General features: G+C 34.7%; 10 protein-coding genes across 10 annotated transcripts; 5 read left to right on the top strand and 5 right to left on the bottom strand.

The window, feature by feature from the left end:
* Positions 1–16,271: 16,271 nt before the first annotated feature.
* LOC131650409 (COBRA-like protein 10) lies at positions 16,272–18,369 on the bottom strand. The gene is made up of 2 exons (XM_058920121.1): positions 17,814–18,369; positions 16,272–17,683 (listed from the first exon to the last, which is right to left on the bottom strand). Exons 1-2 carry the CDS (start codon positions 18,367–18,369, stop codon positions 16,272–16,274), a joined length of 1,968 nt encoding a protein of 655 aa, XP_058776104.1.
* Positions 18,370–18,892: 523 nt separating this feature from the next.
* Positions 18,893–22,005, bottom strand: LOC131647158 (cysteine-rich receptor-like protein kinase 10). The gene is made up of 8 exons (XM_058917071.1): positions 21,088–22,005; positions 20,908–21,009; positions 20,657–20,784; positions 20,356–20,566; positions 20,005–20,236; positions 19,834–19,928; positions 19,656–19,711; positions 18,893–19,573 (listed from the first exon to the last, which is right to left on the bottom strand). The coding sequence occupies exons 1-8, from the start codon at positions 21,878–21,880 to the stop codon at positions 19,274–19,276; spliced, it is 1,917 nt and encodes a 638-aa protein (XP_058773054.1). The 5' UTR covers positions 21,881–22,005; the 3' UTR covers positions 18,893–19,273.
* A 1,222-nt stretch (positions 22,006–23,227) lies between these two features.
* Positions 23,228–26,197, top strand: LOC131652619 (cysteine-rich receptor-like protein kinase 15). The gene is made up of 7 exons (XM_058922530.1): positions 23,228–24,096; positions 24,258–24,374; positions 24,462–24,652; positions 24,740–24,950; positions 25,043–25,280; positions 25,369–25,519; positions 25,609–26,197. Exons 1-7 carry the CDS (start codon positions 23,295–23,297, stop codon positions 25,912–25,914), a joined length of 2,016 nt encoding a protein of 671 aa, XP_058778513.1. The 5' UTR covers positions 23,228–23,294; the 3' UTR covers positions 25,915–26,197.
* Positions 26,198–34,286: 8,089 nt separating this feature from the next.
* Positions 34,287–36,232, top strand: LOC131652622 (gibberellin 2-beta-dioxygenase 8-like). Its single transcript, XM_058922532.1, has 3 exons — positions 34,287–34,862; positions 35,221–35,542; positions 35,754–36,232. Exons 1-3 carry the CDS (start codon positions 34,402–34,404, stop codon positions 35,997–35,999), a joined length of 1,029 nt encoding a protein of 342 aa, XP_058778515.1. The 5' UTR covers positions 34,287–34,401; the 3' UTR covers positions 36,000–36,232.
* Positions 36,049–38,089, bottom strand: LOC131652624 (uncharacterized). Its single transcript, XM_058922535.1, has 5 exons — positions 37,606–38,089; positions 37,328–37,507; positions 36,906–37,023; positions 36,430–36,619; positions 36,049–36,341 (listed from the first exon to the last, which is right to left on the bottom strand). The coding sequence occupies exons 1-5, from the start codon at positions 37,624–37,626 to the stop codon at positions 36,245–36,247; spliced, it is 606 nt and encodes a 201-aa protein (XP_058778518.1). The 5' UTR covers positions 37,627–38,089; the 3' UTR covers positions 36,049–36,244.
* Positions 38,090–40,133: 2,044 nt separating this feature from the next.
* On the bottom strand, positions 40,134–45,575 carry LOC131652618 (disease resistance protein RUN1-like). Its single transcript, XM_058922529.1, has 5 exons — positions 44,962–45,575; positions 43,699–44,800; positions 43,272–43,550; positions 42,310–43,203; positions 40,134–42,153 (listed from the first exon to the last, which is right to left on the bottom strand). The coding sequence occupies exons 1-5, from the start codon at positions 45,420–45,422 to the stop codon at positions 41,485–41,487; spliced, it is 3,405 nt and encodes a 1,134-aa protein (XP_058778512.1). The 5' UTR covers positions 45,423–45,575; the 3' UTR covers positions 40,134–41,484.
* Positions 45,576–52,245: 6,670 nt separating this feature from the next.
* Positions 52,246–52,904, bottom strand: LOC131650410 (protein MAIN-LIKE 1-like). The gene is made up of 2 exons (XM_058920122.1): positions 52,656–52,904; positions 52,246–52,545 (listed from the first exon to the last, which is right to left on the bottom strand). Exons 1-2 carry the CDS (start codon positions 52,902–52,904, stop codon positions 52,246–52,248), a joined length of 549 nt encoding a protein of 182 aa, XP_058776105.1.
* Positions 52,905–58,092: 5,188 nt separating this feature from the next.
* LOC131650411 (cysteine-rich repeat secretory protein 38-like) lies at positions 58,093–58,470 on the top strand. Its single transcript, XM_058920123.1, has one exon. The coding sequence runs from the start codon at positions 58,093–58,095 to the stop codon at positions 58,468–58,470; it is 378 nt and encodes a 125-aa protein (XP_058776106.1).
* Positions 58,471–61,676: 3,206 nt separating this feature from the next.
* On the top strand, positions 61,677–64,253 carry LOC131652621 (cysteine-rich receptor-like protein kinase 10). The gene is made up of 6 exons (XM_058922531.1): positions 61,677–61,947; positions 62,075–62,196; positions 62,328–62,538; positions 62,630–62,867; positions 63,060–63,210; positions 63,319–64,253. Exons 1-6 carry the CDS (start codon positions 61,932–61,934, stop codon positions 63,646–63,648), a joined length of 1,068 nt encoding a protein of 355 aa, XP_058778514.1. The 5' UTR covers positions 61,677–61,931; the 3' UTR covers positions 63,649–64,253.
* A 1,302-nt stretch (positions 64,254–65,555) lies between these two features.
* Positions 65,556–68,252, top strand: LOC131650412 (disease resistance protein RUN1-like). The gene is made up of 5 exons (XM_058920124.1): positions 65,556–65,867; positions 66,011–66,103; positions 66,147–66,296; positions 66,379–67,269; positions 67,578–68,252. Exons 1-5 carry the CDS (start codon positions 65,556–65,558, stop codon positions 68,250–68,252), a joined length of 2,121 nt encoding a protein of 706 aa, XP_058776107.1.
* The last annotated feature ends 1,913 nt before the right edge of the window (positions 68,253–70,165 follow it).

Genomic DNA, 70,165 nt, shown 5'->3' on the forward strand with positions numbered 1-70,165 from the left:
TCTTATGGCAAGGATTGACCCTTTCATTCTGAAAGGCAAAAAAGAGACCTATCATCTGAGTTTAAGGTAATTGCCCCTAATTGCCTTGCCATGCTCTATTTTCTATATTCTTTCTGAAAACGAGCAAGCAAAGCAATTAAGAGCCCATGGAAAACCATGGATGCAAAGGGTGCCTTACACCTTCCCTTTGCATAAATTACCCCCCGAACTTAGATTTCTTTAAAAGGTTTTTTTCTGTTTCTTTTAGCCTTTCTGAATTTGTTTGGATAAAATAAAAGTCGGTGGCGACTCTTGCTTAACCGCGACATTTCGATCGATAAAAAGTCAGTTCACCGTATTACAGAACTGGCGACTCTGCTGGGGATTTTCCGATAAAAGAGGGGTTACCTTAAAAGTTTAGGATTCACTTTAAAATGTTTTCTTTTGTTTGTTTTGCTTGTTTTAATTTTCAAGGTTGTTTTGGGAATTCTGATATGTGAAAGATCCTACACCCGGATCTAGTGTACCTTAGGTATGTGGCATGAGACCAGGGAGGCTGTACGACATGTATCGTTATGGTTGAACTGGTGGCCACCGTTAGTGCGACGCTTTGGTTTGTCCCGATGGCCCTTGAATCTGATCGAGGAGACATTTGGCTACCGCGTGGTGTCATGAGCACTAATTCGCCTTTAGAACCTTAGTCGAACTTGACTTTGGCTTATAAGAAGTAGGGAGATGGCTGGCTTCGGATTCCTGACTGAAGCCGGTTGATACTCGATGCTACACTCATTGAGATTGGACTCAAGGGATGCTTTTGGCTGGCCGATTGAGTGCTATGTTGAGACAATGCCCACGAGAAAGATCAGGGATATGAGCACCATAGAACCTGGTTACGTTTTAGGACAGGTTGAACCAACTAAACGAAAGGAAGAAGGGTATATACCTATGAACTTCATGCAAGCCTACCCTTAAGGCAATTGTGTGACTTGTGTGACTTGTTTGTGTTTGCTACTAACCTTCGTTTCCCCGCAGGTTTTGTTGAAAGGACTTCTTTGTCCTTACCATCTCACACTAAGTCTAACAAATTGCATTCGCATAACATTCATGACATCATGACATCATAAACATAACATGATTTAACCCTTTCAAGGATCTTAGGGGTTTAGGGCGCACAATTTCAGGTACCTCTATCAAAGGTTGATTCCCCAATCAAGGGGCAAGAGGATTTATTTTCCTCTGGCCACATACCTTCCAATTCAAAGACACAGTACCAATCAAGGGGCAAGAGGATTTATTTTTCTCTAGCCATGCATTTGCAAATTCAAAAGTATCCCGAATCAGAGGCGATGACCCACTCGATATGGTGAGCTTGATTCTCAAAGAAGGACGTTCAAAGACAAAATTTAGAATCTTTCAAACAAAGACGTGACCAACTCATTTTCTAATGCTGCTAACTAGATTCCTAAAGATCCTTGAAAACATTTCATTCGCATTCATAACATCGCATAACAGGTTTCCTATGATGGATTTCTCATCCTTTCTCGCTGTTTATTTCAGCATCATGAATCTCGAACAATCAGTTAAGGATCTCCAAGCTCAAAACACTGAGTTCCAAGCCTTGATTCTGAATTTGTCCAAGGGGCAAGAAGAGCTGAAAGCCATGCTGACTAAAAAGAAGAAAAAGAAGGGTAAGAAGACTCAGGTGAAAAAGCTTAGACCGATCTTGCAACTCAGGGATGCTGAAGCCTCCGAAGAAAGTGATGAGGATGAGCAAGATGATGATGCTAGTATCAAAACTGATGCAAAAAGTAACCACGATTCTGCCAAACTCTCTGAAGAAGAAGAGGACTATTACCATGAGGACGAACATCCCGATGACAAATACAAGATGTTAGAAGAGTGCCTGAGAAGCGTGGAAATTCAGAAGATACCTAGGCTGGATTTTGAAGAGCTTGGACTTGTTCCTGGGGTCGTTATTCCTCCAAAATTCAAAACTCCCGCCTTTGCTAAGTATGATGGAGTCTCTTGTCCTAAACTACACTTGAGGTCTTATGTAAGGAAGATTCAGCCTCACACTGCTGATAAGAGGCTCTGGATCCATTTCTTTCAAGAAAGCTTATCTGGAACTCAACTCGAATGGTACTATCAATTGGAAAGTGCTAACATCAGTACCTGGGAGGATTTGATGGGTGCCTTCTACCAACAATATCGATACAATTCCGACCTCGCACCAACTCGCATGCAACTACAAAGCATGTCCATGGGCTCTAATGAAAGTTTCAAAGAATATGCTCAAAAATGGAGAGATCTAGCTGGAAGAGTCAAACCTTCCTTGACTGATAGAGAGCTGGTAGATATGTTTATGAATACATTGACTGGCCCTTTCTATAGTCATTTGCTGGGGAGTTCGTCATCTGGGTTCACTGAGCTTATACTGACTGGGGAACGTGTCGAGAATGGCATCCGAAGTGGTAAGATTCAAGTAGCTACATCCTCAAGTACTACAAGGAAGCATTTCAATGGGAGGTCAGATTCCTATGTTGTGTATGGGCAGAAAAGCGTAAAACCTGATCAATCTATTGGGGCAGTTCTGAGCTCCACACCGACGCCTCAACAAGGTCGTCAAAACAAACAAGATACACCCAGACGTCAATTCACAAAGATCAACACGTCGCTAGCTCAAGCTTTACGACATCTGCTAAAGGCAAATTTGATCACCCTTAGGGATCCTCCTAAGAATCCTAACACCTCTGCTCCTAGTTACAAGCCCAATGCGAGATGCGCATATCATTCTAATAGTCCTGGACATGACACAGAGAATTGTTGGCCATTGAAGAACAAGATCCAAGATATGATCGACGCTGGAGAAATTGAGTTCGACACTCCTGCAACTCCTAATGTGATCACTGCTCCCATGCCTAATCACAACAAGATTGCTAATACTATGGATGGCTAGAAGGATGAACTTTTTAGATCATTAGATTTACTTTTGTTTGCAAATTTCTATTCTGTTTGTTTAAACATTCGACTTATGATAGACATTATCTGTTTTAATAATTATCATCAGTGCATTGCATATGTTTGTCTTGAATACATTATTTCGTTATCACTCATTTTAAATTGCGTATTTACTTTGCATACGTTTTGTGTTTATTCAACTCTTGCTAAAGTCGTATACCTTTTGAGGGAGGATGACGAAAACGATACCGCAACCTCATACAATATGCTTTTGAACGGACTATGCTGACGATGTACAGGCATTGTTTCAATTCCTAAATAGTGGAGATATAAGGATGTTAATCCCTCGTCAACCCCTTTGAGCCTAAGAAGTAGAAGTTTCTTTCTTGAAAAATTCAAAACCCTTGATCATAACCTGGGGCATGGTAGTTCTCAGTTAATTTAGCTGTGCATTCTATTTTAAGAGAATCATTCAGTACACCTTTCAACAAAGGTTTCAATCACAAACGTTCAACCACACACATCAAAGAAGTTTTGGAAATGTCAATCAAAAGACAATGACGTTTCAATCAATCATCAAACAAGGCAGTCAACATCTTTCAAAAGGAAAAAAAATAAAAAAACATACATACAAAGAAAATCCTGCTAAGTCAAAAATCAAAAAAGAAGACTTAGGCAAAAATCAAGGCATCCCGCTGACTGTAAGCTCAAAATAGACAGTTCAGGCAAAAGTTAGGGATATCAAAAGGATGAAAAAAGAGAAGTCAATAAATTCCTGAACAACAAAATGTTGTGACTACCAAAAGGAAGAAGTGGCTGCCATCTTAAAAGTTCTCTTTGCTTGTGAACCATCATCATTATCAAAGGTGCAAATCCAAAAGTCTCTTGGAACCTGAATGCATAAGTCAAATTAACTAAGCTTAGGACCGAAGATCATCACGAAGAGGGGAGGGTACAATCAAATTTTGAGCCTTTATCCTTTGTTTTTTAAACCGTGAACCAAACCACGTTACAACCCTTGAAAGTCCTAATTGAAGCATGGTTAGTTCAAAAGCATATTGTCACCAAAAGGGTATCCTGGCTCCTTAAGGTTTACCATAAATGCCGAGTTGATGTCAAATTTTCACAAATGGCACATTGTTATAAATATCATGTTCCTACAAATGTCGTGTTTTACATCTCCTGCTTTAATGTTTTTCAAAAACTCAAGACAAACGTATGCATTGCATCTCATGAATTCATTATTAAACATATTCTGCTACATAATTTCAAATGTTAGCATCAGAAAGAACTTGTAACAGGGTACAACTAATGACTGAAAGTTATCCCGACAGACAATATTACTCCAAAAAAGCAATGTCCCCTACGTATACAAGGGGCATGACACGTTTTTCCCAATCAATCTGGGGCAATCAAGTCAAGATTCCAAGAATCTCTCAAAAGCCAAACAGTCAGGGGCATCATCCTAAGTTTACGATTACTAGGGGCATGTCACCTACAATATACACTTCATAAAGTCCTCACTAGCAGGGGCCGATCTATGCAAGTCCAGTTCAACATCTTGATCAATACTCAGTGGCGTGTCCTGAATCGAGTAGTAAGTTACTATGATACTGGGGGCAACTTTCAAGACATCCACATCTCCCCACAGAGCCAGGTTCATAAGATCATATCCCCACAAAGTAATCATTAAGAAGATATCTTCAAAAGTTCTCGTCCCGACACAGATGTAGATCCCCAACAGAGTTTACATCTTCAACACTGTCGTTTCTCCAACACTTTGCTCTCCGCCAACATGGTTTATTATGGTCTTTATTCCCAATCGGGGTACATCAAGTCACTGATTATCCCCAAGCAAGAATCATAAATCCCCAGCTGTACTTCTTCAAGACAAAATCAAACGACAAAATCACAATAATACAGAGATTTATTTTCTCAAGATACTCCAAATAGCATAAATCACTTTCGTACATCATGTGTCATAGTAAATTCATACATAACATACATACGCCTCATTGCCTATGCATAACACTTTCATTCATAAGCGTTACAATACATGCATCACAACATTGCATAAAACTAATATTCCTTTTTCAGCCTACTTCTACAATCAAATAAACATTGTCTTCTAGATATAGTGCAGAGATAATCAAATCAAAGATTTAATTCTGACGCTCATTCAAGATGGAGATTTAGTTCTGATACTTAATTTTGGATATCTTCCAAAGATAGCTCAGAGATAATCAACACATATATCTAAATTCTGATACTTAGTTCCGGATATTCTCCAGAGATAGTTCAGAAATGATCAAGATAGATTTAATTTTGACACTTAATTTTGGGTATTCTCCAAAGATAGTTCAGAGATAATCAAGATAGTTATTTAATTCTGACACTTAATTTTGGGTATCCTCCAAAGATAGTTCAGAGATAATCAAGATAGATTTAATTTTGACACTTAATTTTGGGTATTCTCCAAAGATAGTTCAGAGATAATCAAGATAGTTATTTAATTCTGACACTTAATTTTGGGTATCCTCCAAAGATAGTTCAGAGATAATCAAGATAGTTATTTAATTCTGACACTTAATTTTGGGTATCCTCCAAAGATAGTTCAGAGATAATCAAGATAGTTATTTAATTTTGACACTTAATTTTGGGTATCCTCCAAAGATAGTTCAGAGATAATCAAGATAGTTATTTAATTCTGACACTTAATTTTGGGTATCCTCCAAAGATAGTTCAGAGATAATCAAGATAGAGATTTAATTGTGACAATTATTTCGAAGATAGTTCAGAGATAATCAAGACGACGATTTAATTCTGATACTTAGTTTCGAGTACCCTCCATGAATAGTTCAAAGGACTTAGATCTAATTCAGTCACTACGAACAGTACTGACATGATCAACCTCCAATAAACTTTCTCTCAAGGCCTGGATGGCATCTCTAAGCCCATCTCCGACAAAGGTCCCTACTTCAGCTAGGGCAAATTTCTTGGTATTCTAGTGTTCAATCATCTTCCACCTTTAGATACCGACTGGCACACAAAACCATTCTACATCTTCAGGTTTAAGATAATTGAACAGGGGCAGCTGTCATACCCCAAAATTTGCCCATACTATTTCTCTTGTGCAAAATTCAAATCAATACACAAAACTCCAAGAACTTAGAAAAATGTTGAAATATAAGGAAATGGCAAGGTGTACAAATTCACCTATTTCCAAAGGCATGTGTGAAAAGAAAAGGTCCAAAAGTTCCAAATATTTCCAAATGGGCCTATTTTCTCCTCATTCAAACTTAATCTTAAGCTCATCTACGATCCAAAATCCCTTTTATTTATTTTTTATTATTATTTATTTTATTTTGGAATTTAATTATTTAAAATTCAATATAAATTAAATAATTGGTAAAAATAATGAAAGATTAGTTTTGATTTATTTTCTCCTAAAAAATCTCAATTCACAAAGAGCCTAAATCATATCAAAGTCGTTAATTGAGATGGAAAAAGGATTGGAGAGATGTAAGCCAAAAAGGGAAGTTTTTAAGGCAAATTGAATCAAATATTCAATCAAAGATTTAATCTCTCAATCTTTGATTTTGTCCAAAGTTTGTTAACCTAGATTCAACCTTATAAGTATGAGGGACAATTCAGAAGAGGGGAGGTTTTTTTGGTGGCAGAACCCCTATTGAAATAAGAAAATAAGCGTGAAGAAGGGTGATCTTGCATACTAAGTTCTAAACCGATTCAAGTCATTCCAAGCCACGAACAAGGTCCCTGGACGTTTCCTGAAGTCAACCGGATCCCTACCAATTGCCGAAGCTCGCTGAGTTGGTTCATTCAAGCCTTACGGTTTGCAAGTTTTCACGTTTTTTATTATGATAATTCATCCATTATAAACATGTTTCGATTATATATTCATGTTATTGGTGATATTTGCATTGTATCTGGATGATTTAATTCGAGTTTAGGTACAGAAATAGCCACTCGCCATTGTTAGGTTTCGAGTTCTCTAAAAAGGGGATTCTGAGTTATAAGCAATTTCAGGTCCAATTAATAGGTTCATTGGATTCGTAGGACGATTTATATCCGATCTGGGTTGTTGTTTTGCGTTTATCAATGTCGGTTTTCAGGTTTGAATGGCAAAAGGATGCAGCTACGCTTGCAAACCGTGGCTAAAGATGTCTGCATCTGAAAAATTCAACGAAGGGGATGAACAGTTGCACGCGCTCTTTCCATTTTGAAAATATTAGAAATTTTGTTTTGTATATAATCACATGGTTTAGATTCCTAAACGACTATCAAGCAATGGCATAGATGGCGAGACTTGTCACTGGTGAGCGAGGTTGCGTGGGTTCGATACCCATGAGCAACACCCAATTATTTTTGTTCAATGTGTTGGTTTACTTACAGATCTGGTGCGTTTCCTTCCCTCACACCTATGGCGCACCCTACATCATCACCATCAGATCATTCTGGCTCTCTGATCCAACGCCCTTGGGAGTGCTAGTCCACCATAGACCCTCTCAGACAACCACATAGAATCTCAGCTAAGTGATATTTCTAATTTATTTTATTATTTATTTCTATGTTTCTTTTTATTTTCTTTTGATTAAATTATTTCTTTTAGGTATTGTTTACATATTTATTTAATAAACTTTCTTTTAAATTTTCTTTTAACTAAAATCTCTTTTAAATTTCCTTTCCATAAAATTATTTATTTTGATTTATTTTATAATTAAATGATTAATTGATTTAATTGTTAATAACATTTCTTATTTGATTTAAAATAATAATTAAATAATTAATTTGGTCAATATTTTTTAATTAATTCGGATTAGACAATTTAATCGAAGTTTTGTTTTTACATTTGACTTATCAGGGTTTATCGTTCGATCAGTCATACACTAAAAAATATATATTTTTCTGTGCCTTTTCAGGATTGTCTTTCCAGGCACCTCCCGACAACGCGCCCGATCAAGATTCAAAGCTAAGTACCCTATTTAATTTAAAATCTATTTTGGTTTCATTTTGAATAATCAGGGTTTGCCTTGCCTTCATCCTTTTTTTGCCTTTGCTCTTTTCAGGGTTAGCAACATGATTCCTCCCGATCATGCGCCTTCAAAAAAACCGAAGCTAAGTATTCAACGCTAAAAATTGAAAATCTATTTTATTTCCTGTTTTTAGGGTTTGTCTTTTTAAATAAACATTGCCTACACTCGATTTTTCTGCCTCCGCCTTGCCTCTTTTCAGGGTTAACCTTAAAGCGTCCTCTGGTTACTAACCCTATCAGGTCAAATGCAAAAAGGGTTCGTTGATTGCCAAAGCTACGAGTTTGGTAACCCTAAACCCTAATCTTTTATTCTTTCTGTTTAATTATTACTTATGTCAAACCCTACTAAGGGATCCGCTGGTTTCATTGTCCCCTTCCCCATATTATTGTTGTTCTTGCCTTATATTATCTGCGTGGTTAGTAAAATAGGGAGTGGCAACCATGAATTGAATTTAGAATCGCTAATTTACAAGATAATATAATTGAATATAATCACGTGATTGGTGCACACACGCACACTTTTGGGTAACCCTCTCTGTTGCCTGCTGCCTGTTGCCTGTTGCCTGTTGCCTGTTGCCTTGTTGCCTTGTATTTTGTGCAGAATAGCCAGTCCCTCGAATACGAGGATACCTCAGCCATGTTGCCTCGATAAAAGGTCATGAGACCCTAAAATGATGCTGCCTTCGATACACTAACATGACCTCGACCCTCGGAAGTTGCCCACGAATAAGGCTGAGGTATCTTCTGGTTGCCTACAAACAAAGGCTATTCTGATCCTTCCTCTTAGACTACCTGCCTCTCTATGGCATGGGTCAGTCTTTGGGCGAACGATAACTCGACGACCCTTCTACCTCCAAACGAAAGGCTTCCTGCCCTCTTATGGCAAGGATTGACCCTTTCATTTTGAAAGGCAAAAAAGAGACCTATCATCTGAGTTTAAGGTAATTGCCCCTAATTGCCTTGCCATGCTCTATTTTCTATATTCTTTCTCAAAATTCTTCAAAAAACTGGCTACGCTCATTTACGAGCTAAAGTCCATTTTTCCTTTTTCATCTACATTTTCTGAAAACGAGCAAGCAAAGCAATTAAGAGCCCATGGAAAACCATGGATGCAAAGGGTGCCTTACACCTTCCCTTTGCATAAATTACCCCCCGAACTTAGATTTCTTTAAAAGGTTTTTTTCTGTTTCTTTTAGCCTTTCTGAATTTGTTTGGATAAAATAAAAGTCGGTGGCGACTCTTGCTTAACCGCGACATTTCGATCGATAAAAAGTCAGTTCACCGTATTACAACTGCCTTCTGTTTCGTTCACGTTATCGCCATGGAACCTATTGGTACTAATTTTCTCAGATTCAGAGGAAAATCTATGAATGCTATCTTCAGAACATAACGTGTTAAAATCGTCTCCCACCTCTGCATTATTATCACAGCTGAAATCATCGAATTCCGATGATTCAGAAACAGAAGAAAAGGAATTCGGGATACCTGGACACGAGCAAATGATTCCCATCGCGTCTTCTCTCACGAAGACCTTGAGCAAGACACCATCGATGCTAAATGAAACATTGTTCAGAAAAGACGTATCCAAAGGAACCCTCAACATCACACGCGCGACATCCATGACTTTGCCATCAGCGGTTTTCTTGACGATGCAAATGAAGGAGCCCCAGATCTCTGCCAATTTAACGAAGAAATCCGAGTGCTAAGCTAAAGCCGGAATTCCGTAGATCCTCAACCACACCTCTCTAAATTCAGCCACCATTCCCAGTTCCCACCTTTTAATTTCACTAAACCAAGAATTCCACCAGTTGTCCTTTTGTCCCAGAAAGTCTTCAATATACCCTGACTCCAATTCTTCCAACAGACATAAGTTACCACCAAGAGGACTGACCTTAATAGCATGAATTCCCTCCATCTCCATATGAACCTGAATGTTGTATGCTGCTCCTGGAATCAAAGTGATTCCCACAAAAGCCTTCTTCAGTCTCTGTCTTCTCTCCTCATTCGAATAAAACACCAGATTCAGAGTAGAACTCACATCCTTGTCTGGAGAATCGGCAGAACCCGCCACAACTTTAGCAAAAGACCTAGAATCCCTAAACGCGACCGCCGGATCTCGACAAACCCCTTTCTGCTGAATAGGAACGAAGCCTCTCCCAACCCTAACCCCCATCTCCTTCACAACACCCCTTCCGAACCGTGGGAGATTTACATGGATCTTCTTACCAGCAATCATTATGTTATCCAACCTGACCGCCATCAATCTCCCATCCTCCACGTCAATAAATCGAGCAAAACCGAAACGTTTTCCAATTTTGTTCCTCCTTGGCGCCACCGCTACCTCCACCACATTCACCACACAACCGAAAAGTTCAAACAACTTTCTAGCAGAGTGGGAATCTGGGAACTCAGACACATAGAATGAAATTGCCTCTTCCATCTTCCTCGCGTCACTGGACTTAGTGTTTGAATTTCTCCCTCCCCATGGGAAAACATCCCACCCCACACTCTTCCCTCCTCCGCTCCGATTATGAACCACCTTCCTCCAGCCTCCATAGTCCTTGTCAGTACAACCGTCAACCATGAAAATCGAATACGGAACCCTAACTCTCTCCTAGAGAGAAGTTAGAGCTTTCGAAGAGAGAGAGAAAAAAATGTCTACTGTCTATATTGATAGTGTTCTACTTATAACAACAGTTGTATTAAACAACCATTATGATATTATTTGTTTTTATAATATATATCTTTTATTTTAGACAATTCTCAAATTTTTAACTTGAATTTTTCTCAATCGTATCACACCAGAAACAACAATACACTCATTTGTTAATTGAATTAGACCAAAATTTGTATTATATCAATGACAAAATTTCATTAAGAATAAAAAATTGTATATTACATTAAACCAAAATGACACAAAACAACCTGCAATGTACACATCAATCAGTGTATTCAGAAACGAGAGTTAAAACGTAAAAACGCTCGATTTTACGTTCCATTTACATGCCATCGTGCTGCGAGTCTATTGAAATCGTAAGGATAAAACTTGGTAGAAACGTACGATTCAGTTAAGGAAAAACGTTGGGCAATCTGATATACAGCCACTCCATTTTTTTGGGTTTTTTTATTAAAAAAGCCCTAATTTTAAAGTGGATATGGATCCGGGTCGGGTTGCATTAAAAAAATTTAAAAATCAGAATTTAGAAATGTGTTGGACTGTATCACTGCTTGCAATTCTCCATATTCTTAAAAAGTAACTATTTGCCATTAATACTATTGATAGTATATCATTATTGTTATCGTCTCAGACCTAGAAAGAGAAATTTTTAATGATTCACCCTATAGTAATAATAATAATTATTCTCTAATAATAATCATTATCACCACATTCCTTTTTCACGCCTTATTACTTGATTATTATACTTAATACAGTATTTCTTAAAAACTATAATAAAAACATAAACATAATCGTAGCCTCTAAACAATATATACATCTTCCTATTCTTCCTATTTTTCTACTTATCTATTTTATCACCTCTGTTTTTCAGCCTTTAAACAATATCTACAGCTTCGTATTCTTCTACTTTTCTGTTTTATCATTCCTCTATTTTTCATCTTTTTCTCAAATGGCTTCTGGAAGTGAACCAATACCTCTTGCAACTAACAGAAATGTTCCAAAAAATGCCCCTGGAAATAAGTTTGATCCTGCATGGAAACATGCTTTACCAATTCCAAACACAAAAAAGTGGAAATGTAAGTATTGCGGGGAAGATTTTAGTGGAGGAGTTTATCGAATCAAGCATCATTTAGCTGGAACTAGTAGGGATGTCAAACCTTGTAGATTTGTTCCGGATGAAGTTAAGAAGGAAATAGTGATTGTTGTTGTGGAATTGCAGACTAAGTTGATTCAGAAATCAAATTTGTATGACATTAAAGAGAGAAGAGATTTTGAACACCTCAAATATGTTTAAGAAACATGGAGTGGGAATGACTTCTCAAGCCACTATAAACAACATATGGAAAAAGGAAATGAGAGAGGACGCGTGTAAGGCTATTGCTTTATGTATTTACAATAATGCTATTCCATTTAATGTGACTAATAGTGAAGAATGGAAGACAATGTTTGAACTTGTTGCTAAACATGGTCCAGATTTTAAACCACCATCCAATTATGAGGTTAGAGGGAAATATTTGAATTTTCACATGAATAGGATTAATGATGAATTAGATGAACACATGGCTGTTTGGAAGAAGTTAGGTTGCACCATAATGACAGATGGGTGGACTGATAGTAGGATATGGACTATAATAATTTTGGTGAATAGTCCTAAAGGAATTGTTTTTATGAAATCTATTAATGCATCGAATATAAGCAAGACTGCAGACAAGGTGTTTAAAATGATTGATGATGTTGTTGTGGAAGTTAGGGAAGATAATGTGGTGCGGGTTGTAATGGACAATGCAGGGAATTACAAAGCAGCATGAGATTTGTTGATGCAAAAGCGGAAGCAGTTGTATTGGACACCTTGTGTCGCATACTGTATCGATTTAATGTTAGAGGATTTTGAGAAAAATATCACACTGCACAAAGAGACAATTGCAAGCGGTAAGAAAATCACAACCTTCATTTATGCAAGAACGGGTCTAATTTCAGTATTGCATAAATTTACAAAAGAAGGTGATTTGATTCGACTCGGCTTAACTCGCTTTTCCACTTCATACTTAACCTTGGGATGTTTGTATGAAAATATGGCATCACTAAAAAATATATTTATATCAAACGAGTGGAAGTCTAGTAAACTTGCAAAGAGTAATGATGGGATCTTTGTGGAAAGTTTGGTTATTGATAAGAAATTTTAGAAAGATGTTGTGTATTGCATAAGGGGTGCTTTTCTCTTAATTAGGGTGCTTCGCATGGTGGATTTAGATGAGAAACCAGCCATGGGTTTCATTTATGAAGAGATGGACCGAGCAAAAGAGAAGATTCGACCAGACTTCAAAGATATTGGTAGCAGGTAACTTATCTTATAATTTCTTTTGGTTTAAACTTACACACTTAGTTTCAAATCTAATTCATTTCCCTCTTAATTAGTTACAAACCGATATGGAAAATTATTGATGAAAGATGGGATAAGCAATTACATCGGCCATTGCATGCTGCTGGAAATTTTCTTAATATTATCTTGCATTATGCTGCTGAATACGTCATTGATAATGAGGTTGTGGATGGAATGTATGAGTGTTTGAATCGGATGGTGCTAGACTTGGAAAAGCGTTCTAAGATTGATTACCAACTTGAAAGCTTCAAAGAAAAAGATGGAAAATTTGGTTGTGATTTAGCTATTCTAGCACTTAAAACCAAAACGCCAACACAATGGTGGGGGTCTTATGGAAGTGCATATCCCGAATTGCAGTGATTTTCTATGCGAGTGTTGAGTTTAACTTGTAGTTTATCGGGATGTGAAAGGAATTGGAGTGTCTTTGAAAGGGTAAGTAATATTTTAAATTGAGTATTCAACTTTTAATAATCTTGAGTATAAGTTTTAGATTTTAATTTTTTTTAAATTTATTTAGGTCCACACTAAAAAGAGCAATCTTTAAAGCAAAAAACTATGAACGACGTAGTTTATCTGATGACTAATTCAAAGTTGGGAAAAAAGAAGGAAGCTAGGAAATCTTCGTATAACTTTTATGAAGATATTCCTTCTGAAGATGAATGGCAAGAGAATAGAGATGGTAATGGTCATATACATGAAGACATCATACTTAATGATGGAGAAGATGTTAGTAGTGTTGGTGTTGTTGGTGATGATTTGGATGTTCCTCATAGTCCTATTAATGATGATCCAATTGATAAAGAATTAAAAGCGGATGAAGATGAAGAACTATAAGAAAATGAAGATGAAAATGAGGATGAAGACGACTATCCATATATGAGATTTGAATTTTTGGAGTATTTGTTTTAAACTTGTTTACTTTTCTTTTTGTTTGAGGATTGTTTTTATTTTGAAATAAGTTTTTTTTTATTGTTTTGGATATGAATTTGTGAATATAGATGATGAACTTATGAATTTTTGGTTATAATTTATAACTTATTTTCTTTATATACGATTATTTTTTACATGTGTATAAAATTATGCATATATAAATTATTTTTTTATCAGTAGTAGAAACTTACGTTCTGTGCTACGATTCTCGAGTTACGTTTTTTCAATCCTCTACCGTTTCTAGTGTTTTTAAACATTGACATCAATGCATTAAATAATAGTATCTTGGTATCTTGATGTCTTGTCTCTTGGTGTCTTTACTTTAAACACCTATAATTTCAAATAATAACCTTAGAAATTATAACTTATAATAAATTGTGAATGAAGAATATAAAATACTTACTTGTTAACTTTTTAATATGCCTTCTTGATGATCGTAACGAATAGCATACACATCATCTCCATCAACTTCTTCATATAAAGTAGGCATTTGTGTTGCGTAAGAAGAAATGGAGGAATATCAAATTTTCCATCACTGTGAGGAATATATTTTCCTTGGAGAAAAATTGATCATCTCCTCGATAAGTCCAAAGGATTTGTCACATAAAAAACTTCTTTTGCTTGAGTAGTCATGATGAATGGTTTGGTCATATAAGTTACCTTGCCAAGGTCAAGCCATGTGAATCCTAACTCATTAGTTTGTACACCATTATTATTGGGAACCCACTTGTATTTAAATAAAGGCACTTTAAGAATAACATAATCAATATCCAAAATCTCTTCAATGACACCATAGAATGCGGTAGTTGCCAAAATAGGATTCTTACCTTTCAAACTAAAGAAATACATGGGGATTCAACCTCAATCATAACCCCACTATTTTGTATTATACTACGATCATCTTTTACTTTTGTATAAAAGGAAAAATTAGAAATTTCGTATGTCGTCCAAGTTATCACAATAAATTATGACATGCACGAGAACCATTTAATTGTCTCGTATGCATTATCATCATTAGAAATTCTCTTATTAAACCAACTTATGATTTTCTTGTTATGTTGTGTCAACAACCACTTGTCAATAATTCAGGGATATTTTCTCTTTATAATTGTTACTTGAGTAGCTATGTAAGGTTCAACTTCACTAAGATTATTAAATATATAGAAATGTGTTCAATGTACTACATCCCGACCCATTGACTTAATATTTAAACCTTGAGCACCTCTACTCCAAATATGTCAGCTTGACAAGATTTTGGAATTCCTATAGACTTTATTTCTGACAAATAGTTTGGGCAAAACTCAACAACTTCTTCTGTAATATACCTTTCAACGATCAAAGCTTCCGGTCGGTGATGATTCTTCATATATCCTGTTGGAAAAAAATTTGTTCTTACTCCTTGGGTTTTGATGATAACAAAATACTTAAAGAACAATATGGTATCCTAACATTTGTTCAAGTGTGCAAGATCATATACTCTAAATTAACTTGGTTCTGACTCTGTTATATAACTTGGTGCCGAAGAGTAGTGGTGCTTTGCTTGCAAGGATTAGTCGTGGAGCTAGTTTCTTGTTTATCGTTACTCTAGGTAGTGAATCATGCTCTGATTATGTAACACGAGAAAACGTTTGAACTTATGTTTGTTTTGAGAGATAATTGTTACACTCTTTTATATTATGATGTATTGAGGAGATTATGTGATGATTGGTCTTTGGTGCCTAATGCTTTTATGCATGACTTTTTATTATGAGATTTCATTATTGGTATCATTTTAAAATGATTGATTATTCCGCTGTGATGTGCATATGAAACATGAATTTAAATGGATGTAATGAGCATGACCAGGTGCATTTGTATTTAGTTTTTCAATACACGTGACACCCTCTTTTGATATGCAAGCTAATTTATTCTGATTATCCACAATGTATAGTAGAGTTCAAACCTATTTGCTTAGTTGGTAGCTAATACAGAATTATTGTTAAGTTATTCGCTTCTAGAGTAAAGAAGGTCATGGACAAATTGATTTCCAAGTGTCAATCTGCATTCTTAGCTCTGAGACAGATGTTTGATGAGATTTTAGAAGTGAATGAACTGTTGCACTATGCCAAGAGAAATAAGAAAGCTGCAATTTGAATGTTATTAACTATGTTTTTAGTCTAAACGATATAAAAAGTGCCAACATAGTCTAAACAATTTAAAAAGAGCCAACATAAGATAAAGGGGAAAATAATTAAGCAAAGCTAGATACATAAAAAAAGTCTAAACAAATTGTTGTTAACAATAGCATCCTAACCCTAATACAATATTTGAATCATGGTAAAAGCTAAAACTAAGATCAACACTTCTTTTACTAAATATACATTATGTTGGTTTCCATTTTTCATAGGAAAATGATTTGGAAGAGAACACTCTTCTCCATTGAAAAGCACCTTTGTAGGGAACCCATCACCTCTAGGTATTTTCATAAATGGCATAAACTTTTTTGTAAAAGAAATAACAGATTGTTGTTTCCCAGGAACCTTTAGATTTGTATCATTATCTAGACCTATCAAATAGTTTGATCCTTCTATTCCTTGCATGAAAATAGTGTGATTGAATGTTCTTAGCAATGTTCCATTGAAAGAATAAACTTTCTCAAAACCATTAGAAACACCTTTCTTGAACTGCAAGGCAGTGAACCAGTCCTTAAAAGGAAGAGGCTTCCAATTAAACAAAGTGATTCTTGCACTCCAACCACCTTTATGATCAGAAGCTACATGCCAATTTACGCTAACTCCGCAATTATCGCCACATGGTAACTTCTTAGGTACATGTAAATGCTTTAACCTAGCCCAAGCAACGGTCTTCTTTGTTCGATTTTCGAAAGGAACAAGAAGTGCTTCTGAAGGTAAAAGCATTGCTGGTGCATCAGGGTTACAACGGCCGTTATCTTCGTCTTCATCGCAACCACACGCGCACGTGTTGCATGGAACAATAGATTCATTATAGAAAGCAGAAAAGGAAACACAACATCTAGTTTTTCTTTGTTTAGGTTTTGTAATGTTGCAAATTATTTGCCAACTTGCAATAGCATAGGTTATTGCATCAAGTCCTCTACGGTCTGGAAATACCGTCGGTGTGACTTTCAACGGCGGTCCACATTGATAAGCAGGGTTAAGAACACCTGTTATTTTCCATTTTGCTGGTGGGAATAGAGATTTTTTATCCAAATCAGGTGGAGATTTAAAAACTTGCATTTGAAAAATGGATTTGGATTGTGATGGATCCATGATTATAGGTAAAAGCGAACCGTTTCGACAACAAAACGGTATCTTACCAAGTTCAGTATCATTATATTTCTCCGGTGGCATATCACTGATCACAGGATGCTTTTGACAATTCATAACTTTAGAGAAATCCATGTCTTTGTAATATTCTCCAGGAGGACCATAGATGCAACCTGTATAATCGATCTCACGCGTGAATGCGCCTTTCATTTGTTGTATGAATTCACCTCTTGTCCATTCCCATGTTAGGTTCCAACGATCTAAACGTCCAAAAGGACTATTATTCTCCATTGTTACTTGAACAAGATAGTTGTTGTCATATGCTTGAAGAATATCATAGGATATTGTTAGGTCGCCTTTTTGACGCGGTATGAATTTTGTCTTTAGAAGTTTTTTTTTGAATTTCGGATCTCTTTTACAACATGCCTGCATTATTCTCTCTATAAAATAGAGAATTAGATGCTTTTCTAGTTAGAAAATAGTTAATGGACCTAGAAAACAACATAGATAGACAAAAATCACGAGCGAAATAAAATAGAGCGACCAAAACTGCAGAAGAAAATGACTTACTCTTAGTACTCGCTCGAGGGCACCTATATCCATCATTGTCTAACTTGATGCTTTTAGGCATTGGAACTCCAGGTGGCTTAACTCCAAACTGTGTACCAGCAATTTTAATCAATGCTTGAATTTGGGTCAAATCATTAGCTGTATTAATAGAAGTTTCTAAATCTGGTACATTACTTCCAACTAAGGTTGTTCCATTTCCGACCTCAGCCGGAAGCTCTCCCGCCTCAAACGGGATACCTCCGTCGGCGGAGATAAGGATCTCATCATGTTGAAATCCTATAAACAACTTCCATGATTTAAGAACATCTTTCCCCGTGTTGAGAACTTTCGCGGTCGCATTAAAGGCCCAAGATTGCGCCGTGACGTTCTTGACGCGAGGAAACTCCTTCCGTCGACCGAGTAGTTGGTAGGAAATATAAACTCCGTTACATGTTTCCGCGGCCGGAGGGAGAGCCACTGCTATTGGATCTTGACCTTCACATACATAGACACAACATGAAATTATGAACAATGTTACTAATGATGAGAACAATTTACATCTCCATGTATTTGACATGTTTATATTTATTTATTTATTGTATTGTCAATCTTTGTTTCATTTGCATGGAGTTTGAGAAATTGTTGTAATAAGGAGATTAATTAAAGAGGTTGGAGTGACACTCTAGGTGAAATAAATTAATATTTATGTGGAAACATTATGATGTTAATGTTGAGAGAAATTTAAGAGAGATTGGAATGATAAAAATAGAAAAATGGTGACAAGAGTTAAGAGAGTAAGGTTATGAAGTTGAGGGAGTGAGGAGAGTTAGAATCGAAATATTAGCAAAGAACAAGTCACATGGGAGAGGAAAACTATTAATAGTAATTTAAAATCTCTATTTTTTTCATTATGTTAAATAAATATATTTTCATTTTGTTCTTACATGTGGCAAAGTAAAACTTCTGTCTCATTTATCTATGATCAGATTAATAACATGATAATGTAATGTGAAAATTTATTCTTTTATTTTTGTCTCATAACACTCAACTTGTGTGATGCAAATGATAGATATAAATAAAAATTTACAATAGAGGGTTGGTTCAGGATTATAGATAATGATAGGAATCTATTCAATTCAATGAAATCGTATTCTCGCAATAGATCGTTTTGGCATGTTAAAAATAAAAATAATGGCAATGAACTATCTTCGGATTTGGATAAGAAATGTGATAGAGATGTTTTGAAACATGTTACGAGTTTCACTTGTTTGATTGATGTCACACAACATTTACAATCGCGCTGACGTGCACTAACTCAATACACAACGATAATAACAAACTAACTTACTACACTAACTAGTAAAACAGAAAGAACAACTAATTGATTGTGTATATTCTAATTCCCAGCTTGCAAGTTATGAACGTTACATTGGTGTTTCTTAATCTACACGACGCGGTACTAAAGACTACATCGATTTACATTACACGGGCAAGATATCAGAAACAGTTAAAAAATTGACCGAGTATTCTTCCAAATCTAGGAAATTTGGATCAGTAACATTGAGTCTCCCTACAGAGAAAGGAGGTTTTTCAGGTTGGCCAAGCATTACAGATTCATTCATCAACGTCAAAACAACAGAAGACATGGTTGGTCTATCAAATGCATCTTCTTGAACACATAATAGTCCAATATTCATGTATCTCAAAAACTGGTCATCGGGACATAGTAACAACGGATCCCTTAATTCCAATCCATTTCCATTATTCCATAGATGCCATGCCTGCAGAATGAATAATAAACGATGTTAAGTAATAATCATCGGTCACTCATTCATGTAGTAAATTCAGATTATAGACACTTACATATGCTAGTAGACTAGAAGTGCTTTTGGAGTAACAGAAACCTGCGTTACGTTTACCTGTTATTAGATGTAAAAATTAGTTACATTAGTTAGTTGTTCTTATTGATGTAATCAAAATTCTCACGAGTAATATAATATGCTTTTATCTCAACTATGGTTTCTATCAAAGATAATAATACCTGTAATGATCTCAAGCAATAGTACTCCAAATCCGAAAACATCGGATTTTATGGAATATAGACCCTCCATCGCATACTCTGGAGCCATATATCCACTGCAAAATAGAATTGTTAAGCATGTAACATATGAAAAGGAAAAAAAAAAGTTGATGCAAGGAACTAAGTGCTTACTATGTGCCAACTATTGTGGTCGTGTTAGCTTCACCTTCACTTCCTGCAAATATCCTTGCCATACCAAAGTCTGAAATCTTTGGATTCATGTCACTGTCCAACAATATGTTACTTGCTTTTAGATCTCTATGTATTATTTGAAGTCTAGAATCTTCATGAAGATAGAGAATGCCTCTTGCTATTCCATTTATTATATCAACTCGTTTGGTCCAATCAAGATGTGCACTTTGCTCTGGATCAATAGAAATGTAAGAAACATTTGGGTCTAGCGCAACTGGTTGATGCGCAGTGTATGTGAGTGTTGAAAAATTTAGTCCTAAAAAATGGTGAAAATTGGGATATACTACGTACCAAAAAGGACGACATCAAGGCTACCATTCGGCAAATATTCATAAACTAGAAGCTTTTCTTCTCCATCAACACAAAATCCCAGAAGCTTTACAAGATTTTTGTGTTGAAGTTTCAATATCAGCATAACCTCATTAATGAATTCTTCTGAACCCTGCTCAGAACAAATTGAGAGCCTCTTGATTGCCACCTCCATGCCATCACTAAGTATACCCTACAAATAAAGAAACAAAAATTTATCTAAACTTCCCTATGATGATAATCATTCATGCAAAAATGGTGAATAAACTTGAATTCTACTTACCTTATAAACAGGACCAAATCCACCTTGCCCGAGCTTATTTGAATCAGAGAAGTTTTTGGTAGCCACACAAAGAGAACCAATATCAATAAAAGGGAAATCATTAGATATATTTCCCTTTCCATTCTTTCCTAAAGACAAAAAACAAATGAATTAGGACTGTTACAAATCACAGGATAAAAAAGATGAAGATTCATCCCATAGAAAAAATAAGCTTGAGACCTTGATAAAAGATGATAAATCAAACAACTTACTTTTCCGATTTCTGATAAAGCATGAGTAGCAAATGATGATTATTATCACCAAGACTACCCCAACTGCAATGGCAGCAACTATCCATATTTTGCTTGATTTATCTGCATAAAAAATCAATCAAAACAGGCTTTGACAGAATGTTTATTTAAGACTAGTGTTGAAACTTGAGAAATACTTACTTTTCCCTCCTTGAATTGTTGAAGAACTAGTGGATTCTGTTTCACCAAGATAAAATGGATAAAACTCGTATCTTAAATAACAGCTACGACTCCAAACTCGTGCACCAATGGAGGCATAACAACAACCTGGTATATCTCCAATAGCACTTTGCAGACACTTACTGCAATCATTGGCTGATAAATCTCTTGTACACTGCACTAAAGCATATACTGTCTTATCTTCAAAAGCTACTTTTCCAGTTGCATACATGTTCGTGGAAACATTAAAAGACGCTATCTCAGTAAGATTATTCAATATCTTATTCACAACAGACTCATATTTCTCAGGTTCCGAAATATTCTGTACGTTATCTTTCCCAATGTTCCCGGTAACATTCAAGGAGCCTATGAAATTTTTATTTGAATAACGTAATTGACAGAATTCTTCATATACAACTGCTTCTTCTGATTGAGGACAGAGTTTTACAATGTCCTCTATTGCGTTTGTTACGCATTTGTGGCAAGTTTCGTTTGAAACGAAGTCGAGGCACATGTAGAGACCGTAAACTCTATCTAGGCCAATTCCTGAAGAAGTATTGCCAAATTTGGAGATTGATGCTGAAACATTAGAGGGTAAAGAGAGAAGGAGGCTGCTTAGATTGTTCTCGAAAGAACTTCGATTTGTAGAGATGTTTCTTGTGGAACAAGTTTCATATGGAGGATCTGCAAAGGCGACAAATGAAAGAAAAGAGAGGGCACAGAAAAGAAGGAAGAATTTAATGGATTTGAAAACAGTAAGATCATGATGAATCATGTTATTTTTTCTTCTTTTGATTCTAAATAAAGTTGGTAGTTCTCTTTCAATATTTTTTCTTATGTCTTCCCTCTGCTGAGTAAAACATGTTAAATTACCAGGAAATAACTAAGCATGTTATTGATTCAAACTTATGCCAAGTGGCTATAATTAATTTCCAGGAAAATGTTTCAGCTTGTACTTTTTTTAATATTATAAGCAAGAATAAGAAATTACGGTAAAGGATTTTGAAATGTCGATTAAACTGTATCCAAACTTTGAAAGTTGAAAAATTGAAAGATTCTATCTCTTGGCCAATAGAATTTGATCATTGAATTGAATTCAGGTCATGCAAATTTTAAGTAGGGTCTAACCATGATTTTAAATTGCAGGTCATAGATGCGTTCGTTGTGAAACATATTGAAATTTAGGATTTTGAAATTTTAATTTTTGGAACGAAAATTTAAACAAATATGACTGAAATCGTCTGCTGCAGTTACGATGTGGCCGCACACGTGATTGAAGATCACACTGCAATTGCGGATGTGGACAACAATTTGAAACTATGGATCTAACAAAATCAAAACTTTCTTTTGGAACACTTGATTAATTTTTCGATACTTATCTGCCTTTTCCGACACATATCCTGCGGATGTCATACAAGTGTCAGACACCTATACGTGTTAGACACCGCAACACTTCTATTTCTAGAGGTATCCGTGCTTCATAGTCCATCATAGACCCTAATGGATGAACTTACACTTTATTCAACACAAATTAGTATTAAATGTCCAAAAATCCATTATTATTAATCAAATTTATATTATATAAACATCAAGTAGATCACAATGTCAACCAGTCTTTATAAAACAAAAAATCATTATTAATTGTAGTCCAACAAATATTAGAAAAACTTCTAACATAATAATCAAATCAAATCAAATTAGCTTAGATCAGTTCTTAATAAATTAGTATATCTTATTACTACAATGAAAGTCGCTCATGACTAGTACACAGCTTACTTCATAATGTGACTATATGGTTAATAATAATTCAAAATATTTCATTTTTTTTAGATACCTAGAACCTATCATATTGATGATACTTAAGTTAATACTACTACCTTGACCTTAGTATAATATGATATGACTAAAACACTAATCAAGACTCTGTCAAAGACTCAAAGTGGTATTTAGTCTATAATATATTATTGCTATCACAATCAAGCAACCCTGAGATTGTAACTCAACTATTTATAAGGATGAATTGAAAATGAAGTCATATGTTGACTTGTATATTTTATTATGACTAGAAATGTGGTTCCGCTGATTATTTGATCATGAATCAATAAAACAATTAATATTTAGTATACCCTGTTCATCATAAACAATAACCTGGATGTTTTGTCTTTTGGTGGAAAAGTGAAATTGTGATCATGGAGAAAGATAAAATTTCTTCAGCTATGATAATGATAATCATTTTAATGCTAAAATCTATCCACTTTGTTTCTGGTACAGACAATCCTATAGATACATATTGTCCTGATAATTTTCCACTTTACACTTCCAACACTTCATTCGACAAGAATCTCAAACTTCTCATGGAAACTCTATCTTCCAACATAGTAGCTTCAAACACAAGTTTCTTCAACAACACGTCATCGGGAGAAGGACTAGACAAAGTTTATGGACAAGCACTATGCAGAGGGGACGTAACAAATTCCACAGTTTGCAAAGAATGCATTGAGAAAGCGAGTAAGGATTTAATGAATAGGTGTAAGAGTGAGGATGCAATGATATGGTATGAACTTTGTCAAGTTCGGTATTCGTTTCAGATGTTCTTTACAAACGCGGTTTATACTGGAAAATATCCTAAGCAGAATGATCTAGAGAAGCATGTTTCAGATCCTATTAGTTTTCAACAGGTTTTGAATTATTTAATGAACAATATCTCAAATGAGGCTGCTTTTAGTCCTTCGAAGAACATGTTTGCAACAGCAGAAATCGAATTTTCTGTCAAGAAAAGAATTTATGGACTTGTCGAATGTACGAAAGACATTTCTGAAACTGAATGCAGAAGTTGTTTGAGTTCTGCAATCACGGAACTCAATCAATGCTGCTCAGACAGGGAAGGGGGGATTATTGTTAGTCGCAACTGCAACGTTAGATTTGATCTGTTTGAGTTTTTTAATGCTTCTTCATCATCAGTATCCCTTTTGATTTTCCCAACTTCCAAAGGTAAAAATTAATTAAAGGCTTTTGAATTTGACAATAGATCAAGAAATTATTCATACTTTTTTGAAGTAATTCATTCACCTATTACTATATTCAATACTATTTCAAAACCATAATGGTTAGAGTCTATTGATATTTGATATAAGCTTCTTTCAATTTTCAAGAAGGAAAATGGAAGCCTTGGATGTTTATCTTGACTATAAGTGGCTCGGTTTTAACATTAGCAGCTATTATTGGGTTGTGCAGTACTTGCCTCATGCGGAAAAAGGACAGAGAAAGAGGTGAAGTATTTCTATTTTGAGCCGTAGTTCTCTTCTATTTTGTTTCTATATAATTTTGCTTTTGAATAATAAAATAAAATAAAACAGACGGAGAAAGAAGCGAAAGGACGCTATTACAAGAGTTGTCTGGCCATAAGAATGTAGCAATCACACAAGAAGGTCAATTGGTTAGTTCTGATGAAATGAGGTTTATGACGTTAGCAACTATTAAGACGGCTACCAGTGACTTTTCGGATATAAATAAGTTGGGACAAGGAGGGTTTGGTGTGGTCTACAAGGTAAAATTCTTTGTAACCTGGGTGAGGCCTAAGCTAAGTTAAGATTACTGTCATGATGTAATGTTTGATTTTGGAATTTGATTGCAGGGTGTTCTACCAGATGGTAATGAAATAGCGGTTAAGAGATTGTCGAGAAAGTCTTGGCAAGGTATAGAAGAATTAAAAAATGAGGTCATTCTAATAGCAAAACTTCAACACAAGAATTTGGTGAGATTGTTGGGATGTGTCTTAGAAGAAGATGAAAAGATACTCATATACGAGCTTATGTCAAATAGAAGCCTTGATCAATTTATATTCGGTTTGATTTTTGTTGCTTCTTCTTACAATTGTGATATTGATTGGTGTTTGATTTTGCAAAAGATGATTGACTTTTGTTATTTACCATCCTAGATCCAAACAAACGTCCTAAACTTGACTGGAACACATGCTATGGCATCATCGGCGGCATAGCAAGAGGACTACTCTATCTACACGAGGAATCTCGACTTAAAATCATTCATCGCGACCTAAAGCCAAACAATGTGTTGTTAGACCATGAGTTAGTAGCAAAAATATCAGATTTCGGTATGGCTAGAATGTTTTCTGAGAATCAGAATACAGCAAACACAAAAAGAGTTGTGGGAACACAGTAAGCCAACTTAAATACACTCATCTTTTAATTTATTTTTCGCCATTGCCTTGGTATTTTATGTTCTAGATGCTGATATACAAAATAGTGGATATATGGCTCCAGAATATGCAATGGAGGGACTATTCTCAGTGAAGTCTGATGTCTTCAGCTTTGGCGTAATTATGCTTGAAATCATCAGTGGGAAAAGAAATAGCGGATTTTACATAACCGAACTTGCCCCAACTCTCCTAGCATATGTAACTTCATTAACTGAACACTTTATTTAACAGTATTATAGTACAACTACACTTTTTAAATATGATTATGTTTGATTAAACTATGGCAGGCTTGGAGGATGTGGAATGAAGGAAAGGGATTAGAAGTTGTGGATCCTATATTATTAGAATCATGTCTTGATTCTGAATTTGAAGTTCTTAGGTGCATTCATGTTGGGCTCTTGTGCGTACAGGAAGACCCGCAACACAGGCCCACCATGTCCAATGTTATGGTTCTCCTAGGAAGTGAATCAATGGTTCTTCCCCAACCAAGACAACCCGCATTTTCTGTAGGTAAGATGATTCGTGGAGATCCTTCAACATCAACAAATCGTTCGGCGAATGAGAGTATATGGTCTAGTATTTCACCGCGATGATTCCAGACAATGTATATAGGGGAATTTAGATCATCTCTTTTAACATATAATTTGATTGCAACATAGTATTTTACCATGCATTTTGACTGCAACAAGATATTTTGAACACATTCAAACAAGACAATGGAAAGCTTTAACAACACACAACAATAAACAAGCATCAAGAACATTTATCAAACAGTTTACATGCAATATCTAAAAGTAAAAAAAAAAAAAAAAAAAATTGAGAATGCTCACCTGTCTTAACTAGATTCTTGCTTGCTGTTATAATGTAAAACTAGACTAAAACCCGTTTGCAAACTTATATAACTATAAAGTAGTTTTTTTGTTTTGTTTTGATTCTCAAGTCTTTTTGGTATTTATCTTTGATTTTGATATTTGATTTTAAGTTGCTAAATGTATGTATTTATTTTTAGTGTAAAATTAAATTAAAAGTTTATTTGTAATTATTATCAAATAAAACTTTCAATAACTTTATAAAATATGTCTATTTAGTCAAACTTTAGTTATCTCATGAATAAAAGATTGAAAATGCTAGTTTCTATATTAGCTTAATTGTTTTTTAATATTTACTAATAGGATTGTAAAAAATTTATTTGTTTTGTCGTGATATTAGTTGAAAATGAGTGTTTTTGGTAAACATTATTATTGTTGTTTGTACTATACTCTCTTTGGTCACTATTATAAAAAGAAAAAGACTAAATTAATTTATTTTAGGAAAACTCTATATTCTCATATGCGAGAATCAAGAATCATTTTGTTTGTCTTTAGTTTATTATTTGGTATTATATGAAAAATGTAGCAGTAACATATATAGACACGGTAAAAGATTATTACATATTCTATTATATATTAAGATCAACTCAGAGTGATTTATCTTTGAAAATTGTGTAACAACTACTTTAAAATTAAAAACATTTATTTCAAGTTTTACTTATATTGTTATAATTTCAGAAAAACATAATATTTTATTGTTTTTGGATTCCAACATCTGTTTTAATTTTTGAAATTTGAGAGAATATTCTTAGTTGAAATAATTCGGAAAATATACATAGTTGGAGTATTGATTAGCTTGTTATACTGTTTTGTTCAAAAATAGATTTTTTTCGTCTTTGCTGGGGTTCGAACCCGCGGCTTCCAATAGGGTAAAATTATTGCATTCGACCATTTAAAAAAGGCTTAAATAGTATGTTGGTCCCGGTAAGTTAGGGTGTTTTTGTTTTTAGTCTTTAATTTGGATTTTTTTTCAAAAATAGTCCCTGAATGTTAAATTTTTTTGTTGGCTTAATTGCAACTTTAGTCCCCCTATTTTGTCTTTTTCTTGATTTTGATCCCTCTATTTTAAAAACCACTATTTTAGTCATCTTTTTAAGTTTTTTGCGCAATTTTCGTCCCCCTATTTTGCTTTTTTCTGCAAAATTAGTCCCTATTTTTGTCTCTTTTTCAACAGAAAATTCAGAAGGGGGATCAAAATTGTGGTTTTAAAAATAAGGGGACCAAAATCGAAAAAAAGACAAAATAGAGGGACCAATGTTGCAATTAAGCCTTTTTTGTTTTAGTCCTTAAATTCAAAAATCGGAGAAAAATCTGCAGGTTTCCTGCGAATTTTCTTACGGATTTAAAATTTGTTGGTTTCCTACAGAGTTTGTTGCGGATTTAAAATTTGTTGGGTTTAACAATACAGAATTACTAGAATTTAATAATATATAGAGAATTTATTTTGAACACGTTGGAACATGTAAACATTTTAATATGGAAATAAATATGGAAAAATTCTTTAATTGCTACCTTGTTAGAAAATTAGGCGTGTTTCTGTTAATTGAGAAAATTTGAAGTCTTGCACTTTTGAGTTTTTTCTTCTGGCTTTTTTTATTCTGCAATTTTGAATTGTCGAAGCATCAACTTCTTCCTTTTTTTTTCTACTCCTAGAATTTTTCGAGTATTTTTTTAACTTTTCTTTGGAGAATATAATTTGAATTTCTCTTTGTTTGAGAAATTATTTGGAATGGTCAAACGACAATTGTTGAATTCTCTTTGGAAAATTATTTGAGTTTTTCCTCGTTTAATAAATTATTTGGAGTGGTCAAACGCCATTATTAAATTTTCTTTGCAAAATTATTTGAATTTCTCCTTGTCTGAAAAATTATTTAGAGTAACTTTTGTATCATATAGGGTGTGTATTTCTTTACACATTACCTACAATGCAAGTAGTAATCATACAATTGAACTCAGCGTCTATGACAAATCTTTCAAGTTTGAGGGAAGTAACTTCAAATGCTGGCAACAAAAACTATGATTTTTCTTAACCTTAAAAAAAGCTGTCAATGTTTTGACCAATGACATTCTTATTGTTCCTTTTAGATCAAACGAGAAAAGATTAAAGAAAAGGACTTTACAGTCAAGAAAAGGATTTCACACAGATGGAACAATTAATTTTTCATGGATTTGAATTTGATGCACAAATTAAAGAATATGATTTTCCAGCCGAGGAAAGAAATCTTCTTGTGGAAAGAGAATAATTATCTCTACAAAAATCATATTCTAAATGGACTCATAGATGATATGTATGTTAATTATAATAGTTGCAAAACTACAAAATAGGATTGGGAAGCTCTGAAAAAGAAGTATAATACTAAAGATGATGGAACAAAGAAATATATTGTTAGTTGCTACCTCAAATATTAGATGGTAAATGAAAGCTTCGTGGAGGCTTAATGTCACAAACATCAAAAGATTTCTCATAAGATCATTGTTGAAGGTGTAATTATGAGATGTAGTCTAAGTGGGTGAGAGTGAAGTAGGATTGCTGGATTGTTCTCGTTTTTGCGCTAAATTTCTTAACTTGTTAAATTATCGAAAGTAATGATTTGAATGATACTTAGGAAGAATGTAAAGTGTAGAATTTTAAAGTGCATAAAGTAAAGAACACAAAGAATTACACTAGTTCCCCTTACCAACTAAAGAGTACATCTAATCCTTTTATTCCCTTAGAGGATTTTTTTTCACTATTATTTAGATTCTTGTATAAGTCTCAAAACATAACTTCTTTACAACCTTCTAACACATACACAATCTACACTTGCAATTTGTGACCTATCATCACCTACAATACAAGCTTCGTAATGCTTAAAACATTCGTTAGATTTCTCTTTATGACGGAAAATCCACATACAACGAATAATGCTAACATCACAAGGGTAAAAAGTTTTCTAGGTTTGTCGATACCCTGCATACTAGGGGTGGCCATATTCCTAGTGGGTGGTGCAGGCTGGACAAATGGTGTAGGTGATGAGGATGTATCGGGTGTAGCCGTGGAGGAGAAAAAGGATGCATGAGAGGAATGATGTAGTCCAGTGGGTGATATGGACTGATGGTCAAGTGTAGGATGGTTATTGGTAAGAGGTTGCAAGGTGGGATTGGTCCATTAATGGACAAAAAATGGGTGCAAGTGATCAGGGAAGCAATCATATATGGCGAGAGGTGGGAAAGGCATGTGGGCAAAGGAAAACTGTGTCTCATTAAATATGATATGTCGTGAAATTATGATCATTATGTGCGACAAATCAAAACATTTATAACCTCTGTGATTAGTGGGATACCCTAAGAAGAACCACGAGGTCGAGCGTGGTTGTAGTTTATTAATGGTAGTGGATGAAAATAATGGATAACAAAGACAACCAAAGACGTTAAGATGTGTATAGGAGGGATCACGATGATATACAAGTTGGGTAGGGGAGTAATTGGAAAAACTCTTCTAGGGAAGAATATTAAGAATATAAAGGGCCATTTGAAGTGTGTGATGGCAAAATAAGGAAGGGACGAATGAATGAGCGCGAAGAGTGTGAATCATGTTGTTAATAGTGTACTTTACGTTGTGCTTTACCATTTTGTGATGAAGTGTGAGGCAAAGAGAAACAAAAAATAAAACCATTATCAACATAATACTATAAAATAGTAAATTATTATATTCACGCCCATTATCACATTGAAAATTTTCAAAAACTTGAGACTTGTTGCTTAGAGGAAATGTCCATAAAAAATCAAAATAGTCATCCAAGAATAAAACATAAAACCGATGACCGGATGAACTTAAAATCGGTGATGCTCATAAATCATTGTGTAAAATATTAAAAGGAATTAAAGAAACATTTTTGGACGAATTAAAAGGCAACTTGACATGTTTTCCAAATACATAAAAATTACAAATTTTTTTAGTATTCAAACTTTCACTACTAATGAACTTATTTTTATGAAGAGACTACAAGATAGAAATACTAAGACAACCGAGACGACTATGTCGGAGATTGAAAGCAAGACCAACAAAGTGAGAATGAGAGGTGGCTGGATAGAGATCGCCAAGACTATTACATCTACTGAGAGAAATTCCCTTATGAAAGTCAAATATCGAGAAACCAAATGGATCAAAGGGAACATAAACATTATTTTCAACAGTGAGTTGTCATACAGAAATTAAATTTTTAATAATTTATGGTGTGTGACCAGACCCTTGAATTGGAATACCTTGTCCACTTCCAACAATCAGTTTCTAATTTAAATTACTCAAATTAGAATAATACGAGATATTAACTTGTGATGATGTTGTATGGAATGAAATTTCGGTGTCCATGTATCACGTGTTGTCTGGAGGATTGAGGGACAGGGTGTGCATAACAGCGACAATGTTAATGGGAGTTGGGGATGTTGTGGCAGTGTGAGCCTGAGGACATTGACCTAGTATGCCTGGTTGCTTTGAAGGTCTGGTAGGGTGATTCCATTGAGATGTAGGGTAAGGGCAAGGAGGTACACCCTAAGGATGTGGGTTCCATCCCCAAGGAGACTAGGGTGGATACTAATACCATGGCTGAGAGGGAGTTGCTACTGGGGGACCACCAGAGTGTGAACCACCACGTTGTCCATGCCATCCGTTGCGGTTTTGATTGTTGTGGTTGTAGCTGGATCTAGAGCGGTTGTTCTGACGATGATTAGAGTTTTGTTGAGAAGAGTCATTGGAGTTGCGTTGAGTAGTGGTATGCAAAGTAGTGTGAGTACTAGTGTTATGCATTTTTTCAGACTAGATTCCTCCAAGGTGAACATGGAGCTAGCCTGAGAGAATGGTGGCAGTGGATAACTTTGGTGGATTAGGGTAGAAACCCCACAGTACGGCTCATAAAGACTAGACACTAGTTAAACAACTAAATGGTGATAGCTAGTAGGTGCTCCAACGTTCTTCAACTGATAAGAAAGTTGCTTGAGAAGTTGGCAATAGGCAGTAGGAAAATCCTTCGTGCGGTGGATGAGAAATCATGCTCAAGAGCAACGACACGTGAGTTTTGGTTGTCCTAAAAATATCAGATAAACGCTGCTAGGCAGCCATGGCGGTGGATCCCTTTTCCAAAATATAGTGGTAAGGAGGTCAAGCGAGATGGTGGAATAAATCCATTGAAGTATTATGGAATCAAGGGTTGACCACGTTTCAAAATCAGTATTGGTGGAGGCATGTTTTCTTTTCCTGGTTACGAAATGATGTGATGAACCACTTCGGGAGCACGAGTGTGAACCTCAAACAGTTCAGCCCACATGTTGTAGTGATATTTCTCCATCTCTAGAACAAAGAGAATGTTGTTTTTTATGTTAGTGACAGCAAGGCCTGGGTAAAACTCTTGTATATTGGAAGAAGAGGACGACTTGGTGGGACTATCAACCTTGGTATAAACTTTCTCGGACTCATCACCGAAAGAGGAAGACATGGTGTTAGAGGTGCGGCAGTTGCTGAACACGACACTGGGAGGCGCGGAGGAAACGGCGGCGACGCGGGAGGAGGGGTTGCGACGCTGGCAGTGCAGGAGGATGAGTTGCGGCAGCGGTGGTGGTGTTGGAGGAGGAGCTATGATGACGGCGGTGCTGGAGGATGAGTTATTGCGGCGGTGGCGGCAACTTTTGAGGAGAAACAATGGAGGTAGCAGCGCTAGAGGAAGAGTTAATATGTGGCGGTGGCTTTGAATAGGTTTGGATTTTTACCTCAGCTTATACCATGTGATTGTTCAGAGATATTGAGATCAACCGTGTGAGAATAACACTACGGAGACTGTATTATATATATAGAGATTTACCGTTCATTATATGTTATAGTCGATGTGAGACTTATATACAAATAAATACATATTCTATTAACTCCACCAAAAAAATTCACTCTCTTCGCATTTGCTATCACTCTTTCCACCACATAACACTTAGTATCTCACTTAGTATTTTAAAGCATCACTCGCAACACCGGTGGTTGCCACCACTGCGGCTCTGGCACCACCAGCCAATCGCCATAACATCGCCACCGTGGATTCCGGCGTCACCGCTAGCCGCCATCCGCCGAACCACCCCCGCAATCCCACATATTCGATCATCTTTTCTTTGCTTTTGAGCGTTATAATTTTTATCAATCTCAAAATATATTCATTCTCTTCATAACTCTAAGATTTTAAAACTTCCTCCTACTTTTATACGAGCAACAACATACTGAGGCATGGATCCAACCATGTTAATTTTTCTTGTCTATAGTGTACACAATGCACATGCCCTTGTCTCTTATCTTGCCCAATTCAAAATTTTGATGCCCAAATGTTCCCCAATATGATTATGCCCTGTCGCATTTTTCATCATACATTTCACATATTTATATGTCCATTGATTCGTTTGAGTTAATAATTTTGAGCTAAATCAAATATAGTAGAACTCAAATGTAGTAGAACACACAGACATTCACAAAGTATGGTTCTGATTCTTCCAAGTCTCTCTTTTCTTCACGTTACATCAAATAAAGACCCTTCATGATTGGATGAAATTGACAAACATAACATGATCTATGTGTCTAATCACACACACGTCATGTGTATTTGTTTGTTTAATTCCTATTACTAAATCATCATTCCTTCATTATGTGTCCTTTACTTTATAAACCTTTCAATCATTGCATTTTCATCCTTTATATAACTTTATAAATACACAATAATTTTTCTTTTTTTATACAAAAATATTGACGATAATTGATTAATTTTTCCTATATATATCATAGCTAGCTACTGTACCAATCCTACCATATTCTTATTCTCTATATGTAATACAATGCTTCATGGCATATGTATAATTTCTTTTATGAGTCTTGCTATTCATACACTCACTTTTGCCTACACCGTATCCACACCGTAGCATACAAGAAAGCAAATTGCTGGTGGCACGGAAATCAGAGCTAGATAAATTAATAAAAAAAATGAAATTAGTATATGTGGGGTATATTAATACGGTGTATATGTTAACTTTAGTGTAAGCCTAGCTTTTCTGTTCTTTTATTACACTGACATTTGTTTGAAATTATTGTGTTTCAGTGCTTTGATATATGACAAGAATCTGATAACTTCCCAAGTTCTTAATTAACCAGGTATATATCTAACTAGTTTCAAGTTCCTTTTACTTGTCATTTTTGTAATAAATATTTGCATTAAATTACTTGTTATTATTTCTAAAATTTAATATAACATTAATCATTGTTTATCTATAATATTTTTAAATATTAATGACATAAATAACCTTATAAAGATAACAAAATATCATAGAATATAATCAAAACTAGCATGGAGCAATTTGTGCATTACATATATCTACGCATTATTTCTTCCTCAATTTTTAATGCAATAAATAAGCATTATTTTCTACACACGTCAAGGTGGATAGATGAAATATCTAGAGACTTAGAAGAATCCACAAATTTAACATATTATCGAAAAATCTAAATTTCTCTTCATGAATCATCAACACAAACAAACACAAGGTGTGTTTGTTACCTTGCTTTGTCCAAGTTTCTTTGTAAGTTTGCATGTATATATATAACTAGGTGGAGACTCGAGATAGATGCAATTTTCTCAGTCCTAGATATACACGTACTTTGCAGATATTGCTAGCCAGCACACACAACACATTTATTATTAAATACAAATTTGTTTCTTTGCAACTTAATTGTTTATTGTGGATTTCAAATTGTAGAAAATTAGCAACTTTTATTTAGATCACCAAGTTATACTTCACTTTGATGTTCAAATAGTTTGAGATTTTTTTTATATAAGAATAAAGAATTTTAATAGAAAAATATCTATATTGATTTATATTTTTGCTAAATTATTACGAGATTTTTTTTTTGAAATAAATATTGAAATTTTATTTTTATCATAAAGATAGATATGTTTATACAAAAATGTATAATTAATAAAGTGAAAATAAATCAATTTGTCTCAACAAAAAGACATAAAATCTACCTTAGTCTCCGAGGCTTAAAGTTTTCATCTAAGACGAAATAAACATACAAAAAATAATAATAAAAGAATCAAAAACAAATTCTCCATATATATCTACTTTTCATCTCTATTTATACAATTTCTTCAAAGCAAGAAAATTCAATTCCATCACTAATTTTATTTTCTTCCCTATGATATATCAGCCTATATGGATTCAATTAATTCAGATCCACCCTTTGAAGAAACATACAAAAACCTATTCACCAAATCTCAAAACATCAACAATGATGAGTTAATGGTGGATGAAGAATGTGAGCTTCCATTGATTGATCTGAGTCGTTTAAACAAAATAAACGACGACGACGTGGCGAGAGAAGAGTGCAAGTCTATGATAGCAAAGGCTTCACAGGATTGGGGATTCTTCCAAGTAGTGAATCACGGAATTTCAAGTGAGATTTTGAGGTTGTTAAGGTTAGAGCAAGAGAAAGTGTTTAAAGAACCTTTTGAAAAGAAGAGAAAAGAGGATAAGCTTTTGAGCTTTTCAGCTGGTAGTTACCGTTGGGGAACACCAAGTGCTACATGTATTAAACATATATCTTGGTCAGAAGCATTTCATATTCCTTTGATTGATATACTAGGAAAATCTACTGGATCAAACACTCATTTTAGGTATGTTCTCTTCTATAATAATCATTATTTCCATATTATAAATATATTTACAGGTAACGAAATGAGTCAGGTTAATGCATATTTTATCTACGATTTTTTGTCTGTCGCTAAAATATTTTACTGGTATATCTAATTTTAGAGGAGGTTAATGCATATTTTAAAATTAGACGGGGTGTCTGTGTCATTTTAACAGACCAGTGTAAGATCATTGTAATTTTTCATAAAATCAATTAGTGATTGAAAAATACCAACATTATATACTTAGATATAGACTCTTCCTTAACATTCTACTTCTTAGTTGTTACCATAGTTAAATGTGATAAACTAATTAACTTTATTAATGCATATCTTTTTGTAGCTCAATAATTGAACAATTTGCTACCACAGTTTCAAACCTTGCACAAACATTAGCTGATATACTAGCTGATAAATTGGGTCTCCAATCAACTTTCTTCAAAGAAAATTGTTTGCCCAACACATGTTATCTTAGATTGAACAAATATCCTCCATGTCCTCTTGATTTTAGAATGCATGGCCTAATACCACATACAGATAGTGATTTTCTCACTATATTATATCAAGATCAAGTTGGAGGTTTACAATTGGTTAAAGATCGAAAATGGATCGCGGTTAAACCAAACCCTAATGCTCTTATAATCAACATTGGAGATTTATTTCAGGTAACTAACAATAACTATTTCTATTTTGATATTTTAGTTTTTCTAATATGAATATCACTAATTCACGATAACCAACTATAACTAATCGTATAATTATAGAAATTAGTTACAACAAACAAATTGGTTAGACTATAAAGAGTTACCTTGTTTCTCAAGTAATTTTTGTATGCTCATATCTTTACATTTAACAGTTATGTTGTTAATTGTGTAGGCTTGGAGCAATGGAGTCTATAAGAGTGTTGAACATCGAGTTGTGACAAATCCGAGAATTGAAAGATTCTCGGTGGCTTATTTTTTGTGTCCTTCATATGATACCGTGATAGAGAGTTGTAAAGAGCCTTCTGTTTACAAGAAATTTAGCTTTGAAGAGTATAGACAACAAGTTCAGGATGATGTTCAAAAACTAGGTACCAAAATAGGCCTACCTAGGTTTCTCAAAAACCATGAAACTATGTAGTGCATCAAATATAGTTATAATAGAATTAATATTGTTATATAGTATTCCGACAACATTTTGGTCATGTTAATATTGTTATACACATTGTTTCTACATCTACATCTGATACTAACTCGGCGCGAGTTATAGAAACTTAAGCTATGTAACTACGAAGTACCGAGTTAAAAAATAAATGTATCCCTAAATTGTATGATTCTAAATGATGAAATTGTACACTAATAAGTGTGTGGTTTCAGTCTCATATTTCATTCATTACTTCCTATATCACCCACAAATTCATCTGCATTTTGCTTATTGCTAATAAGAGTGAAATATATTAGCAACATTGTTCCCATGCTTGACCTGTTGAAGAATCAAACAATTAATACAAAATTCCAAAAGTAGAAAAGGCAAAAATAAAATGTATATTAGGTGAGTATAATAATCTTACAAGGTGGCAAAGAAAATGAGAACCCTTTTAGGATCAAGTGACCAAGAAGTAGATCTAATGAAACTATTTCTGCGAGTTAAGGATTTGGTTTCACCAACGGTTGCACCGCTTTGTTGATGAATGTGTGGGATGATTGAATGATCCATCGACGACACTACCATTGCTCCCGACTTATCCGGTGTGCCACACACTGGCAAAAGAAGAATACGGTTTATATTCTATATTTTTGTAATATAAATCGTAGTATTATACATATTAATATTGAAAATCTAATTCATTCAAATAATAATACAAAACTATAAATGTTATGTACACTTGTTATGTAAGCATATTTGACCGAACTACATGAATAATTATCGTATTCGTTGTTTGCTATTTAAGTTTCAATTTATTCTTTTGTAACTAGTTGATGTTAACCTACATAAATACATGTACTCAAATAATTTAAATCCTAATTTTTGAAAGGACAATGGTACCTAATGGTGAGCACATGGCAGAGGTGAGATCCTTATTATCATGAATTTGAAGTGTTGTAATTCCATTCACTTTCCTGCAGTCACTCACGCGTTGGGATCCTTTTCTGGATAAACTCCTCTGCATCTTTTTAGGGTTAGAATAATAACATACTAATAACATGATAAAATTCAAATGGAAAATCCTATTTTAATAAATAACAATTTCAAAAGGTTAGATATAATATCCTACAAAGTTCAAATTCAATTCACAAATATCGATATTGCTAGAATGATTAGTCCTCATATTTTTTTATGAATGTCTGATTGAATTGTTGAAGCGATTTCGATTGATAATAATGAGAAAATTTAAATCTTGTTTAAAAGAAAAACATTGTAAAGAAAATAAAAGTGTTTTTTTCAAAGAAAAAGAGAGAAAATCACACCGTAATTCTCGAATTTGTATTGACACTATCTTTATTGATGCCGGGAGAAAATGAATCCATATCAATTACATAGCTTTCTATTTTCTCATTTGTGTATTGAAATGAATTCATACGATCCAACCTTTTCTTCTCCATTTCAAAAACATCTCCAGAACCATAGTAAGAAGAAGATGACAAATCCTTAAAAACAAAAAAACAAATCCAAGGATCCATAATAAATAACACATTATTGTTTTATAACAATACAATTGAACATTAATCTTAAAACATAACCTTACCAACTTGGGATTTTCCTCCATATTTCAATAACTTTGTAAGAGATGAAAAAACATAGGATTATGTTGACATGTGATTGGTCTGAAACTAAGAAACCCAATACAAGAAGAAGGAGAAAACCAATGACATAATTGATCTTTTTAACTTTTGCAAATTGTTGTATGTTGAATTCAACAAAGGGTTACAAATATTGTTGTGAAAAGATAAAACTTGAGTTGTTTCTTTTTAATGAAGATTTGCAATATGGAAGAATCAATCATTAGGAACAAATTGACATGCAAATGCAACTACTATGTTTTTTTGATTTGTTTTGAAAATCCAATTCTCTTCTCTATTTTTCTTTTACATGGAATGATTGGTTTTTCTTAGAAAGGAGAAAAAAAGTTAGAGACAAAGAGAAATTGATGGTGGAAATCATTGTATCTTTTTTATCACTTATCAACTTCTAAATTTTATTGATGCATAAAAAAAATTGCATATGCAAATTGATATTCTTAAGCATACAACTTTTTTATTATATGATAAATGTTAAATGGTCCTTAGTTTTTCCCTAAAATAAAACACAGTCAAGGGATTGATTTTTTATTATTATTTCAAAGTCAATGTGACCTCTAAAACCATGAGTAAATCAATCATTCTCTCAACAAAAATAAGATATTTTAATTATATTTTTTTCTCTCAAATACACTAAAAATACACTAAAGTTACCAAATTACTATTACACCAAAGTCACTCAAGCCAAACCCAGCTTACATAAACTATGACTATAAATGTATGAAAATAAATATATTTAATTATTAATATTAGTAAGATCCTAAAGTCCCACATTGGTTGGAGATAGAGTCTTGAAAGAGTATATATAGAGGGACACTCCTCACCTTACCAACCGGTTTTATAAGGATGAGTTAGGTCAAACTCTAATATAGTATCAGAGCCTATTGATCGGACTATAGGCCGCCCACCGTTAATATTCACGCACCAAGATTTTATTAATTGATTATAAATATTTCCATATATATAGATTTCTTCAAAATTTTATAAAAAATCAAAAATGCCCATCTGTCATGTTCGAAAAATTTTACAAGTTTTGCTACAGCCGTTGTCCAAATACCAAACATTTTTACCTTCTTCATGCAATGTTTTTTGACAAGCAAAAAACAAATTTCCTTCATTAGATTCTCCTTCTGCATACGAAGCATGTTGCTGATTTGCAAGACGACAATCCTTTTGAAGGTGCCTGAATCTCTTGCAATTGTGGCATTGCAGTTTGCCATTGTTCCAACAGTCCTTCTCGTCATGAGTGTCGCTGTTAAAAATTTTGCATCATTTATTTGATGCTTCATTCCATCTTCCGCCATTTGCGCCTCTTCCAAATCTACCACGTGAGTTTCGACCTCTACCTCTGCCTCTTCCAAATATGCCACCTCTAGAAGACTCACCTCTAGTTTGTATTTGGGGCCTATTTTCACCAATGTTGGGTTGAATGTTGAGTTTAGATTAAAAGACACTCTGAATTGATTTTTCAGAATGTCGTAACATCCTTTACTCGTAGGATCTCAAAGACCCCATCAACCCTTGAACAGTCAAGGTTGATAGATCCTTGGTTTCTTCTATCACATCCAACATTGAGTCAAATCTTGTTGTCAAACTGATCAGAATGTTGTCAACAATTCTGCGATCTTCTATCATATCACCATGCGACTTCATCTGATTCACCAACTCGAAGAGTCTGTTGAAGTATCCGTTCAGGTTCTCGTTCTCCTTTATCCTTTCATTTTCATAATCTCTCTTAAGAGATTGAAGCTTCACCGTTCGCACCTTTGAGTCTCCTTTAAACTCTTGTTGTAGGATCCTCCAGGCTTCTTTCAATGTTTTAGCTCTCATAATCCTTGGGAAGATGGATAGAGAGACTCGTCTTTGAATCATCCCGAGAACTCCAACATCTGTGATCTTTTTCTTCTTCAACTCTTCAAGTCGTTGGCTTGATTCTTCATCCTTTTCTTTTGATTTTTCAGCCTTTGTTGGTGCCGGTTCTTCATACCTGTTTTTGACATACTCTAGAACATCCAAAGATGTGTATAGAATCTCCATTTTAACAGTCCAAAAATCATAGTTCTCTCCTTCAAATAGAGGAACTTTGACATTACTGTAAGTTGCGGAAGGGTTGTTTGTGGAAGCCATAACTTTTATTGTTTTTGATGCAGCTGCAAGGAACTGCAACTCTGATACCACTCTGTTGGTGGTATTCTAAAGGTGGTATGTGATAAATTATAGTGTTGCAGGATTCTGCAAAGAAAAATTATTTTTTGTTACTTTTTGCACTATATTTCTATCGGTGGATAACTATTAAAAAACTCTATTTTTATTGAACTCACCACACTCTTCTTGCTATCAACTTAGCATTACAAAGCCTTTATATAGACTTGAAGGAAACTCATAAAGAATACAATAGGTTGGTAATCAAGATGAGGACTATTTGGTTCTCTCAATCTTAATGATACAACTCTATCATAAATCTAAATAAAGACAATAATTATAATGTGATGGTTACACTTCCTTCATAATGCATAATAAAGATATTGGTGCTTACAACACAATAATTTTAACACATCACCTTAATGTGTTGCTCTTTAACTCTCATTGCTTCTCTAAGTTTGTGAAATCTTCCTCTTGGTAGTGTTTTAGTAAAAATGTCTGCAAGTTGCTCTTGTGAACTGCAAAACACTAACTACACATCACCATCTTCGATCACACTTCGAATGAAGTGGTGCTTTATATTAATATGTCTTGTTCGACTGTGAAAAACAGGATTCTTCGCCATGGCTATTGTTGATTTATTGTCACAGTGAAGCGGCAGACTTTCTTCTTGCTTTTCTCCGATATCTTCAAATATTCTTCTCAACCACAATAATTATTGTGTAGCCAAACCAGCTGCCAAATATTCTAGAGGGTGCCATGTTTAATTTGGAGGGTGGAATATTAATTCCTCTTCATCCAAATAATTCCGGGGCTAAAGCCAAAGAAGAATATGTTTTCTATTGCAATTGAGTAGTGCTCCTCTTGGGGTTTCTCGTCAATATGTGGAAATAGACCCGAGATGGAAGATGTTAAATCATTTTGTATTCAGAAAGGAAATGGTTCAGTTAAAACTCATATGTACATATTAATATCATTTTGTATGTATATGTTAGATATACGACAGATTTTATGACTTAATCTAATAACTTAAGATATTTGATTGTTAGAAAATAAAACAATAAGAGCTCTTATCTTATGACAAAGTAGCTAGGAGGATCTTGATCCTTAGCACTCTTCTTTTAACTAAAATGAAATTTTAGCATAAAGTAGAGTTAGCTAATGCATATATCAGTAGATCTTAATCTTTTATACTTTAATGTGTCCTTACTTGGCTCTTGCTATCAAAAACAGGCTGTCACTGGATTCTATCTCTCACAGTAAGCACTGCATCTAGATTTTGTACTTAGAGTATATCAGATAAGATTTTAACTGTGATTTTCTACTTACTTAGCTGTGTGATTTACTCGTATTCGACCAAATTTTCATATGTTTTAGGAAGGGTAGGTTGTGCATCCCTTGGAAAGAGAATAATCTGTCAATCTTTGAAATAACACTAACAATATGCAAGATAGCAAATTTGAAATGTAGTTTTGCATTTTACATCTTATATGGGACTGAGGAGTGACTGAATTGAACAATAATTAAATCAAGAAACATATGTCAACATTTTAATTAAAGCGAGATTATTAGATAAACATGGTTTACCAGAGTTTGATGCATAACGATTGTAATTAATCATTAATTACTATTGTATCACTGCTTAAAGAGATAATTTCAATAGGAACAGAGAAAATACTGTGTTATCAGTGTGGTTGGCCTGTCAAAAGGCCTAGATTAAAGAGGTTGGTTTCTTTCCCTTTGACTTCATCATTCTCAACTTCATCTTCGGTGGAAACTGACCAATTGTAAGGAAGCTTGATTTTAGGCTCAAATCTGTTGATTCTTTCATCTACATTCTCAATGGACAACAAAGGAAGTTGTGTTCTCGGTGTCCTTTCTACGCCCTCCTTGGTTAGCACACGGAACCCCCATTTCTTCAAGATCAAACCTCTGTCAGCTTTAAATGCGATTCTTGCTCCTGTTTTCACAAAATGGCAGTGTTCACGAGAGATATAGATTGCCCAAATATAATTTGAGCCAGGCACCTTATTTCGTTCCAAACTAAGCGGCATATCAAAGCGTTCTTCTGTATGTTCACTTTGAAAAGAAAGACAAAAAGGAATTGGCAGTGGCGAATGAAAACGGCGATGTTTAGAACCAGATACTGCATGGCAGATATCTACTTGAAATGCCACACAAAAGGCAAAGCCGGCCCAATCAACTTGCATATTAGAGTTATTTATCCTTATTATTGAACCTTCCTCAAACTTGTGATCGAACCACTGTGGAATCGAAGGGTTTCCAAGTGAATCAACATATTTACGATGCAAAGGAAGAACAATGTCAAAGCCACATCGGAAATGACGAGGCTCCTGGAATCAGAAGAAAAAACATGTTGGAAAATCATGACCTTAAAAGTGTATATTATTAATACAACAAAAGACACACACGCACGCACGCAGCCGCGTGTATCAGAGCTAGAGAAAAAGTGACTGACAGACAAAATAAAGAGATAGGATGGTAGGCACCTTAAATAGTCTTTTTAGCCATTTAAACGGAATGCCTGGATCGTCACAAGAGAACAACCGTTCAGTTATCCTGGGACAGTCATAAACATATAATCCAGACCTATGATCACGCGATCCAGATGTTGTTTTAAAATACCTTCCCAGTGAATCTGATTGGCCACTCTTGGATGAGAGCTTTGGCAATCTTCTAAGTTCGTGACAGTGTGACAAGTTTAAATATGCTAGATTGGAAAGCCTCTTGAATGTAGAAGGAAGTGTACTAAACCTATTTCCCTGTAAATTTAGTCTTTCTAAACTCTTTAAGTCTCCAATAGAATCAGGTACTACCGAAATATTGCAAAAGCTTAAGTCCAGGAAAATCAATGATTCCAGAGGAGAAGGGGGATTAAGGGTGGTGTTTGGCAGGGGCAGAGTTGAAAACCTCCAGCAGCCACGTAGATCCAGAGACGTAAGAGATGTCATATTATCAAAGATGTTAGGATTTGGAGACAACTTTGTGCAGTCTCTCAAACTTAAGAATCTAAGCTTTGCAAGAGCTCCGATAGATTTATGGATCTTAGATAAACTTCTACATTGATCCATATCAAGGTACTCAAGATTTGAAGCTCCCGTGAAATCTGGAGTCTTTGCCAATCCTATGCAGCCAGAGAGACGCAGAACTCTGAGAGACCATACTCTTGATACACTGCCGAAATCAAGGCTGGTCAGACGGGTACAGTTCTGCAAACTCAAGAATACAAGTTCCGTAAGAAGTCCAACTGATGGATGCACATGCAACAGGTTTATGCATCCTGTAAAATCTATCCGCTCAAGATTTTGGATCCCTTCCAAATTTGGAGTTACCGTGAGATTTTTGGAGTTGCTCAGATCCATCCTTTTCAAACAAGGTAGACGCTGTGAAGGGAAAATTAGTCATCAACATGTTCGCATATTGTTTTTACATCTAAAGTACTTGTTAATACCTGATTGCCTTCCCACAACTGTTTGATCTGGCTGCCAGGCATATTCAATTCAACGAGGTCATGTAGCTGAATATTTGACGGCAAAGAAGTGAAAGGATAACCATTCCACGAAAGATAACATAGGGAATTAGAAAGAAATACAGGCTCCCCTGAAAAATTCTTTTGACACAATATAAGCAGTTTCAGGTGCCCGAATTTTGATAGATCTTCAGCCTTCAACTGATTGAATTCGAAGCCATCTTCCTTTTGATCTAGAACTATGGCTTTAGTTGGTGCTTTCTGAAAAGTCAACAAAAAATATATATAATAAAAAAGTAAATAATTTGAAATTGAATTAGTCTTGCAATATTGTAATTTGTAATGTCCGAATTATCACTGATTTTGAAGAATGCAAAATCTGTAGAATCTATTTGGAAAGATATGTTACCATTTCTGTCATTGCCACGCGATGGAAATCACGGTAAAGCCACAATCTATTCCAGAACTCTGGGTCGTAGGGATGTTGTCCCTGAACAATTTGCTTCCCCAACTCTTGCAACATTCCATGCATATGAATTTCCGAGCTTCTTATTGTTATGAGCGATTTTTCAACAATAAGTGGAATTCCAATATCAGGGTGCAATCCACAAGCATCTAGAATTCCCCTCACATAATCCACCTTCTCTCCTTTAAAGAAACAAGCAATATGCAGAAATATTTCTTTCTCTCTTGCCTCTAGTCCCTCAAAACTTATCTGAAGCACTTTCATAACTCTATTGCCCAATGGATTATTCCGCAATCCATCCAAGGAAGCTCTCCACTGAGTGGCATTTCGGGTACATAAGAAAGAACCAATTACTCTTATTGCTAATGGAAGACATTGGGCATATTTTAGTACCTGAGGAATCAGCTCCGAAAAAGCACTGCTTGAATTATCACTTTTGAAGGCTTTTCTATGCAGAAGGTCAAGAGCTTCACCATCACTCATCAATTGAGCCTCGTAAACTTCATCTGCCCCATACTCTTTAAGAATATGCTCATCTCTAGTGGTTATGATTATTCTACTTCCTCCGCAAAGCAATTTGGGATTTATATGCAATTCTTGTAATTGCTCAATTTGATCAATATCGTCAAGAACTACAAGGACCTTTATGTTGTGTAATCTACTTCTTATAATCCCGGATATTTCAGAAGGACTATAAGTTTCTAGATTCTTTTCTCTTAAAGTTTGACAAATAATTTGTTTCTGCACAGCAACACAACCACCATCTTTATAAATTTTGCTAACATTCTCAATAAAGCAAGAAGCTTGAAACTGATATGAGATTCGGTCATACAAGACAGTCGCAAGAGTTGTCTTTCCTATCCCTCCCATCCCCCGTATTCCTAAAACACGAAAACCACAATCTCCTGACCTTAACTTCAAAATCCTTTCTAAGGCTTCTACACGAGGTTGTATTCCAATAAGATCATCAACAAAACCGGAGAATTTATGACCCAGTGAATTTATTACACCTTGAACAATTTTTTCAATCTCTTCAAACTCAGGCCTGAAACAGAATGGGATAGTTAGATAACTAAATTCTCACCTAAAAAACAAGAAAAGAACACATTGAAGTATTTGGTTACATCAATAATATATAATGAAATGTCGCCGCTAGTGAATGAAATTTGGATCAACAGGCTATAACTTTCTATAGTATGAACTTACTTATTCCTGACATCCCAACCAGCTGATCCAGCCAAACAGGTCATAGCATTCTTCCAACAATCAACCTTGTTTTGGGATTGTTGTTGTTGTGTGTGTAAAACAAAGGCATTCTCATAAAACCCCTTGTGTTTTCGTACATGAGATGGATCAACATCATAGAAAACAGGGAAAACAATTTGTTTGGATTGGGTATGGCAATCAGCAATAGTAGCCATTTCATCCAAACACCATGTTGATGAAGCATAATCTTTTGAGAAGATAATGATAGAAATTCGAGATTGTTGAATTGCAAGTTTAAGTTGAGATGAAATAGAATGACCTTTGTTGAGCTGTGCGTCATCTTTGAAAGTGAAAATACCTTTTCTATTGAGATGAGCGTAGAGATGATCAACAAAGGTGTTGCGTGTGTCACAACCTCTGAAACTGATGAACACATCATATCTATAGCTTTGTTTAGGCATCGTATCTATCTAAGAAGGAAACAAAATCAAGAAAGATAAAGAAGAAGAAAATGAAGGTAAAAAAGGGAAGAAAAAAAAACAGATCTACTTCATAAGATGGTGATGATCATGGTAAGGAAGATTCTAGGAAATTTAATTAAAATGACGAAGATGAAGTTGACTAACAAAGACCAATGTAGTTGACTTTAAATTTAATGGAAGTGTTTATTTTTTTACAGTATTTCATTTGTCCGATGTAAAAATGAGACACAGTAGATGCAGCTCCTCATATATTCTATCTTATAGCTACTTTCTTTTTAGAAAACATGGCAAGCAATTGCTTAATAGTTAAAGGGTTAAATGCAATTCATCCCCTGCCATTAGGGCGTGTTTTAGGTTTGTCCCCCTGAATATTTTTTTTAAAGAAGACATTCTTATAAAAGTGTAAAGTCAAATTCACCACACCCTTTTACTTCACATGCTGACTGGGCTTTGACTGAATGGCTGATGTGGCATTGATTAATTGCTGACTGTGTTGTCTTCTTCAAAATAATTTGTTTTACTAGGGTTTTCATACTCCCCCAAATTGAAAATTGCTCGTACACTGTTCTTCCTCGTCCGTCCATTGAAGTCAATCCTCGCGGAAACATGGTTGGATGCGGTTCACGCGCGAGCACAGTTGGTTCAGTCTCGTCACATGATTTGCCCAGATGTGGGTGTGGTAGAACAATGAAGATGTGGGTTGCCAACACAGTGCAAAATCCCAACCGAAAGTTCTGGAAATGTCGAGGCGCTGGGGTGAGTTTGTATCTGTCAAAGCAAATTTTGATCTTTCTATATGCTAACTCAGGTGTAAATCATTTTGTGTAGACTGAGAATAGCTGTGAACTATTCCTATGGGATGATGAAATTGGTGAATTGAACAAAGGAGAAAGTGGCATTCATCCATTTTGTAAGAAGTGTGATATACTACAAATGAAACTGGAATCAGTGTCAAGCAAATTGGAGAAAGTGAAGATGAAGGTTGAAGTTCAGAAAAGGACAAATATGCAGCTTAAGATAGCCCTTGTCTTGTGTTGTTTGATTTTTGGTTTTATTTACAATTTCATGTAATTTGTCTTTTGGTCAGTAGACTAATTTGGTTAGGGTTGAATGATGTAATTTCAATGATGTGTAATATACTTGGAAACATGATTTTAATGGAAGGAGTTTACTGATTCTGTTTTAAATTTGAAAAGTGTTTGCTGATTCATTACCAATGTGCATAATTCAGTTTGTTGATTCTGTTTAAAACTTGGAAACAAATGTGCATAACTGATTCATTACAAATAACACAAATTGATTCATAAACTACTGCATAATTGATTCATTACCTTTTGCACAAATGTGCATAACTCAGAAAACCACTTATAAGTAACACAAATGTGCATAACTGATTCATTACCAATAGCACAAATTGATTCATAAACTACTGCATAATTGATTCATTACCAATAGCACTAATGTGCATAACTCAGTCATTACAAAAAGCACAAATGTGCATAATTCAGTCATTACCAATAGCACAAATGTGCATAATTCAGTCACTACAAAAAGCACAAATGTGCATAAATAAGTCAGTACAAAAAAGTACCAAAGTGCATAATTAAGTCATTACAAAAAAGCACCAAAGTGTGCAAAAGACATAGTAAACTAATAACTGCAAATTACAAGTCATTGATAGACTTCTTCTTTGGGGTCTTCTTCAATTTCTTCTTAGGAGTAGTCTTCATCTTCTTTTGTGATGCATTGTTATCTTCTTCTGTCAAGCATAATGGCTCTTCTGGTACTGACCCAGGACCTGTGAAAGGTTTTGGTTTTTTAAACCAATTTTCTTTAATTCTCTTACTGACCCTCTTTCTCACTGGTTTCACCTGAGCCTTTCCTTTGCTTTTGGCACTGACTTTAGTTGGGTTGGCTTTAGTTGTGTTCACTTCACTTGGATTGACTTCATTTGGATTGTCTGCACTAGGATTGACCTCACTTGGAATGACTTCATTTGTATTGTCTGCACTAGGATTGACCTTACTTGGATTGACTTCACTTGGATTGACCTCACTTGGATTGACCTCACTTGGGTTATGTTTATTTGGACTGCACTAGCACATGGAATGTCTGCACTTGCAGTAGTAGCAGTTCTCAATTGCCCTTTTTTCTGCAACATAATGAGCATTATCAATATATAATTTACAGTAAATTGCAATATTAATATCCACTAATGACATACCTTTCTTTTCAAGGCACTTGGATCTTGCACCTTGCTCTTGCATGACTTAATATTATGCCCAACCTTGTCACATTTAGTGCACCTATAAGACACACCAGGTAACCTCCTCCTAGCACCTTCCTCTCTAGTCTCCCTAATCCTCAGTTTCCTTGGTCTACCAGGACCCTTTTTGAAGGTAGGAGGTAAGAGATCTTCACTTTCAACCACAGGCCACATGTCTTGTCCAATACCTTTTACTGGTCTGAGATAAATACATATCTATTCTCTATTCCAATATCTTCCATTAACAGCTGTATAAACCACTTTCAAGATTCTTTTGTTTCTGTTTCAACAACCCCAAAGGCCAGTGAGAAGTATTGATCAGTGGGGTCCCTCCCCACTGCTATCAACAACTGACCTTCATATTTAGTCTTTAGATGACAGCCATCCACCCTAATAAAAGGTCTACAACCATTTATGAACCCTTTTTACATCCCTCAAAACAGAAATAGAAAGAACCAAACCTTGGTTGGATGGAAGGTGGTGGTCTCTCAATGTTGATCTTTACAGTGTTTCCAGCACTCAACCTATGCAGTTCAGCTGCATATCTCCACAAATTTGAATATTGCTTGTCTGCATCCCCTTCTATCATTTGTCTTGCAATCATTTTTGCTTTCCATGCCCTGCCCACAGTGATACCCACTCCATAATTTTGCCTCATATCTTGAATAATATCACAGATCCTCAAGTTGTCACAAGTCTGCATTTTCTTTACCACTGCTTTGGCCACCCACTTTGAATTTGCAGTTTTGTTATCCAAAACCCTAGCACATGTGTGGGTGTCCTTTATAGTCTTAATTGCATATGTGTGCTTGTGGCTGTTAGGAGTAAATTAATGGTAAATTCATGTGTTAATAGAAGTGATTTAGTCTCCAAACCAATGCAAAATGTGATGAATCCATAGGTTTTTATGAAGAATTGAATTGAATAAGTTTAGTTCATGTATAAAGCAAATCGAATCACTTGTGGGTGTTATTGTTGCAGGTTTTGAGCTGAATTGGAACTTAAGAAGAACATGAGGAGGATAGAGAGCTTGAAGTCTCAAAGGCAAAGGAAAAATTTGGTTTTTGCAAAGGTCGCGCCGCGAGAGTTCTTCCTTGCGCCGCGAAAATATCTCTGTTCGAGGAGCGCGCCGCGCCAGCCCGTTGCCGCGCCGCGGCCTCGGCGTTAAAAGCCCAAAAATTCTGTTTAAAAGCCCTAGCTTCCAAGAGAAAAAGGGTGGTTAGAGAACTTTGTGAAGAGCGAAATTAGGAGAGCATTCTGAGATTGCAGCCAAGAATAACAATTGAAGGCCAATTCTTTACCAATCGAAGACATTCCATTGATGAAGATGAATCCCTCCATTAATTCTTGTGTGTTCTTCATGTCTATGGAGAGCTAAATCCCTCTTGTTGAGTCTAAGGTAGTAGTTAACCTATGAATATACATTACCATTAATTAATTCCTGTGAACAATTGTTTGAATTCATTATCAATAAGAAACCTTGCTTTTAATTTACATCATTGTTGAATCTTCGATCGAAAGAGAGGATTTTTACTTTTTCCCTAGGTTACTATATTGATTCAATTATAATTTGCAGAGATGGAATTGTGATTGGGTTTTCATAATTATCGTTCTTAATTACAATTATCGATATTGATATTTGGAGAGATCGAATCTCATACCGGTAAAAGTTTATCTAATTTGATTTGCAGACATGGAATCTTATTTGAGGATAAGTGAAGATAGTGATTCAAAGGATTGTTCTATTGGGAATTAATTGATAATTGTATAGGATTAGGTTGATGAACCCTAAAGGCTCAACATCTTTCTTTATTTGTTAACACAAAGTCCTTTACTTGCTTTTATTTTATTATTTGCTTTTGATATTATTAGAAGTATAAAACAAACCAAACCAAATTTCCTAACTCAAAATAAACAACTATAGAACGGCAGTGATATTAACCAATCCCTGTGGATACGATATATTACAGAAAATATTTACCCACAAATACTTTCAACAGTGGCCCACTTTGGAACAAAGCATTAAAAAACCACACTTGGCCTTACATTCAACTCTGACCCTATATCCCTCATTTTTTACAAATGTTATTTCCCTCCCATTTAAAATTGTCCACTCATGTATAGCCTCCCTAAAATCATCTAGGGAAGTGAACTCCATACCCCACTTAAACTTAAAGTCCTTTGTAAGTTGTTCTTTCTTAAACTTCTAAAACTTAGGCTTTTTGTCATCTTCTGAGTTATCAAGGTAAGAACTATTAAGCTCTTCACTAAGGTACTCCTCATCATCATCATCAAATTTCTTATTCTTTGGACATGGTAACAAACCTGCAATGACTGGACCCTCCCTAATTGGTAAAGTGACATCAATACCATCAAGCTCATCAAACCCATCACCAATGGCAATTGTCCTTTCATCTTCACTATCATTAAAACCTTCAACAACCTCTTCATCACTAACCTCTAAATCAGACACAATCTTAGGGGTGCTACCAGTTACACTTGGATCATGTTCCACAAAAATTTCCCCATCCACTTGCATCGCACAACCATAGGCAGCAAAATCATAGGCATCCCCATCATTACTAATCTGAAAGTAATTAGGGTCTATGTCAACTATTTTGGTCCACAACCTAAAAGACCCTTCTAAATACCCCCACCCAGTTACTAAGTTAAGAACATGGTGCATTGTCCACTCATCTATATGTTCCCCAGAAATCAGAGTAGAAACACCACCCTTGTAAATGGTTTCACCATCATTATTCTGAATAAACTCTCCTTCGTGTCGAAACACAACATTAAACAGTACATTGTTCTGAAATGTAAAACATAATGTAAGAAAATTTAGCAATGCACGGTAGAATCAAGTTTCAGACATCGATTAAGGGAACTAACCTCTGAAGATTCGCCATTGTCGTCCATGGATGGTTCTTCCTCCACTGCGCTGCGCTTCCAAGTCGTCTTCTCCAACCCAAACTATGAAACCTAGCTTTTCTAATTCACGGGGGGGGGGGGGGGGGGGGGGGGGGGGGGGAACCTAACAATAAGGTTACTTCTTCAAAATTTATTTTTAAAAATTACTCATTTGCCACATCAGTCATTCAGTCAAATCCATGTCAGCAAGTGTAGTAAAAGAGTGTGGTGAATTTGGCTTTACACTTTTATAAGGGTGTCTTCTTTAAAAAAAAAATTCAGGGGGGCGAACCCGAAACTCGCCCTAATGGCAGGGGTGAATTTCATTTAACCCATAGTTAAATATATCCACTTTAACACATATCCTTGCACACTTCCCTCTTTCTCGTTGTATCGTGTTTCTATCCACTTTTACTGTGCGCCCTACCAGATCATCAATAACATGCAACACTTTAGATCATAGTACTCAATCGGGAGTCATGTGATTTTAATCCAAAAAAAAACATTAACAATAGAGTCACTCTCCGAATGGAAGTCTGATGGTAGTATATGAACCATGGCCCATCAAATAACACCGCATTCTTATCTTCTTCATGTGTGAATACCAAATAATAGTTATGACTTATATCTATTATATCGATAATCTTTTTCCTTACCCACATGTCCCCAGTGCCTTATAACCAATTATCCGTCCTAGCAGCTTCACAATAACACCACGTCACCATGGTCTATGAGTTCTCTTCTCCTCGTATTTGAAAAGTATAGTTTGTGGGCACTCATATCCATTAATATTACACTCTTTGAATTTTATCCCTTAAAAATCGAATTCACTGCATTCATCTTGCTGTAGAATATCTTCCCCTTCCACATCTTGCATCGTGACTATATCTTCTCCGGTTACAATATTTTCGTACGAAATATTACTTCTCCAATGATTATGTTGCATACCAATCACCACCTTGTTCACGATCGTTGACTCATTGACTTCTTCTTCATTAATGTTATTATTTTTATCCTTATTCAACGTGAAGTCTGTTTTCATGTTATGTTCAATAAGTTCATGTAGCTAAGTGGTGGCACCGCTGCTGTTTCAGACATAATCTAGAAAAAAAAACCTAGAAGAGCCTCCGCGTGTGACTCGTATAAATGTTACTATTTTAATTTAAAAAAAATAACGGTGTGTGCGTCGTACATAAAAACAAGACAATTTCTTTATAGACCCCATGGGATGACCTCTGCTGAAAACCCCAAAATACCCCTAGATTTCAGAGATGCATCTCTGAAATCACTCATTTTCACATTTTCAATTATTTTAGAGATACATCTCTGAAAACATCCATTTTTGGGTGTTTTCGAATATGCATCTCCGAAATAGAATATAGACCAATTTCGAAGATGCATCTCCGAAATATACTCTGAGTTTTTTTGTTTCTTTTCAAAATAATAATTAATCCCATATTTTACATTAATCGACAAAATATAACAGAATCGACAGAATATAACACGTAAATTAGAATAAAATACAAGTATTATAAATAGGAAAATAATTGTACGGGTAAGTGCTCAGTGTCAAAATGTACAACACGAATACAAAAAAGTCATGAATAAAACATAAATAGGCAACTGCTACTGACTATGCCTAATGCGAACACCCAGTAACCTCCCTATGATCGGCAGGTGGAGAAGGCAGGCCACGTCATGTAGGGTGATCGTCAACTCCCCAACAGTAAGGTGGAAAGACGAAGTCTCCTTGTGCCACCTTTCAGCAAATGTCCCCTGCATGTCGTGGCTGATGGTACTATATTCGGTCATGCATAACCGGCTAAGCCCGCTCCTAGCTACAACGTCATTAAACCACTGAGCCCATGTCTTAAAAAGATCAAATATTTTCTGCGCATGGTTCACGGATTTTATGGTCACCCGTTCCTGTCACAACAAAAAAAAACAAAAAACAATGTTAGTTAAACCGTTAGAAGAAAGTGAAATAAAAACATAAATAAAAAATGGTTAAATTATAAAGTACAATAAAAAACAACATCGCCCTCCCAAACTCGTCGAGTGACATGGTCATGATAGTAAATTAACACAGATGTGTCTGCAGGCCTTCCCGGATAGCCCTCCTCCTCCGCATCATCCTTGTCGTGCTCAAGGTGAACATCCGGTATCTCCTCCTCCTCAACTCCCACCTCCTCCTCATCCTCACGTACCTCATCCTTACCGGAGGAAATCGCCCGAGCCAGCCGACTTCTCGATCCAAATGAGAAACCTGTAGGCGCCTCATTCATTTGGATGGGCACTCGTACTCGACCATGTCCCCGTGTCGGTGCTAGCTGCGCAGCCCACTAGCGTCGAGCCGATACCTTCTGGGTCTCCCTACCCTGTCTAAGTCGTGTCTGGTTTCCTGACATTTTCTTGAAAAAATTACACCAAGTAAGACGTTGAAACAATTCAGAAAATAAAAAAATAGTTCAGACTAAATTCGGAAGTTCATTTCCGAAACTGGTCAGAGGTGATTTCGAAGATGCATTTCTGAAAACGCCTGCGATTCTCCATTTTTACAGTCCCTATTTCTTGCCCTAAACCATTAAAAATTCAATTTGTACCAACCAAACACTACTACATGTTGCTAATAACTTTAACTAACTACTTTTTGTTAATTTCTAACAGCCCTAACAAGATTATCAATAATAGAGTTTAAAGTTTAGAAACTTACAATTTGTTTGCAGCTTTTAGTGTGCCTTTGAGTCCTTTGATGTTGTAGAGCAACTTTAGATTGTGTAGAAATTTTGGCGAAATGGGTGTGGTGGTGAAATTTTAATGTTTTTTGGTAGAATGAAATGAGAGGGTGGCTATTTTGAAATAACAGAAAAACACAGCATATTTCGGAGATGCATCACCGAAGACGCAAAAAAGGGCTATTTCGGATATGCATCTCCGAAAACACCGTTTTTAAAAAAATAATAATTTCGTTAATGCATCTCCGAAATAATCCTTTCTTACGTCTTCGGAGATGCATCTCCGAATTATATGGACATTTATGGAATTTCGCTAGGGGTTAACAAGAAGGTAGGAAGGTCTATAAAAAAATTGTTTAAAAACAATTATAATAATTTTAATATTTCAAAAATATATAGCGGTTTTAAAAAATATATTTTTTAGATTTATTTACCATGATAAATTTATATTTAAAAACAAACATATATTAAAAGTGATTTACATGATATAATAAACTAATTAAATGGCCTTTTATTTTATATAAAATTTTAAAATTGTTAAGGATTCTCATTTCCTTAATAATTCTTATACAAATTTTTAAAAATAGAATATATCTTTATACTTCTCAATTTTATTCAGTTCAAGTTTTTTTCATCTCATCTTATTATGTGTGTACTCCTAAAAGTACATTAATGATAACTCTATTCACAAAGACTATTTGATGTGTCCATCTTATGTGTGTTCTTGTCAATTGCCTATTCTCTAAATTGTGTCCATATTTTCCCTTAAGGTCCATCAAAGACTATTTGATGTGTTTATTCCTGATTCTTGTGATATTTTAATGGTGATTGGCAATTAGACTTGGTTGTTAAATTGCATACTATAATGCTCTCAATCAATAATAAGTGTGATATTCGTCGTATCTCAATTAAATATTGTCTTTGTATTAGTCTTTGTATGATCAACCTGGCTCATCAGTTGTCTCGTTCCGACTCTATTATATTGGCCAAGTTATCCATTGGGGCGGGCTCTATTGGTTTGGCCTGAAACCCGACCCAGTCGTGGTGACTCGGCCCAAGAAATCAAACATGTACACAACCTCTCAGGTATGAGTCGCGTGTGGACGAAATGCTTTCCTAAGACCTACCAAGATACTTGACATGTATGCAGCCCCTCAAGCATGAGACACATATAGAATAAATGATTTTCTAAGACCAGTTAACGATTGCTCTGCGCGCGCCTCTACATAAGAATTTTTTTGGATGAGCTTGCTATAATTTTTACAGGTGTGAAGGCCTTTGAGTGTGATCGACTAATGTCAAATTGTTGCTTGATTGTTCCACTTACACTAGTTATGATGATTGCCAAATGTCTTGAAAATAAGAATAACACATTATCTATTCATACCTTCAGCAATCCTAGGAAGATAACTTTAAATTCAATCGTCATTTTGTGTACCACTCAAATCGTATGAATAGGCTTCATCTTGTCTCATATATTTGCTTCACCTCACAAACTTGCAACAAGTATCTCTACATTTTTCTTTTTTAAATCTTCAACAAACGCTAACAATATTAGGTAATACCATATTTCCTCTATGTTTTTCTTTTCTTCTTTCTTGGGGTTTATTTGAGAGTGTGACTCATCTGAGAGGGTCGCAGAGTCCCGAAATGATGTCGAGAGGTGTGAGTTATGGGCTTAGTGCTTGAAAAGCTTGAAATGGGGTGTGTGGAGAGTAGACTTGAGCTTTATAGAAATGAAGTTTTTTCAGAGTCAAGATAGTTTATATAGCGGTAGTTCGGGGAGTGAGGCGCTTAGTGAAAGCGACACTAACTTAATGTCTTCTTCCCTAGGTCTTGCTAGATACATCATGAGGCTCTCAACTTCTAATTAGACCTTCTTTTTGTGAATAAGTTATGAATATTGACTCAAACTATCTTAAAGAAGATTGAATACAAGCTTTCTATATAGATGTGGAGATGTGCAACACTAAGAAAAAGGCTTATGGATATTGGAGTCGTATTGGTTGGGCGAGAAGATTTGCATGTGGCAGCCTCAGAGTGGAGGAAGAATTATTTCAATTTTATACTGGGATGATCGAGGACTTTGGGGTCGGTATTCTCTTCTCCCTCCTACAATCGAACATCTTGAAAGTTGCATCTGAATAATTGAGCATTTGTCAGAGGTTTCGAGATCCTTTATTAGGGTCTCAATATCACTCCTACAACGAGCATTTTCTTCTTCTTCTAGGAGACTAAAGGAGTAAATAGAGGTGGATGGGTTTATGCGAGTGACATACATGGGCGAGCTTTTCTCTTCCCTTACACTTCTAACTACAAAAATTGGAAAGACAAGTTTGTTTGGGCTATGGCAATGCCCATTGTCTTGAGGTCATGTACGACTAAGACGTATGTTTCCTCTATATTAGACGGGGTGAGCCTCTTCCTATCATGGGCTATGACCCAATAAAACTCAGCATGACGAAGAGAGAGACAGTCGACCTATTAGAATTGGTTTATTATTATGGGGTGAAAGACCAACTTAGACTTGAAGAAGATTTATCTTAATGCCCTCCCCTTATGCATTGTTTCTAATTAATTATAACATTTTTTGTTTTAGTCTTGGACCACCATGATCAATGTGCCTATTAGTTGTCTCATTCCAATCTTATTCTGCTGAACGAGTTATCAATCGAGACAAACTCTAATGGAGTCGGATTGGAATCTGTTCCACTCGAGGTGACCCATCCCAAAAAACCAAACATATACAATGGTTGATTAAAAAATCAATAAATTGTACTTTTTTTTCAAATGACAATATTAAATAAAATCATTAGTAAAAAAAAGTAAAAACAAGAAAAGCAAGAATAAATTTCCACCATTCTTTATCACAATCACCTCATGATTCCTATTAAAAAGGAAACTTAATTTATAATAAATTAAAAAATTATTCATTAAATTAATGACACAGGTACATTCTTGTGTTTCTTGTTGAAATTCTTTTGTACTAAATAGCATTACTCATACTTTATACTATATATAATGTTCTAAATTAGAAATTAAATATAATTAGTAGATTATAACATATTTAACGTAAAAGATGAGAACAATTTTTTAAAAAAAAGTGTGCAAATTCTAGCTCAAAAAACCATTTTTAAAAAGTGAGCAATTTTTCTTTAAAAAAATAAAAATAAAAGCTAAAGTTTCAAGAATTGTGATGCATCCACTGTTTCTTATGTTTTGCATTCTTATTTTACTACTTGCTCCTAAAAGTACCTTTATTGACAATTTCATCACAAAGTGGGAAAATTTAGACTTAGTTATTGACTTATTACCAACTTGCCTCCCATTGCAATACTTTGAAAATCAACAATTTTAAAAATCAACATTTTTAAAAATCAACAATTTTAAAAATCAACAATTTTAAAAGTCTAACGATAATGTATGATCTTATAATATCTATAGATATTAGTTAAATTTTTATTTATTATTTGTGATGAGACCTAAAAGAAATGTCAAAAAAGGCATTTTTATAAGAATTTAAAAGTAGTGTGCACTATCCTAATAAAATATTTTATACAGTTGACAGTCATTCAATAGAAAATCACAAATTTGCTATGTCATTAAAATTTTTTTAAAATAAAAGAGGGTTTTAATTGGATACATGGTTGTGATTGGTTGACAGTGTAAAACTATTTTACACTGTCAGAGCATCACCCATTTTTTCAATAAAATCAATTTTTTATAAAAATTAACGGTTACAATTTTACTGATAGTGTAAAATTACTCTATAGTGTTGGTATATTCTTATTAAATCCTTTCTATAAAAGCTTTAAATACACATGTATTGTCAGTGTAAAATATTTTAAAATTAGTACATCACAATCCTTAAAAAGAAATACTTTATATATTATTTTAAGAAAAAAACTTTTATAAAAATTTAAAAAAATATAAAAAGTGTCAAAAAGACATTCTATATTACTATATTCCCTTGTACATAGCCAGCCATTCAACAAAAACAAAATCAAATCCCTTTTATATCCTTTGCTAACAACAATTACAATATCATATGAATCATCATCCCTTAGAATGAAAAAAATTGTTTGATTATCTAAAACAAAACAATGATTTCTACTTCAAAACACATCTGCAAAATCTCCTATACAGCTTACACCCTGTTTGCTTTCCTCACTCTAATCTTAACAACACAAGCATCTCCAACATACAAAGGCTCTTACTGCAACGACACCACAACATACGAACCAAACAGCACCCTATCAACAAACATCAACGTCCTCTTAAACTCTCACACAACTAACTCCTCCCAACAACAAGACGGTTACTACACGACGATCATGGGTTTCGGAACAAAAAACGCCGTTAATGGAATGTTTCTTTGTCGTGGCGACGTCAATACAAGCACCTGTCAAAATTGCGTCACTGACGCCGCTCAACAGATTAAACGGCTTTGTAACAACCAAACGGAAGCTGTTATTTGGTACGAAGAGTGCATGCTACGTTACACGAATAAGGGTCTGTTTGAAATAGTTTTTGTTTTTAGTTTTTAAAAACTGAAAAGTAAAAATCAAAACACAATTTAGCCATTTCAGTTTTTTGCTTTTAAAAACTGAAAAATTGTGAAGAGTTTTTAAAAACACATTTGTAAAATATTATATTCAAACAAGTTTTTAGTTTTTAAATTTTTAAAAACTAAAATAGAGTTTTCAAAAAGCCTTTCAAGTATTTTAAGTTTTACAGTATGGAACCGAGGTTGAATCTGAAAGACGGTAAGAAAGTCTCCGGCGTTGAGTTTGAGCTGTTTAATAACTCGGTGTATGGTTTGTTGAATGAGGTGGCGGTTAAGGCGGCGCATTCGACGACGGCGAAGAAATTTGCTACCGGAGAAGTGAGAATTGCGAGAACGTCGTTGACAGTTTATGGACTGGGGCAGTGTGTTACGGATTTGACGAGTCCTCAGTATGAGATGTGTTTGGAAATGGCGATTAGGAGTTTGGCGGAGTGTTGCGGTGGTGAAGAGGGTGCAAGTGCTATGCTTGCGTCGTGTGTCGTTAGATATGAACTCTATCCATTTTACAACGTAACTTCATCTTCTTCATCAGGTAATTTATCATTTTAATGGTTTATTGGAATGGATTTCATACTAATTTTATTTTTAATCCATTGATTTCTCGAAATTTACATGTTTTTTAATTTTTTTAATTTAATTGAAATGCACGTGGAAAAAATTTATACAAGTTAAATTGAAAAAAATTTAACTTTTATTTTAACCACTTATAAAATAAAAATAATATAAAAGATCATAAAAATCAATTGCCAATGTAAAACTTTTTACAAAGAGATAGTAGAGAGACAGTGTAAAATTTTTTACATAGACCGGATATAGTAATTAATCTTATATTTTTTTGTTCAACCAAGATCAATTTTTATTAATATAAATTCTTTTAAAAAAAAGCTTGATTAAATATTAGTTTAAATAAATTTTATATAAGTTATTTTAGGTATTTTATATTTTTACTATAAATTTTTAGATATAAATATTTTTTTAAATAAATTACGTAATTTTGATTTTATTGTAATTTTTAATAATGAATATTTATGTTACTAGATATTAAAATTAGTTTAAAATAACTTTAAAACTATTTTTAAATTTATTTCATAAAAAAAATTGAATAAATAATATAACAAACTGACTCAAAGTATCCATATAGATTACTTTACATACTCTATTTTAATTGGATAGTTAGTTTAGTAATTTTTGATGATTTTTTTCAAGTTTTGGAGACCAAAAGTTCATATATTTACAAATTTGAGAGGCTATAAATATAATTTCAAAACTAAAAAACAAACAAAAAAAAACTAATTTTTAACAATAATGTATTTATATATGTTGTAAAAAAGAATATAAATGTATGATATTTAGTTTAAAACAAGAAAATTTCTTTAGCCACCTCTCTATGGGGGTTCCCCAGCGAAAATCCCAAAATACCCCTGCTTCAAAAATGAACTTCCGAAGCGCTTTTTTTTTAAAAAAAAATTCCACAATTCGGAAGTGCATCTCCGAAAACACCTCATATGGGGTGTCTTCGGAGATGAACTTCCGAAAACACCTCATGGGGGTGAATTCGGAAATGAACTTCCGAATTATGCAGAAACTGTGTTTTTTTTTATGTTTTTTCTTAAACTGTCTCGCATTTTAATTAAACGCAAACGCCAAATAAAAATAAGCAACAGATAAACTGAAAATACTAAGATGATAAATCCAATCCGAAATCAAAACAAAACAAAACAAAACACGTCAAACAAAACAAAAACACGTTATTCTGCCCGACGAGCGTTATAAAATACACATCAAACAAAACAAAAACACGTTATTCTACCCGACGAGCGAACTCCTCCGAATGAAGATAATTATACCAATCCTCATCCCACTCAGTCTCAGAACCATCAGCGTTGATCATGACTCTCACGCCTGAAGACTGAGCCTGCACGTCCGAGCCATGGACCCCCAGGGGACGAGAAGCAGAACCAGTCTAAACCTTCTTCTTCTCCTTCACCTCCTTCACTCCGCGAGAGCACGAGGTTGAAGAACCCTTTCTTCCCTTAGCGCCACTCATTCCTGCGTAAAAATGAAGAAAGAAGGGTCCATGAGAGCTCATTTTATAAAAGAAGAAAGGGGACAAAAACGCTTGGGAAACAGACAAGTCATTAAAGAACAAAGACGTTGGAAACCAGCGACACGCCGTCAAAGAAGTCAGAACGCATGCACACAAACTTCAAAGAAACAGGCACAATAAACAAAGGCGTTAAAAATAAAGTACTTGCAAATTAAAACGGACACTCCCTACCCTCTCTAGCCGACGCAGTCTGGGTCTCCCTACCCTGTCTGATGCGTGCTGGTTGGTTGTCTGACATGTTCCTGTAAACAATTGAAATCGATTAATATGCGAGACAAAATAAAAAACTAAAAAATTTGAACTTCTGATACAATTCGGAAGTTCATTTCCGAAAACTGGGATGGAGGTGTTTTCGGAAATGAACTTTCGAAACATCCCTGCGATGGAGTTTTCTGCAACTTCCATGGCAGACCCCAAAATCAAACATAAAACCAATTCAAAAACCTTCTAAACAACCTAAATACTACTAACAACCAGTCCATATATCATTTATGCAATTGAAACCCTAAATAACATGCATTTGAATAATGAATCTAACAAATTTAAAACTTACAAATTGAGTGATTTGTGGGCTTTTGAATGTTGTATAGCAATGTGATTGGAGCCTTGATGCAGCCTTGGAAGTGTGTTTGCACAAATTTTTGCCTTTGCTTGTTTTTTATTTGAGTTAGGGTAAATGAATGGGGGAGGGGGGTGTTTTGATAAATCTGCATAACGCGCAGCATTTCGGAAATGAACTTCCGAAATACTGTTTTCGGAAATGAACTTCCGAAATAAGACAATTTTTTCAAGAAAAAAGGCGTTTTCGGAGATACATCTCCGAAAACACCTTTTTCTTGCATTTTTGAAAATGCATTTCCGAAGTCAGGGGTAGTATGGGGTTTTCACCAGAGGTGGACTAGAAGGTAGGGAGGTTGGCAAAGAAATTTTTTAAAACAAATAAAGAAAATCAAAATTATAAAATAAAAATAAAGTATTTAAGATCTTATTAAAAATAGGAACAAAAAGTTGATAGAACATGTTTAGGTTCAAGGTAAGAATGCTCTTAGGGTTTAAAGAAGATTACAAAGAGATTTTATATTTAACATTTTTAAAAATACTAGTCATGTTCAAAGCTATAGCATCTAACTCAATTCAAAGTCTTTCTTTTTATCTCTAGACCAATGTTTATAGTTATAAAAAAATTGACCAATTAGACTTTAGGCAACCATATATGAGAGAGTGCGTGTAGCTGTTATTGATGAGTGTTAAGCTACATAAAAATCTTTTTTATTGTCAAATTTCATTTATAATTATGATAAACACTTTGCATTATTTATTTATCTTGGGAAAACAGGAATCTCATAGTGTTAAGTGCAAGTATATGTCTCCTTTTGGTGTGACCATGTTATCTATATCTAGAATGACTTCATAATCTTATTTTGGTTTTTCTGGATTCATCAAAATTGACAAGCCCTTCTTCATGGCTTGTCATGTGATTTCCATACATTGTGTCCAAATATCAACCACCAGTACAAGTGCTACCTAATTCAACAATAGTTGCTTCACGAGAATGATAAAATCAGAGTCAAAGTAACTTTCATCATGAATCATATGAGCTTCACAATCTGTGTTGCCTGATCTTCTTAGAACATGTTTACACTTGTTTTTAGCACATGATGTTCTTCTTGTTCGTTGACTTTTTTTTCTGTTCTTATCTTGATGAAAACAGTTTCTCTTTGGTTTAAATCAATTGACAGAATTAGCTAAACTAATCACTTTCCCCTATTATTACTATGCAGGAAAAAATAGAGTTGGAGCAAAAACAATTGTCATCATAACTTTCATTGCCTTTCTTTTGGTATTACTTGTATATGTGGGCTGTTATTGCAAACGGAGACAATCAAGGCAGAGACGTAGGACAATGCTAAAGGAAAATTGTACGTATAGTAAAAAAAACAATTATACAGCTAACCCATTTTCATTTTGCTTAATTTTCTGCTTATATTACTGTTTTTTAATTTTATTTTGCATGTTTACTTCTAAATATTTGTTAATTTGTTTCAGTTGGAGATGAACTAAAAACACTGGAGTCATTACAATTCAAGGTTGCTACAATTGAAGCTGCCACCAACAAATTCTCAAAGGAGAACGAGATAGGTAAAGGAGGATTTGGTATTGTCTACAAGGTAAACTAACAAGATTATAAAATATTAGTGATTTTATTTCGAATTCGAAATTCTATATAAAATATTCTCACAGAGTCACAGTCGAAATATGAGCGAGAGATGTAAATAACACAGTTCTATTAATATTGCAGGGTGTTCTTTCTGATGGACAACAAATAGCAGTAAAGAAACTGTCAATAAATTCAGGACAAGGTTCTATAGAGTTTCAAAATGAAATATTACTCATAGCCAAGCTTCAACACATAAATTTGGTGACTTTGTTAGGATTCTGTTTGGAAGAACGAGAGAAAATGCTTATATATGAGTATGTGCCTAATAAGAGTCTTGATTATTTTCTATTTGGTAAGGATTCTCTAATCTTATGCTTTACATTTCCTAAATCTCATTAAAACTACAAAGTTTCTTAACAAAAGGGTTTATGATGAATTTGTAGATCACAAAAAACACAGGGTGTTAGATTGGTTCGAGCGTTACAAAATTATAGGAGGAATTGCACGGGGAATTCTTTACTTACATGAGTATTCAAGACTTAAAGTCATACATCGAGATCTCAAATCTAGCAATATACTGTTGGATAATAATATGAATCCAAAAATATCTGATTTCGGTTTGGCAAGAATAGTTACAATCGATCAAGAACCAGGAAGAACTAACAGAATTGTGGGAACATAGTAAGTTTTTCTTGAATTTCATTCTTTAATCATAGAAGCTTACATATCTTGTGACATTTCACTTTACATTACTATAACCATCAACAAAATTGAGAAAATAGTAATGCTTGTTATCTAGAATTCCATGCACAAAAATATACTACTTTGTATCTTAAATTTCAACAAGATTCTAATACCAATATTTTTTTCCAGTGGTTATATGTCTCCTGAATATGCAATGCATGGACAATTTTCTGAGAAGTCAGATGTGTTTAGTTTTGGGGTTATAATTATTGAGATAGTTAGCGGAAAGAAAAATGTCCGTCCCATTGAATTAGATGATTTTGATGACCTCCTAAGTATTGTGAGTATTAAATTTTGATATTATTTTCTTTTGTTAGTGCTCATAACCACATATCTAATAACATGTGGAAAATGACTTCTAATCCTAAATTTGACAATTTTCATGCAGGCTTGGAGAAAATGGAGGAGTGAAACACCATTAGAATTGTTGGACCCCGTTCTAAAAGACTCATATTCTCGTAGTGAAGTTATTAAGTGCATTCAACTTGGTTTGTTATGTGTTCAAGAAAGTCCACTTGATAGACCAACAATGGCACAAGTTGTCTCATATCTCAGTAATCTTTTAGTTGAATTACCGTTTCCTCAAGAGCCAGCATTTTCCATGGATAGGAGAACGAGGTTAAACATAACAAGAGAGTCTAGTTCAGGTCAATTTAATAGTAATTCTTTGGTTTCATCGATCAATGACATGACCAAGAGTCAATTTTTCCCTAGATAAATATGAGGTTGATTTTTCTCTTCAAATTATTTTGTATATTTTGGTAACAAAACGATATTTACTTCAAGAAATGAAGGCGTCAGTTGTATCAGTTACAGCACGTATTATAGGCAAAGGGAATTGCTTGTCCCTCAATGAAAATACAAAGCATTTCGAAACATATCAAAAGTCTACACCTTATCCATTCGTAACTGAATCACACTTTCAATTTTCATAAATTAGTACGGACATGTGTTGGGATTCAAGTATGAGTGATTGAGTCCCACATTGACTAGAAATGAAGGAAATGTTGAATTTATAAGAGAAATGATTCATACCTCCATTGTTTGATTTTGCATGTATGTCATTTGGAGAGAGAGAGAGAGAGAGAGAGAGAGAGAGAGAGAGAGAGAGAGAGAGAGAGATTGCAGTTTCCAAAAGTACTCTTGTGACTCTTGTGAGGACTACTATAGATGTAATTCTTTCTGAGGCACGAAAGACATTGCAGTACATAAGGCAGAGAAAGAACAAGGGGTCAAATATTTCAAGTAGTTCATTTTTACTTCTATTTTGATAGTATTTGTATTATGATTTATAATTTGTCAATAATAATATTTGATTATGGATTCTGGATCGATTCTAATATATGACATTTTAATTGAATTATATCATTATATGATTTAATTGATAGTATACTTAGTATAAATGGCCTATCATATAAGATTTCTTTAAAAAAAATGTCAAATTCATAACAATCTTATTGTCAAAGGATTATTACACCAGGATCCTTCATTATTCCCTTAATTGAGAAATAAATACACTATCATAAATTCAAAATATATTCAAGGCTGTTACGAAAGTGCACACATAGACTCATCCTTCTATAAATATAACTATACATTTTCGAACTATTTTTTGACAAAATGAGATGGTTGACTCACTTACGAATGTGATATATTTAGGGTGGGTACGGAAGCTGTATTATGACAACAACATTTTTGAATTTCATTAGAGAAGCTATTCACCACCAAGGGTGGGAAGAACAACCCCATAGGCAAATAGACTTAATTTAATGAAAGGTTTTTATTATATTAATGAATATACAACGAAGTCTCGATAATAATTGCTCTAGTTCCTGCGTGTTAGCTTTTCATAATAATACGAATCTTTATATCTTAATAATTTGTTCATATAGAAACTAAGCAAATTCAAGATTGTTCCAGAAGTTTAATCTTAGTAGAAATGAACGTGAATCTATCTTAAGAACTGTTAATTCAAGTTTGTTGCCAAAGGAAACTGTCTCAGACTCTTAATACAAGTTAAAAGTATTTTAGCCATATTTCCTTAGGCTTACGACAAGTAGGTAAACACAAACTACTAAAATGTAGTAATTGTCACCCATTACCAAAAAAAAAAAAACTGTATGATCATTGTCGTGTTTCTCATAAAAATCAGCAGACAAGGAAACCCTTATACAACAAATCGGTATGTAACATATCTTCCTGCAGTCTCACTTGGCCGGATGATCTTAACAACTTGCCCGCGCTTCAGGCCATAATATCTTGCAACAGGATCTGTTACCTGAATTCTAGGTAGCTGAGAAGCAGAAAATAGATATTAGATATAACGAATCATGTCAGTATAAGCAAAAATTAGTAGTGCGATGCTGTAACTGTAAATACAGGATAGTATATTAAGAACACTACATCCAGTAGACAAAGAATGAAGAAGTAAACACTAAGTTGTTTGTTTCTACATGCTTCATTACATCAAAATCTAAATCATAAACTAAGTTGTACTTTATCATGGAACCAGAAAAGAAAGAAAGATGAAGATCAGAGAAGATAAAGGCCCGTGTGTGCGGGTATACACATATAAAAAAGGCATATAACCATACTCAAATCATATAATTTCAGAATGAAGAGTGTATGTCTTTCCATACTGAGAGACTAGAGCCGAGAGAGAAAGAAATATTTCTGCATATTGCTTGTTTCTTTAAAGGGGAGAAGGTGGATTATGTGAGGGGAGTTCTAGATGCTTGTGGATTGCACCCTGATATTGGAATTCCACTTATTGTTGAAAAATCGTTCATAACAATTAGAAACAAGGAAATTCATATGCATGGAATGTTGCAAGAGTTGGGGAAGCAAATTGTTCGGGGACAACATCCGTACGACCCAGAGTTCTGGAGTAGATTGTGGCTTTACCAGGATTTCCATCGCGTGGCGATGACAAAAATGGTAACATATCTTTATAGATTCTATGGTTTTTGCATTCTTAAAAAATACAAAAATTCAGACATTATAATGTTGAAAGACTAATTCAATTTCAAATTAATTCCTATTTTATTCCCTTTTGTTATATTTTAATGTTAATTTTTCAGAAAGCACCGATAGAAACTAAAGCCATAGTTCTAGATCAAAAGGAGGATGGCTTAGAATTCAATCAGTTGAGGGGTGAAGATCTATCAAAATTCGTGCACCTGAAACTGCTCATATTGTGTCAAAAGAATTTTTCAGGGAAGCCTGTATTTCTTTCTAATTCCCTATGTTATCTTTCCGTGGAATGGTTATCCTTTCCCTTCTTTGCCTTCAAATATTCAGCTACATAACCTCGTCGAATTGAATATGCCTGGCAGCAACCTCGTCGTATTGTGGGAAGACAGTCAGGTAGTTTCTCCAAATAAACAACTATTTTTTTAGATGTAAAAACAATAGGTTAACATGTTGATAACTAATTTTCCTTTCACAGCGTCTACCTTGTTTGAAAAGGATGGATCTGAGCAACTCCAAAGAATTAATGGTAACTCCAAATTTTGAAGGGATCCAAAATCTGGAGCGGATAGATTTTACAGGATGCATAAACCTGTTGCAAGTGCATCCATCAGTTGGACTTCTTACAGAACTTGTATTCTTGAGTTTGCAGAACTGTACCTGTCTCACCAGCCTTGATTTCGGCAGTGTATCAAGAGTATGGTCTCTCAGAGTTCTGCGTCTCTCTGGTTGCATAGAATTGGCAAAGACTCCAGATTTCACAGGAGCATCAAATCTTGAGTACCTTGATATGGATCGATGTAAAATTTTATCTGAGATCCATAAATCTATTGGGGCTCTTACAAAGCTTAGATTCTTAAGTTTCAGAGACTGCACAGAGTTGTTTCCAAATCCTAACATCTTTGATAATATGACATCTCTTACGTCTCTGGATCTACGTGGCTGTGGGAGATTTTCAACTCTGCCCCTGCCAAGCACCACCCTCAATTCTCCTTCTCCTCTGGAATCATTGATTTTCCTGGACTTAAGCTTTTGCAACATTTTGGTAGTACCTGACTCTATTGGAGACTTAAAGGGTTTAGAAAGACTAAATTTACAGGGAAATAGGTTTAGCACACTTCCTACTACATTCAAGAGGCTTTCCAATCTAGCATATTTAAACTTGTCACATTGTCACAAACTTAAAAGATTGCCAAAGCTCTCATCCAAGAGTGGCCAATCAGATTCACTGGAAAGGTATTTTACAACAACATCTGGATCGCGTGATCATAGGTCTGGATTATATGTTTATGACTGTCCCAGGATAGCTAAGCGGTTTGCTCTTGAGGATCTAGACATTCCATTTAAATGGCTAAAAAGACTATTAAAGGTGCCTACCATCCTATCTCTTTATTTTGTGTGTCAGTCACTTCTTCTCTAGCTCGGATACATGTGCGTGCGTGTATGTCTTGTATTAATATACCCTTTTATGGTCAAGAGACCCTAATCCAATATATAAGAAACTGTTGCATTTCCATGTCAAATGTTTTCCTTAGTAATCTCCCATTCGTTCGACATTATTTTAAATATTTCAAATGTTTTCCTTAGTAATCTCCCATTCGTACGACATGAATACCTTCCCTTGCACGTATCTCTTTAGCTGGTGATATACTTACATGTTTTTTCTTCTGATTCCAGGAACCTCGTCATTTTCGATGTGGCTTTGACATTGTTCTTCCTTTGCATGGTAAATATGTTGATTCACATGGAAACCCTTCAATTCCACAGTGGTTCAACCACCAGTTTGAGGAAGGTTCAGTAATAAGGATAAATAACTCTGATATGCAAGTTGATTGGGCTGGCTTTTCCTTTTGTGTAGCATTTCAAGTAGATATCCGCCAAGCAGTAACTGACTTACATCGTCATTTTCATTTGCCACCGTCAATTCCTTTTTTTCTTTCTTTTGAAAGTGAACACACAGAAGAATGCTTTGATATGCCGCTTAGTTTGGAACGAAATAAGGTGGCTAGCTCAAATTATATTTGGGTAATCTATATCTCTCGTGAACACTGCCATTTTGTGAAAACAGGAGCAAAAATCACATTTAAAGCTGGCAGTGGTTTGACTATGAAGAAGTGGGGGTTCCGTGTGCTAACCAAGAAGGGCGTAGAAAGGACACCGAGAACACAACTTCCGTTGTTGTCCATTGAGAATGTAGATGAAAGAAGCAGCAGATTTGAGGGTAAAATCAAGCTTCCTTACAATTGGTTAGTTTCTTCTGAAGATGAAGTTGAGAATGATGAAGCCAAGGGAAAAGAAATCAATCTCTTTAATCTAGGCCTTTTGACAGGCCAACTACACTTCCATTTATAAGAAAAGATTCCCTTTTTAGATACATTGGATAAATAATGTATCTGGACAATATGTTGTCTAGATACATTATTTATTCAATGTATCTAAAAAGAGAATCTTTTCTTATAAATGGGACCAAAGGGAGTAATAATTAATTACAATCATTTTACATCAAGCTACGGTAAATCATGTTTATCTAATAATTTCTCTTCAATTAATAAGTTGACATGTGTTTCATGATTTAACTATTGTTCAATTCAGTCACTCCTCAATCCCATAGATTTGCTAGTCTGCGTATGGTCTGTGTTTTTCCAAAGATTGACAGATTATTCTATTTCTAAGGGATGCACAACCTATCCAGATGGTTTCTGAACATGATTTGGATTGAAGTTTTAGTCTGTTTCGTTTCTTAAACTAGGTCAGTCCATATGAACTGAAGTAAATCAATTCTACATAAACAAAAACAACAGCCAGCATCGAGTCTAAAATGCCAACGTTTTGTATGAGAGCTTGGAGAGAAGTGGAGTGCTAATGCTTAGGTGAGTTGGACTTGGAGTCTCACCAAGATCAAGGGAGGTCTCAAGAGAACATTTACAGAGATACTTTAGATTATCCAAGAGGACAATTTTCATTAGCTATTATTAATATATTTTTAATATTTAAATTATTATAACTATTCGAGCACAGTGAAACAAGATGAAGATGGAAGAACAGAGAAAAAAATTATAATTAATTTTTACTCAATTCAAAACGAGCACAGTGAAACAAGATGAAGATGGAAGAACAGAGAGAAAAATTATAATTAATTTTTACTCAATTCAAAACGGTTATAAGAATATGATTCTACATGTTAACAATTACAAGCAAAAATCTTATATATGCTAAATTCATATTGGGACAAATTAATTAAAGTCCAACACAAGACCCAATGATACTGAATGTGCAATTACACTTCAACATCATCCCTTAATTCACTAAAATCAACAACACCAATTTCATCCCTTAAATTGATGAAGTGTTCAGTCTTGATAGCCTTCGTCGGAAAATCTACAATGCACAACTTCTTGCACTCCATTCTGGACTTGATTCCACAGAAAATGAAATTTTGTGTAAATGTGCTAGCTTCTCCCATGCAGCACTGAGTTCTTAGCAAGGCTTATAGCTGATTTGTTGTCAAGCTTCAACTTCACAGGCTTCTTCACCTTGATCTTCATATCCTGCAACAAATTCGGCAACCACACAACTTGACACGCGGACAAAGCACTTGCAATGTATTCAGCTTCACAAGTTGACAACACAACAACTGGTTGCTTCTTGTAACACCAAGAAGTCAGACTTCTCAGATATTTAAGAAAATATTTGTAAGTACTTCTTTTGCCCTCAACTGGTTGGGTCAAGGCTATTGGGTCGTTCTGAGTGCAAAAGTGGATTGGGGCAAGCCTATTGGGTCGTTCTGGATGCAGAAGTGAATTGGTCCATGCTTAGTGTAACACCCTTCTAACCCAAACATATTTCGTATATATTTTACGAAAATAAAATTCAATTAAAACCACAAGGGCGTCACATCTTCATATAACGTCTTATAATAAACAGTCATGCTCTATAACACGGGTTGCAAAACAAATAAAATCTGATAGTTCTTTACCATCAACATATAGTACTTCACATATCACAGTGAAATTCATAGTTCAAAATAACTTTATTAAAATAAATACTTCATAAGACTTCATCATACTTTATCATCCATGAAATCATACTTCAAAATAGTTTAAGCAACATCATTAGAATCATGCATGTGGTACCAAAACATCACTGATGACATAGTCATCGTTATCTCCAAAGATCCCCACCAATAGGATCGATTCCCACTTGGAACCAGAGCACTTTACAAAATTGCACTCAATCCACACTATGAGATTGAGGCCATCACTGGA

Source organism: Vicia villosa, linkage group LG2 (genome assembly GCF_029867415.1).
Source record: "Vicia villosa cultivar HV-30 ecotype Madison, WI linkage group LG2, Vvil1.0, whole genome shotgun sequence".
Lineage (NCBI taxonomy): Eukaryota > Viridiplantae > Streptophyta > Magnoliopsida > Fabales > Fabaceae > Vicia > Vicia villosa.

Bases quoted from the DNA above. Each gene is read 5' to 3' on its own strand.
- LOC131652618 (XM_058922529.1), bottom strand. From the start codon at position 45,422: ATGCCTAAACAAAGCTATAGATATGATGTGTTCATCAGTTTCAGAGGT. The intron at 44,801-44,961 runs GTAAGTTCATAC...ATTCTGTTTCAG, and splicing joins GGTTGGGATGTCAGGAATAA to GCCTGAGTTTGAAGAGATTG. The intron at 43,551-43,698 runs GTAACATATCTT...TTGACTTTTCAG, and splicing joins GCGTGGCAATGACAGAAATG to AAAGCACCAACTAAAGCCAT.
- LOC131650411 (XM_058920123.1), top strand. From the start codon at position 58,093: ATGGAACCGAGGTTGAATCTGAAAGACGGTAAGAAAGTCTCCGGCGTT.
- LOC131647158 (XM_058917071.1), bottom strand. From the start codon at position 21,880: ATGATTCATCATGATCTTACTGTTTTCAAATCCATTAAATTCTTCCTT. The intron at 21,010-21,087 runs GTAAGTATTTCT...TTTTTTATGCAG, and splicing joins AACAATTCAAGGAGGGAAAA to ATAAATCAAGCAAAATATGG. The intron at 19,712-19,833 runs GTATTATTATCT...ATCTAATAACAG, and splicing joins ATTGCTTGAGATCATTACAG to GTAAACGTAACGCAGGTTTC.
- LOC131652622 (XM_058922532.1), top strand. From the start codon at position 34,402: ATGGATTCAATTAATTCAGATCCACCCTTTGAAGAAACATACAAAAAC. The intron at 34,863-35,220 runs GTATGTTCTCTT...ATCTTTTTGTAG, and splicing joins GGATCAAACACTCATTTTAG to CTCAATAATTGAACAATTTG. The intron at 35,543-35,753 runs GTAACTAACAAT...TTAATTGTGTAG, and splicing joins ACATTGGAGATTTATTTCAG to GCTTGGAGCAATGGAGTCTA.
- LOC131652619 (XM_058922530.1), top strand. From the start codon at position 23,295: ATGGAGAAAGATAAAATTTCTTCAGCTATGATAATGATAATCATTTTA. The intron at 24,951-25,042 runs GTTTGATTTTTG...TTACCATCCTAG, and splicing joins CCTTGATCAATTTATATTCG to ATCCAAACAAACGTCCTAAA. The intron at 25,520-25,608 runs GTAACTTCATTA...AAACTATGGCAG, and splicing joins CCCCAACTCTCCTAGCATAT to GCTTGGAGGATGTGGAATGA.
- LOC131650410 (XM_058920122.1), bottom strand. From the start codon at position 52,904: ATGAATGAGGCGCCTACAGGTTTCTCATTTGGATCGAGAAGTCGGCTG. The intron at 52,546-52,655 runs GTTGTTTTTTAT...TTGTTGTGACAG, and splicing joins GACGAGTTTGGGAGGGCGAT to GAACGGGTGACCATAAAATC.
- LOC131652621 (XM_058922531.1), top strand. The intron at 62,868-63,059 runs GTAAGTTTTTCT...ATTTTTTTCCAG, and splicing joins AACAGAATTGTGGGAACATA to TGGTTATATGTCTCCTGAAT. The intron at 63,211-63,318 runs GTGAGTATTAAA...ATTTTCATGCAG, and splicing joins TTGATGACCTCCTAAGTATT to GCTTGGAGAAAATGGAGGAG.
- LOC131652624 (XM_058922535.1), bottom strand. From the start codon at position 37,626: ATGGAGGAAAATCCCAAGTTG. The intron at 37,024-37,327 runs GTGTGATTTTCT...AAAAAGATGCAG, and splicing joins ATACAAATTCGAGAATTACG to AGGAGTTTATCCAGAAAAGG. The intron at 36,620-36,905 runs GTACCATTGTCC...TTCTTTTGCCAG, and splicing joins TGCCATGTGCTCACCATTAG to TGTGTGGCACACCGGATAAG.
- LOC131650409 (XM_058920121.1), bottom strand. From the start codon at position 18,369: ATGTCAAATACATGGAGATGTAAATTGTTCTCATCATTAGTAACATTG. The intron at 17,684-17,813 runs GTAAGTCATTTT...TCTATTTTATAG, and splicing joins CCCTCGAGCGAGTACTAAGA to AGAGAATAATGCAGGCATGT.
- LOC131650412 (XM_058920124.1), top strand. From the start codon at position 65,556: ATGTCTTTCCATACTGAGAGACTAGAGCCGAGAGAGAAAGAAATATTT. The intron at 65,868-66,010 runs GTAACATATCTT...TTAATTTTTCAG, and splicing joins GCGTGGCGATGACAAAAATG to AAAGCACCGATAGAAACTAA. The intron at 67,270-67,577 runs GTGCCTACCATC...TTCTGATTCCAG, and splicing joins GGCTAAAAAGACTATTAAAG to GAACCTCGTCATTTTCGATG.